The sequence below is a fragment of the Amblyomma maculatum genome, chromosome 5, assembly GCF_055883805.1.
Source record: "Amblyomma maculatum isolate TAMU_Amacu chromosome 5, ASM5588380v1, whole genome shotgun sequence".
Lineage (NCBI taxonomy): Eukaryota > Metazoa > Arthropoda > Arachnida > Ixodida > Ixodidae > Amblyomma > Amblyomma maculatum.
Window position 1 is genome coordinate 158120222 of NC_139348.1, and position 60948 is coordinate 158181169.

The window sequence follows — 60948 nt, forward strand, 5'->3', positions numbered from 1 at the left end:
ATGCAAGAGCGCAGCGGTGGCGTAGCGGTAGAACATCCGCCTCGCATGCAAGAGGACCGGGGTTCAAATCCCGGTGCCGCGCAATTCTCCACCGGATGAAAAAAAAAAAATCCGCGTGTCGATGGAATTGCATGAACAGGTTTGGGGTGCGACCTGATGCCGGTGAGCACCTCCGGCAACGCACTCCCTCACCAGAACAGGAGTTGGCCACCCTGGTGCAGTAATTGGCCGCGACCTCCTGTGATAAGCTCCATAAAACCAAGGCCCTCAGTCACCAGCGGCTGCGGAACAACTGACCACGGCGGCGGTCAGACCTGTGACGCAGCAGGGGGTGCTAAGAAAGCCTCGCTCCGCTGGACAGGCCGCCATTGGAAACTGACCCTGGCAACGTTTAATGCTAGAACCCTAGCTAGTGAAGCTAGTTTAGCAGTGCTGTTAGAGGAACTAGAGGGCATGAATTGGGATGTCATAGGGCTTAGTGAGGTTAGGAGGCCGAATGAGGCATATACTATACTGAAGGAGGGGCATGTACTGTGTTATCGAGTATCGAGGTTTACCAGGGCGGCGAAAACTAGGAGTAGGTTTCCTTGTCAATAAGCATATAGCGGGTGATATAGATTAATTCTATAGTAATAATGAGAGGGTTGCAGGCATCGTAATTAGGCTTAATAAGCGGTATAAACTGAAGGTTGTACAGGCCTATGCACCTACATGTAGTTATGATGACCTGGCAGTTGAAAGCTTCTATGAAGATGTAGAATCAGCAATGCGAAAAGTAAAGACGCCGTATACTGTACTAATGGGCGACTTCAATGCCAAGGTAGGGAAAAAACAGGCAGGAGACAAGGCAGTAGGTGACTATGGCAATGGTTCTAGGAATAGCAGGGGGGAGTTACTAGTTGAGTTTGCAGAGCGCAATAACTTAAGAATCATGAATACCTTCTTCAGCAAACGGAAGAACCGGAAATGGACATGGAAAAGTCCTAACGGGGAGACTACAAACGAAATCGACTTCATAATGTGTTCAACCCCCGCCATTATTCAAGATGTAGAGGTAATCGGGAAAGTGCGATGCAGTGACCACGGGATGGTGAGGTCCCGAATTAGCATAAATCTGAAGAAGGAACGCTACAGATTAGTAAGAAAGAAACCCATCAACGAATTAGTGGTGAGGGGGAGGGCAGAAGAGTTCAGGATCTCGCTACAGAATAGGTATTCAGCTCTAACTGAGGATGGCGACATTACCCTAGAGGCAAGGAACAATAATTTCAGAGATATTATTACTGAGTGCGAGGTAGAAGCAGGCGGTAGGATAGTTAGAGAGGATACCGGTAAGCTGTCTAAGGAGACGAAAGATTTGATTAAGAAACGCCAGAGTATGAAAGCTTCCAATTTAACAGACCAGATCGAATTGGCCGAGATATCAAAGCTAATCAATAAGCGCAAGGTGGCCGATATAAGGAAGTATAACATGGAGAAAATTGAGCATGCTGTAAAGAACGGGGGAAGCCTTAAAGCGGTAGAGAAGAAATTGGGCATAGGCAAAAACCAGATGTATGCGATAAGGGACAAGGCGGGCAATGTCATCACTAATATGGAAAAGATAGTCAAAGTAGACGATGAGTTCTATACAGATCTCTACAGTAGCCAAAATAGTCAGGACCGTAATGAGATTGGCGGTAGGGAAAAACAGCCAGACGTTCCACCAGTGACGAAGGACGAGGTCAAGAAAGCACTAGAAACTATGAAAAGGGGGAAATCAGCTGGAGAGGATCAGATAACTACAGATTTGCTGAAGGACGGGGGGGATATCGTGCTAGAAAAACTGGCCACCCTGTATACGCAGTGCCTGGTGTCATCGACGGTACCGGAACCATGGAAGAATGCAAATATTATCCTCATTCACAAGAAAGGGGACTCTAAGGACCTTAAAAATTACAGACCAATCAGCTTACTGTCTGTTACGTATAAGGTATTTACTAAGGTAATTGCTAATAGAATCAGGACAACCTTAGACTGCAATCAAGCAAAGGATCAAGCAGGGTTTCGGAAACGGTACTCTACTATCGATCATATCCATACCATCAATCAGGTGATAGAAAAATGCTCGGAATATAACCAGCCCTTATACATAGCATTCATTGATTACGAAAAAGCATTTGACTCAGTTGAGACCTCGGTGGTGATGCAGGCATTGCGAAATCAGGGGGTAGACGAGCCGTACGTGAAAGTGCTGGAAGATGTATATAGTGGCTGCACAGCAACCATAGTTCTGCATGAAGAAAGTAACAAAATTCCCATAAAGAAAGGTGTTAGGCAAGGAGACACAATCTCCCCAGTACTATTCACAGCTTGTTTAGAGGAAGTATTCAGAGACTTGGAATGGGAGCAGTTAGGGATAAGGGTAGATGGAGAATACCTCAGTAATCTGCGATTTGCAGATGACATTGCCTTGCTAAGCAACTCGGGGGATGAACTGCAAATAATGATCGACGACCTAGACAGGAAAAGTAGAAAGGTAGGCTTGAAAATCAATATGCAGAAGACTAAGGTAATGTTCAACAGCCTCGGGAAGGAACAGCAGTTTACATTAGGTAGCGAAATACTGGAAGTAGTAGGCGAATATGTCTACTTAGGACAGGTAGTAACCGCAGATCCGGACCACGAAAAGGAAATAACAAGAAGAGTAAGATTGGGATGGAGTGCATTTGGCAAGCACTTGTAGATTATGACTAGCAGCTTACCGGTATCGCTCAAGAGGAAAGTATACAATAGTTGCATCACCTATGGGGCTGAAACGTGGAGGCTAACCAAGAGAGTTGTACTTAAGTTGATGACAACCCAGAGGGCTATGGAACGAAAAATGGTAGGGGTAACATTAAGAGATAGAAAGCCTGCAGAGTGGGTCAGAGAAATAACTCAAGTTACCGGTATTCTAGCAGAAATTAAGAAGAAGAAATGGACATGGGCAGGACATGTAGTGCGAAGAGAGGATAACCGATGGTCGCTGAGGGTAACAAACTGGATTCCAAGGGAACGAAAGCGTAGCAGGGGGCGGCAGAAAGTTAGGTGGGCGGATGAGATTAAGAAGTTCGCAGGGGTCAAATGGATGCAGCTAGCACAGAACCGGGTTAAGAGGAGAAATATGGGAGAGGCCTTCGCCCTGCAGTGGGTATAATCAGGCTGATGATGATTATGATGATGATGATGATGATACATGCCCGTTATTTCAATCTAAGGATGCCATTACGCTATTCACCATCATTACGGTCGCTCGGCCGCACGCATGAGATCCATGTTATCACCTGTTTCAATGCCGCCACGCGTTCGTGCTCACCTTAAGCAAAGCTCCCTAAAACTTCAGCTTCACGAGAGACTGAAGTTCTTGAAATTTTTGTAATCATTCCTCTTTAGCATGCGAATCTGGCACGGTGACACAAGCACTATAATTACATCAAACAGCACGTGATTCAGGTGGCCTTTCTTGGCACGATTTAAGCAGCCCAAAAAAGTAAGATAAGGGCGAACTATACAAACACCAGAGTAAGGAAATCCCTCAAATCACCAATAGTGACGCATTGATAATAACTTATAATTATTAACGGGTAACAAAGGGCAAGAGTTGTTTCAAGATTACACTTGACGCATAGCTTGGAAGTGCTACATGAAACGTAGGCATCGCAAAACAAAATACAGCGTTAAACAAGAAGGAAATAAATAGCTGAACAGACAATCAAAGATAAGCAAGTCGGAAGAACCCACGTGTAATGCCAATACTTGAATGATCTTTGCTGAAAACGCACATGTACTGCTGTGGCCGAGGTTAGGCTTTGTGCACGCCGATTGTTTACAGAGGGAGCTGTAGTGCCAAGAGGTTCGCTTCAGGCTATAGTCAGAGCCTACAGGCCTGCAGCCATTACGCTGTTGTATACATACTGCAAGACGGGGTTTTACTGCAGAGCTGATGATTTCTTGCGGTGCTGGGAAACCTCAGTGCTCTGGTCCAAATTGAGGCCGAGCCAAGCGTCTGTAGCTAGGTGGCTGCAAAGGAAAGCCACCTCACTTTAGCATAGCGCCTTCGCGTTGACCCTGTTCCGGATGCCACCATCTATGTGGCGTTCGAGTTACCTTTTTGGAGGGGCTCCTTACCGCAGCGTAAATGCTGCCCGGAATATCACGCTTAGAATCGTATTCCGTCTCTTATGAGGATGCAATGAGGTGCCCCATGGTTTTTCAAAAAAGAACGTGCTGGTTTAAAAAGGCAACCACACTTTTTACCAGGTATCCTTGTAACACCAAATCGGGCCTCACTTGGCGACGATGCAAGATTTAGAAACGCTCCCAGCCGCTAATACGCGCTACGGGAAATTCCTTTTAGTCGCAGGTAGTGACAGTTTTGTTCATCAGTTTCGTATATATATATATATACGCGTTATTCGGAGGTCGTGGGTTCGGATCCCACCATCGGCACGTTGTTTTTTCTTCTACTTTGTGTCTAATTATCTTTCCCCTAAACAGATTACATTGCTAATTTCTGTGATTATCCAAGTAAATATTAAAGAGTAAAAGACAAAGTTCCATCCCCAATGCTTTCCTTGGCCTCGCCGACTGTTGGCTTCTTTCCTTCATATATATATATATATATATATATATATATATATATATATATATATATATATATATATAAAGCTTCAGTGCGCCTATATCTGCCTGCAGCCGCACCTCAAAACCTGCCTTCGAATGAAAGCGAAGTGAAACGCCACATCCTAGCGTGCATACTTTGTGTAAAAAAAAAACCTTGTATTTTTGTAATACACATTATTTTACTCCCGTCTACTTTATGCAATATTATTGTGGGGTACTACGACGAAAGGAAATTACGATAGCCTGCTTGTAGTGCAGAAGCGCATTCTACGTCCATCCATTTGAGAACTATAAAGTAGAATAAGTGACTTTCCAACCCCCCCCCCCCCCCCCCCCCCCCCCCCCCCCCCCCCCCCCCCCCCCCCCCCCCCCCCCCAAGCCACTCTTCCTAAAATATAATTTATTACCAGCCAACAAGGTATATTAATTTAAACTGGTGCAAATAATCCATAAAAGACAGCTGTACACTAGGTACACAGATATATCTCCACATTATAGCTTTCTAATCCTTGCACATAAAACAAAGCAAGTCAGAACCAATTATGGGAAACAGGATCTTGAATATCAAGCAAAAAATTACGAAACCTTCATGAACACAGAATCGATCTTACGTTACCATTTAATTTCTTCAAAGCAGCATATAAAGCACAGAAGGTATTTATTGAATATAGGTACACCCATCCGAATCCAAATTATCAGTTTTTCGTTTTCTTCATTTTTTTGTTCCTTGCAGTCAATGTCGTCAAGTTATTCCTGTCAAACACAGATCCAAACTTTTATTGTATTTTTTTCTCATCTTTGTGCTGTCGCATATTCTCTTATCTGTTTGTTTCAGTGCAAAGTGATGTTAATCTGAAATCTGCATTGTGTGCTGATTTCAGATTATATATATATATAATATATATTGTAGTGAACTACACGAGGATATACGAAGACGAGGATTAAGTAGGCGAGGATATCACAAAGACGAGGATAAGGACGACGAAGTGCCGCTGCGCTGCTCGTGCTCGCTTGTGGAGACTGAGACTGGCTGTGTTCTTGTGTGGTTCGCCGTGAAACTTCGACAGGGCTATTATCCCTGTTAAAGCACAGTAAAAACCCCCTTTCACTTGGTGGAGGTGAGCATTTCCTGCCGCCCTGGAGCTCCGCAGCCGCACACTCCCGACACAAGCAATGACCGACGCTACTACCCCCAGTCCAACCGGCCCCTCATCCGCGGTGTTCTGCGCTGGAGCTTTGCGCCAGCGTGATCCTCCTATCTTCAGCGGAACCGGCGACCATGACGTGGAAGACTGGCTGGCCTCATATGAGCGGGTCAGTATTCACAACCACTGGGACGACAACCAAAAACTCAATGACGTCATTTTCTACCTAACGGACGTTGCAAACCTATGGTTCCGCAACCACGAGGCCGATATCACATCGTGGTCTACTTTCAAAGCTAGTTTTGCCGATATTTTCGGCCGGCCTGCAGTGCGCAAGTTGCGCGCTGAGCAACGCCTGCGCGGCCGTGCACAGCTTCCTGGTGAGAATTTTACCAGCTATATTGAAGATGTCGTAGACCTCTGCAAGCGCGTGGACGCTTCAATGTCAGAGAGCACCAAGATTGATCACATTATGCAAGGAATTGATGATGACGCGTTCCAGATGCTTCTGGCTAAAAATCCAGCCACCGTCGTCGACGTTATCAACGCATGCCACAACTTTGATGAATTACGCAAGCGCCGTAACATCACTCGCTCTTCGCTCTCAAACCCCGCGCCGCTTGCAGCTTTAACACCTGAAGCAGACCAGTCCACCTTGCTGCCACAAATACAGCAGTTCGTTAGAGAAGAAGTTGCCCGTCAACTATCCCTCGTTCGCCAACGTCCTGACGCTCCCACTCCTTTAGTGCCAAAGCTGCAGCAAGTCATCCGCCAACAAGTTGCGGAAGCACTCCCCACGCTTCCTGAAGCTCCTTCTGTTGCTCCTTTGACATACGTAGAAGCACCAGTCCAGTATAGTCAACCTGCTGTTCCAGCCCCTTTGACCTACGCGGCTGTGGCTGCGCGGCCACCGCCTGAGCCGTCACAACCCATGCAGCCTGTTCTACGCCCTGCACCGCTTTCTCAAACGGCCCCGCTTCACCCGCCCACTGCGCGCTATTACAACCCTTGGCGTACTTCGGACAATCGTCCTATTTGCTACTACTGTGGTTTCGCTGGACATGTGGCCCGCCGATGTCGTCGTCGCATGGCCGAGCCTGCGTCTTCTGATTACTCGCCACCGCTGCTTCGTTCTGCCCACTCTCCGCCTGCGTATGCCCCAGAACAGCGTTCATATACAACCCGTCGTTCTCCTTCTCCGCGTCGCCGGTCACTGTCACCAATGCGCCGGCGACCACCACCTGCTGACGAGGGAAACTAAGCTCCGCGGTTCCTGAGGCAAGAACTGCGTACTCTGCGAAAAGCTCAAGGCCTCATATTCCGCCCACGAACATTATAATGATTTCTATCGATGGTCTGTCCGTATATGCGCTGGTCGATACGGGTGCTGCAGTGTCAGTGATTCATGAGCAACTCTGCCGACGATTACGAAAAGTTACGACGTCATTTAACGGTTTGTCGCTCCGCACTGCCAGTGAAGAGAGGATTGCGCCTTTAGCAGCATGTACAGCGCGTGTCGTCATTGAAGGTATTTTGTACAGTGTCGAGTTCGTGGTTTTGTCATCTTGTTCTCACGACGTGATCCTCGGATGGGACTTCTTGTCTAAAAATAACGCCGTGATCGATTGCGCCCGAGCTGAAGTAGAATTTTCTGCATTGTGCGACGCACTGCCCGACGACAACCGTTCAGTGTGTCCTCAAAAGCTGACCATCGCTGAAGATGTCGACGTAGCACCAGAGGCTTGTGCCCTTGTGCCTCTTTCGTGTCCTGCCGTGTCAGACGTTAGTGTTTTATTTACACCGTCTGCATCCTTCATCCACCGCAAGCACCTGCCGCTTCCATCTGCTGTTCTCGATGTTCACGGTGGCTTCACGAAGCTACTCATCTACAATCCGTCCCCACGCCCGATTACTGTGCTACGTGGGGAATCTCCCGGTTCCATTCAACCAGCCCACCTTCTCTCTGACCTGGATGCCTCCGAGACCTACCGCAGTAACTACATTGATGCTCTGCAGTCCGATCCGACGCCTGATTCGTTGCCAGACGACTTCTTCCGAACCGCCATCGATGACGCTGTTCCTTCCACCTACCGGACTCAGCTCGTGGCCCTTTTACAGACATTTCGCTTTGCTTTCGACGCCGCCGACACACCTCTCGGCCGCACTTCCACGGTCGCGCATTACATTCAGACCGGCTCTAACTCGCCTTTTCGACAGCGCCCCTATCGTGTGTCAGCGGCAGAGCGTCGCGTGATCAATGAACAAGTTGAGGACATGCTACAACGTGGTGTAATTCGTCCATCACAAAGCCCCTGGTCTTCACCAGTGGTGCTAGTGAAAAAGAAAGATGGCTCGTTTCGCTTTTGTATTGATTACCGGCGCCTCAACAAAATTACCCACAAGGACAATTACCCCCTTCCGCGTATAGACGACGCTCTTGATTGCCTCCAAGGTGCCGAGTACTTTTCATCTCTTGATTTACGTTCAGGTTACTGACAAGTACCAATGGCCGCCTGTGACAGAGAGAAGACCGCATTTGTGACGCCGGATGGCCTCTATGAATTTAATGTGATGCCCTTCGGTCTGTGCAATGCGCCCGCCACATTCGAGAGGATGATGGATAACATCTTGCGGAAGTTCAAGTGGCACATCTGCCTCTGCTACTTGGACGACATTGTTGTCTTTTCCACCGACTTCGCTACGCACCTAGAGCGCTTGCGGCAAGTTTTGGTTTGCCTTACTGACGCCGGCCTGCAACTGAATCTCAAGAAGTGTCACTTCGGTGCCAGGGAGTTGACTATTTTGGGGCACATCGTCTCTAAGGAAGGTGTTCGCCCTGATCCGGCCAAGCTGCGCGCAGTGGCGGAGTTTCCTAAGCCGGTTTCGCTCAAGCAACTTCGAAGCTTCATAGGTCTATGCTCCTATTTTCGGCGCTTCGTGCAAAATTTTGCTTCGATAATTGCACCCCTGACGAAACTACTCGGAGGAAACAGTGACTTAACTGCGTGGTCGGTCGAGTGCGACGAAGCGTTCAACGCATTGCGCTGTCTTTTGACTTCGCCACCAATCCTTCGCCACTACGACCCGACAGCACCCACCGAGGTCCATACTGATGCGAGTGGCGTTGGCCTCGGAGCTGTCTTGGCACAACGGAAAAACGGTTTTCACGAATACGTCGTCGCGTACGCGAGTCGTATCCTCTCTAAAGCTGAACGCAACTACTCAGTTACGGAAAAGGAGTGTTTGGCAATTGTGTGGGCATTAACAAAATTCCGACCCTACCTTTACGGTCGCCAGTTTGACGTCGTCACGGACCACCACGCGTTATGTTGGCTGTCCTCCCTTAAAGACCCGTCCGGCCGCCTCGCACGATGGGCTCTCCGCCCACAGGAATTTGACATCCGCGTTATATATCGCTCTGGCCTTAAACACATGGACGCCGACGCACTATCTCGTTCTCCCGTCTCCAACGAACCTGCTTGCTCTACGGCGGCTGATCCCGTCCTCTCCTCTCTAACCATCGCTGACATGCCTGCGGAGCAGCGAAAAGACCCGTGGCTCGCATCTCTTATCGAGATCGTGTCCACTTCTCCTAACGCTGCTGCGCCTTCTCGGGCTTTACGCCGTCAAGCACCACACTTTTCCCTACGAGACGGTCTTCTCTACCGCCGCAATTATATGGCTGATGGTCGACGGTGGCTTCTCGTCATTCCCCGCCATTTACGACATGAAATTTGCACCTCTTTCCATGCCGACCCTCAGTGTGCCCATCCTGGTGTAGTGAAGACGTTTCAAAGGATCTCTCAACGCTACTATTGGCGCGGCATGTACGGGTATATTCGCAAATACGTCCGCTCCTGCATCGCCTGTCAGCGCCGGAAGTCATCCACACCTCGTGCTTCTGGCCCCTTACAACCACTTCCATGCCCGGCCCGCCCTTTTGACCGCACTGGCGTTGACCTTTACGGGCCACTTCCCTGCACGATTTCTGGGAACCGGTGGATTATCGTCGGCATCGACCACCTCACCCGATATGCCGAGACCGCCGCTTTACCCGCCGCTACTGCCCGTGAAGTTGCCCTGTTCTTGCTACATCATTTTGTTCTTCGCCACGGAGCGCCGCGAGAGCTGCTGAGTGACCGAGGACGCGTCTTCCTTTCCAACGTCGTTGAATCTCTACTGGCCGAATGTCGCATCATACATCGGACCACAACAGCCTACCACCCTCAAACAAACGGGTTGACTGAGCGCTTCAATCGCACTCTCGGAAATATGCTGACGATGTACGTTGACGCCGATCAGACTAACTGGGACGCTGTCCTTCCTTTCGTGACATACGCTTATAACACCGCCACGCAGTCTACTACTGGATTTAGCCCTTTCTTCCTCCTTTATGGGCGTGAGGCGTCGTCCACGATGGACACTATTTTAGCATATCGTCCCGACTCCTCCGAGTGTACTCTCCTTTCAGACGTTGCCAAACATGCGGAGGAATGTCGCCAGTTGGCCCGGTGTTTTACATCGGAATCTCAAGGCCGCCAAAAGCATCACCGCGACAAAGATCAGACGCCACACGTTTTTCCTGCAGGATCCCTTGTTTGGCTTTGGGTTCCCGGCACCCCACCGGGATTGTCATCAAAATTTCGAACCGGGTATCACGGCCCCTGCCGCATTGTCCGTCAAACCTCCCCTGTGAATTACATCGTGGAGCTACTCACTACCTCTTCGGACATGCGTCATCGCGGCCGCGAAACTGTGCGCGTGAGCCGCCTCAAAACGTACTACGATCCGCTCCTCTTGCCCTCACCATCGGTCGCCAGGATGGCTCCTCCTCGCTCCGGGGGAAATTGTAGTGAACTACACGAGGATATACGAAGACGAGGATTAAGTAGGCGAGGATAACACGAAGACGAGGATAAGGACGACGAAGTGCCGCTGCGCTGCTCGTGCTCGCTTGTGGAGACTGAGACTGGCTGTGTTCTTGTGTGGTTCGCCGTGAAACTTCGACAGGGCTATTATCCCTGTTAAAGCACAGTAAAAACCCCCTTTCAATATATATATATATATATATATATATATATATATATATATATATATATATATATATATATATATATATATATATTTCACTGGCTGTATTGTTAATCAGAATTCCCTTTCTATGCATCTGAGCGTGTTGCCTGTTGCGAGCTGCACATGGGAGACGAGGACTTGTCAGGTTACATGCTTTTTGCGTCGTCTTCCGCTTTCCACTTTCTCGTCTTCAACTTTCACTTGAAAGAACATAAACTGAACTGAACTGAACATACTCTCGGCTACACTAAATCGCCTGTATTTTTATCTTCTTCAGATATGTGCCTCTACAAGAACAAAACGATTCCGCGCGGAGACCACGTAGATATGGAGCATCCCTGCCAGCGATGGTCCTGTGAACTGTCCGACGATCTGGTGCGATTCGTTGGGTAAGCGGCTGTCTTCTTCCAGTGAGATATTAAAGAAATAATTAGGCGATAGGAACCTTTGAAATACCTAAAAAGGAGCAGATCAACAATGACGCGCAAAATTAAATATTGCGATGGGTAAATAGACAAGTGACACTCTCAGAAGCAATGGTGTCGACACCCGCCTTCCTCCTTTTCGTCACGGCTCGGTTAAGCCCCGCCGGGGTGGTGCAGTGGTAAGACGCCCCACTACTGTGCCGGACGGAGTACCCGGGTTCAAACACGACCTCGGCGGTTGCCTTTCGATGGAGGCGAAACGAAGAGGCGTCTGTGTGCTGTGCGATGTCAGCGCACGTTAAAGATCTATGGTGGTCGAAATTACTCCGTAGCCCTCCACTACGACTCCTCTTCCTCTTTTCATTTTCACTCCCACCTTCCTCCCTTCCCTTACGGCGCGGTTGAGGTGTCCACAGAAAACAAGTGAGACAGTTACTGCCTTTCCCTTCCTATAAATCAATAAATCAGTTCACGGCTCGGATAAGGTGTCCACGGAAAATTGTGAGAGATACTGCGCCTTTTCTTTCCTGTAAACCGATTTGAAACGCCGCTGATTCCTGCTGTACTGCGCCTGCTCCTACATGCTGTGGTCCGGCGTTCTAGAAAGCGGCAAACGAAAGCTGCCGCACGGACGCCTAAATCGAATGCCCGACGGGATCAGCTTCGTATGAGCGCGAATTGCGTGATGAAGTCATCACTAGTCGTGACGCCATGACCGGATGCGACAAAGTCGATGACGTCACCACGTTATGACGTCATGGCCACGCTCATTTCAAAGCACGATACTATACCACTGATGACTTCATCTTTTATTTCAAGCTATGACATACTACAACACTGATGACATCATCATTTATTTCAAGCTATGGCATACTACACCACTGATAAAGTCCGTTAATTTCAAGGCACGACAAACTACACCACTGATGACGTGATCATTAATTTGATTTCAAAGACATACTACACCACTGATGACGTCATCGTTAATTACAAGGCACGACATACTACACCACTGATGACATGATCATTTATTTCAAGGTACGACATACTACATCACTGATAACATTTCAAGGTAGGATCTACTACACCACTGATGACGTCATCATTTATTTCAAGGTACGACATACTAAACCACTGATGACGTCATCGAATTAAAGCGTTACGGACGGACGGACGGACATGATCGTGGCCGTGAGCACGAGCTATTAAAGGCTTTCGCTTAATATTCGCCACGCTGTGATGGTGCAATGGCTTACGCGCTCGAGCACTGTGCCCAAGAATGCGAAATCGAATCCAGGCCGCGGCGGCCGCTTTTCAGATGGAGGCGGAAACAAGGCGCCCGTGTGCTGTGCGATATCAGTGCACGTTCATGAGTCCGAAGCGATCGAAATTTCCGCAGCCTTCCACTGCGGCTTTAGCCTGAGTCGCTTTGGGACGTTAAATCCCATAAACCTAAACCTAAAGGAATATTGTAATGCTTCGGCGACAGCAGGAGGCCCAGAGCACGGCCGCTCAATGCAGGCGCACTTGGTGCGGCCCGTCGCGTCGCGCCTCAATGGCTGGGGAAGCGCGTATTGGGAGAAGTTACAGTTTCCGCCGTCATCCTCCGTGGGGGCGCCACCACTCCAGGACAAGCCGCCGCCGGCACGGACGAGCAGACGACGCGGAAGGAGCGCGCAGGCTGGGTTGGCGCGTGTTATCGTTTTGACTACTCAGCATAACCGCATGGTTCTGATAGTTCTGCATGCGTGCCATCGGTGCCTGTGTCAACAGCGTCGTAAGCGTATGCAGCACCATGCCAGGCAACTGCTGTGTGCCGCTGTGCACCACGAAAGCAAGAAGAGATCGGTTACCATGGGTTCCCGTGCGATTCACAACGTCGAGCAGCATGGCTGAAAAACATATCTCGGGAAGGTTAGGACGGAAAAGGAAGCCGGTGGGAGCCGAGTGACAAGTCACTGGTATACTCACTGCACTTCACAGATGACGATTACAGGAAGAACATAAAACTGAAGATCCTGCTTCCTTCAGCTGTCCCCTCCGTGTTCCCGAACTGCCCACATTACAAGTTAAGTTACTCACGTGGGCTCATGTTGAGCCAAACAACCTTGAAAAAATTAATGTGCGCAGGTCAATAGCTTTATTTTCCCCACTTGCTATAGCTACACTTCATTTCCTCCTGGACAACCCCCCGTGTCATCCTGAAGCATGTGTGTTTCGAGATAGCTGCGCCACGATCACTTTTATGACGATGATATCAAAATGGTATGCCTTGCCCAACATCGCATAAGTGAAGCCATAGAGACACCAAGAGGATCCGCTCTATTTGTCAGATGACGAGCGACTCTCTTGGTTAGAGTTGGACTTTGCCATATCAAAGACATTCAGGTCCTAGGAGGCACGTCGAAGCAAAGGCTAACCAAGCAAACGTACGAAGCAACAATCATGACAACCAGATCCACAGTGGCGCAAAATAAGTACCTTCTTGATCACATCAAGTATCTTGCAATGTCTTCTGTGTGCCTTACAAGTGCATTGCGTTTAACCGAATCTTATTTTCAGCTTCCGATACGCCCTAAAGCAGGCCCTCAACAGCAGGCCTGTAGTATCGGTTTTTAGCAGCCTAAAGCAATTCAAAGGCGGGAACGACAGAGTTGACGCAAGGGCTGCAGTTTTCACCTCGGAGAAAATACTGAAGGTACAACTAGCGAAAAAAAAAAATATATCGACTGAGATACACATTTTGCCATGGTTTGCGCAGGTTGGCATCTTGCAAGCATCAGTCTGCAAATGCACCTATCAACAATAGACAGCTATAAAACTTGGCATTCGTGATTATGAAAGTCGCACCTTGCTAACTGCCATATCAAGTCTGCTGCGAGAGAGTTTTCGAGTCAGCTTGGATTCATTCATGTGTGGTGTGAACCAGCAGCTGACATAGAGTTAGCCCCGATTGAATTTTTGGCTGGTTACCTTGCACGTCCATTTGAAGAAAAAGTATGAATAGTTTTACAGGATCTCATGAAACATTTTTATTTATTCTGTTTTCAGTGCCTGCCCGTGCTTTCATTATTTATATATTATCAAACTTTAAATAACTTCTAGTGCTTACTTTAGAGTGTCAATAATTTTATTTTATTAGTCCCCATCCATTTATTAACTTTGTGCCTTGAGATTCCTGCAAAACCCTGGACTTATCAAAATTCTTGATGATGGACGCCTATGGTATCTGAAAATCCCCATGCACCTTTGTTAGCAAGGTGATGAAGTTCCTCCAGGTCACAAGAAGAAGCAAGCTATGCAACATGTTAATTTCATCCCTTCTTCCCTATTTTGTGCAATTTCCAGAGTTGATTTACGAGAGAAAAGACCGCAGTCACACTAAGGACCTAACTAATCTAATGCGACCACTGCTGAATGATGTTGCTTTATAGGCAACATCAATCAGACAGTGGAAAAAATCACGCTTGCACATAAACCTTTTTCGAGAAAAGTTCTTCGCTTGTAAAATAAGCTTGCGTGTCTTCTGTACATCACGCGGCTTCATAATCAAACGAGAAAAAAATTGCCAGAGCCTGCGGGCGTGTCGTTGAACTGGCTGTCTTGTGTTGTTGCTTTTGCAACAGTTTGTGTTAGCTAGTATGTTTTGGTGGTGGTACCTACTTGAATATTATTTCCAGTGAAAACGGAGGAACAGGCTGAACAATAATGTTGAACGCTACGTCCAGAATAGTGCACGCTGAATAAATGGCCCCAAACCATGTCCCGATTTCAAGGTTGCAATATCTAATACGTTATTACAGTGGTTGAAACGTAACTAAATGGGTGCGCACTCAGCGAAGCACACGACTGCCCCGTTCTCGTTGTAAACGGAAGACCACGAATGACTTGGAAAAGCCTAGTGATGATGACTTGCCGCTATCACCTTATCAATAGCAAACTTGCACATAGCATCACATACTGAGTGAAACGCCGCTCATAATCCTGAACTGAGCAAGCGCCGACCACGCGGACGCCGAAACGAAAGCACAGCCACGGCCGCTGCGCGCAGCTCTCCGCCCGAACTCGTCCCGGAGCGGTGGCGCCGCAGCGGTGGCGATGAGAACTAGGCGCAATACGGCTCTTCTGGGCGACGCGACGGGCCGCAGCCAAGTGCGCCTCCATTGAGCGGCCGTGCCCAGAGTATAGACGGCGAACCTTGAGTGAAAAGTAAAACTGTTCATAGCGTGATATTGCGCCCACAGTCAGAAATCATCTGGCGATGGAAACGAATGCGCTTAACTGTAGACGAAGGAGAGTTTCACCGTCTTTAAGAACTGTGCTAACTTTAGAGATAACGAAGAAATTCTGTAGGAAACGCTGGAAAGCACGGATAAAATTATTATCCTCATTATACTTAAACCAGGCTAAGCAAGGTTTACCAAAGCCTGCCAAATCCCGATCTCGGAGGCCCTAGCTAAAGCTTCAATCCCTACTTTAGCCTCTATCAGCAGCATTGAGACATTGAATGTATGCAAAGAAATTATGCTCAATTCATCATCTCTAAAAATACCGTTCTTTTCACTTTTCAACTTTTCTGATTGCACATCTTACCCAGTCATTTTAAGCGCGCAGACAGAGTGAACTTTCATGCGCTTCAGACAGACAGACAGACAGAGTGCATACCTTTACGTATACTGCCTCTACTGCTAAAGGCATATTAGTGTCTACAGTATACGGTAAATAAATAATATATATAAATTTATTAAAATTTTGCGCTGCTTCATCAGTGGTCGTAACCAGCATTCTTAGTAGCGGACGGCAAGCATTTTAGGCATAAGACATCATGGCCTCTGATTTAGCCGACTGCCATAAGTACTAAGTTGACCCGTAGAAGACAACGTAGGTCATTCAGCAGCTACTGATTTCATGTCTATTCAATCACTGCCTTTAACACATCGCTGTTTCTCATAAATATTCATTCCAGTTGGATATTTGGGCAACGTTTGATTTGTATTCCGCCCAATTCATTTAATATTATCTTTGTATATGGTTTGGTTTATACCCACGCTGTTCGTGTTCGATTCGCCAGCAAAGTTAGTCTAGCAGTATTCGATTCGATTTCGAAGAAGCACTATTCGTATATCTGCACAAAACATCTTGATTCACAACAAGCTCAACGGGTTCGTCATGGCTTATGGCAAAATTTCTACCAGCATTTGAGACAGCTTTCAAATTTCCCTAAGCCCACACAACGTGCCGCGTGTTGAGAGCCCGTTTGCTGTTTTTATGACAACAGAAACGGTTGTAGTAAAGGTTCGATCGGTGAACCTTCATTTCGGAGGTGCACAGGCTCATAAAGGGTGAGCTTGAAAGGGAAGCCCTTGGAGGAATCTGATTTATACTTATTGCTAAAAAAATTCGGTGACACTTCGGCGACTAAAGTGGTGAAAGGCGAAAGCCTGAGTGCTGCATTCTGCTACGTGACTGTTGAGCATGTAGCGATGAATGCTGCTACGAGTAAATAAAACGAGCGACTACTCTTTCACATTCTGCGAGCGCATTTATTCAGTGAATTCTGCCTGGCAGCGACGAGATCGCGCTTGTTGTATCCTCGCAGTTGTTTTGTTTGTTGTTTTTTTATGCTAAGTTTATTGCCTCTGGGCATAAAAGGAATGTTATGATGGATGAAGGGTGCGGTCAAATAAATTAAAAAAGGTTGGCTGATGTAATGAAATCGAGGAGTGAACGATGATGCGGTACCAGCGTCCAAACGGCTATGACTGCGGATTATGGGGGAAAAGGCCAGCTGCCATCAGGTGCCGGATCCGCGTCGGCTTCAACGCTGGACATTGCCACAGCTGCTACGTTTACTGTTGTGTGGTTGATTTTGCCGGGTGCGCGGCATTAATTAGTAATTATGTGCTAATTTTCAGTATTTCAGTCACTATTTAGTAATTATTAATTAAGTAGTCATTAATTAGTAATTGATTATTTATTAGTCATTAGTTAGTATCTACTTATATTATTTATTTATTTATTTATGAATAATTTATGAATAAATACTGTGTCACTTGATGCTTTTACTGTTGTGTGGTTGATTTTACCGGATGCGCGGCATTAATTAGTAATTATTTATTAATTTTCAGTATTTCAATCAGTATTTATGATAGCGCAGGATGTGGCCAGTAACGCGGGTGTACTGTTTGTGACGTCACAAACGCAGCGTTGTCCTCAGAAATTTTTACAACTGAAGCCACAAAAACTGCCCAATTTAAAATTGTGTGGCGCGCGAACGAATTATCGTACGGCGCCCAAATTTGGCAGATTGCATCTAGGCGTAGAGTACAATTTACACTGAAATTGTTGCCACAGTATTCGAATGTCAAAAAACCTCCGGAGTTGCCCTTTAATAATAAATTTTTAGCCCAATGGCTCTAAGCGTTCGATGTTTAAATATACACCTTTTGTTTTAGTCGTGAATTATGTCCGACCAAAGTCGTATTCTATTGAGACGAAGTTGACTTTGATGTGCGTGGGAAGTCACTCGAACCTAATTTGTGTAGAGAAATCTCTCTTGCCCGCATGATTTGTTAGAACAAACGCGACGTCTACCCAGGTCACATAGGCGGCAATTCTTAGAGGCGATAGCAAGGAGCTTTTCCAAATTCCTGAGTAGATACAAGCCCATCCATTGTAGACACGAAATATATCCAGATTACTGATCTTATGTGTTTGAAGTAAGAATGCCAAGAAACCGTAAAATAACCAGCGTCGACAGCGGCTGTGTGAAATATCTGCCTGCCGCTGGCAGCAACCCAGAAAAAGTGAAAATGACTGAAAATGACACAACTAAATATAAATGAAAGAAATCTTTACAAATACATGCGAACTAGAGACCGCATAGAAAAATGGTATAATCGAAACAAAATTCCGGCAAAATTCGGATGGATTCGCGAGCGCTGTCTTTCTGACTGGTTTTCTTACATTCCCACCATTTCATACCTGTGAACCAAACATAAGCCACTACACTGCACTTATTGCGAAGAACAGCTATGTGCATGAAACGTCAGTGTGATTAAATCCAGCGCATCAGTGATACTGCCTCATGGGAAAGTCATTCAAAATGGCCTCATTCGTCCTGCCCGTTCTTTCCGCAGGTGCGGCTCTTCGTATGTGCAGCCACCGTGCAAGACTGTCCCGGGAAAAGGCACATACCCCCACTGTTGTCCCAAGCCGGTGTGCTCCGGGCACGGCTAGTGAATAAAAGGAAAGGCATGCAGCGCTTCACGCAAAAACGTGCTGTCCGACTCTGCATGGATGAACTCTGCAATATTTTACTTTGACGAGTCCCTGTAAATACCTCAAATCGTATGCGAACGGAATTAACTTACTGAGTCATGCACCTACCCTTTGAGTTAAATTCTGATTTTCCTTTGCTCGATCCTTGCTTATTAATTCTCTGCGTTTGCATTTTCTCGCAAGTATTTTATACAGGACCCCACCGCAGTGGGGCAGTAGATAGGGCACTCGACTACTGTAACCAAGGATGCGGGATGGAATCCTTGCCAGGGCGGCTGCTTTTCGACAGAGGCGAAAAACAAGGCCCCCGTGTGCTGCGCGATGTCAATGCACGGTAAAGAACCAAAAGTGGTCGAAATTTCCTAAGTCCTCCACTACGGCATCTCTTAAAGCTTTTAAGTCGCTTTGGGACGTTAAACCCACTAGGCCAGTCCCCATAGGCAGACCAGGCCTTCTATACAGCAGTCGACTGCATGATTTTAAAGGCTGCTATTTTAATCTAGGAAGCGGATGGGAGAGAACGCTGGCATGCAGGGCAGCAATCTTAGAAATACATTTTTCAGTATAAAGGGTTAGCGAAATGTCACGACACAGTAAAATTTATTTTTTGTTGACATAAAAGGAAAAATGAGGTCATCGTCACTCATGGTGATCGAGTTGGAAAGCAATGACACATGCACAGTCACGTAAGGCCAGTACTCCGAATTTCGGATAGCGGCACACTTTATTTACAATGGTTACTTCCTGCCGTCCATCCCTGTGCTGCAAAAATGGGAACGCCCTGATAGGCATGTCTGCGAACTACAGCGCTGCATGGGGAGGCATCGCAGATCTGGGCGCCACTCAACTGTGCATGTATGCTTCACTCGCGACTATATTTTCCTGAATAAATTTAGTATGTAGTTAATTAATCGCCGTAATGCTTATCCCAACATTACACCTAGGAAAACGTTTTCTCAGTTCAGACTCGCATCACAAAAAAATATTCCTCCCTTTACTCACTACCCGGTCAACTAATTTTCATAACGCCAGGGTTTGGGCTTAGTTGGTTAAACGTTGTAGGGGTGTAAAACAAGTTGTGTCTTCAGCTTTTATGCACCTTCAGCATCTTAGCGCTGCTACTGTCTTCCGAAACCTGGTGTGCCTTCAGGCGGGTGAAGCGAGCACGTCCCTGTTCTTCAATGCTTATCAGTGGAGATCACGGAGCATTTTTGCTGTTTTGCATTCACACACATTGTACAAAATGCTGCACTAGGGCATCGATCTCCGATGGTCAATATGCCTCAAAAAAGCCCTTTACAAATCCTTTGCGGCCAACACACCGAGCGGAAGTTTCCACCGCGCCCACCTTCGGGTACGCGCCTCTCCGAAATCCTTTGTCCGCCCTTCTGACCCGCATGTCGAAATCGTCTTCCTTCTTTCGCTGTGTCGCACAAACTCGCGGAAATCAGTACACGCGGTCGAAAGAAAGGAAAGGTGTGTTTGCGTCCCCTTGTTCTGGTGACAAGGAGATAACGAACGCTCATAGGTTCCTCCCCCCGCAGCTGATACGGTCCTCCGCAGAGATAACCTCGCTATCGGAGCGGCTGTTGTTCAACCAGCAAAGCAAAGACCGTAGACGTCGAGTTCTGAGGCGAAGAGCGACGGCCGCAAAAAGGAAACGCATAGTTCGAGCATGGATAGTTTCACGGCAGTCGCCTGCGTCACAGCGTCGTTGGCTACCGTCTGGTGCCTGTCGGAGGCCTATCTGAACTACGTCTACTCCAGAAGGGTCGTCCTCGGTAAGCGTATTCTCGTATCTCTATTGCACCTAACGGCGTTTACGCGGTTTGTTTGATTCGTTGCGTGGTGCAAGCATCCTTGATACAACGAACGAAGCAGTGTGGCCGTAGCCTTTGAAAACAACAGAAAGGTGCAACAAGATTAGCGGTCTGCTCATTGATGAAATTGCCAACGCACAGTGTTATATTCGAACTAATGGGGATCTTCGGCAGCTCCACGTATGTATACATTCACAGAGGCGACAGCAGCACGCCAGGCAAGTATTGGAGGCGGTACCTACCTTGTTCGAGACTGTATTTATGTACCTTAATATTTTCCTGCCTGAAGGCTTCAATATTTAGGTGTGTTTAGTAGTCAATATGCCAGCTGTGGTGTCTGCTTGTTGTGCAGCCATTTCAATGGATTCCCTTATTTAATAGTTGTTCTAGAAACATTTCAAATTCCTACCACCAGTTCTACCGCAAGTACTATTCGCATACATGCGCCAGCGGCAAGCATTAACTAAAAACGTAGCGCGCCAAGCCATCATGTTTGTTATGAACTGTAAAGACAAACCATTCGCAAATTTCATGCCCAGCGCTCCCAGCCTGTTGGTAACATTGGGCTGTTCTTTTTTTAACCCCTTTAAATAACGCCAGAAGGAAATGCAGACTTTAGGTCAGGGCCAGTTTATTTGCAAATGCCAATAGTCCGCTGCTTTTTGACCACCACATGAACAAAGCTGTGGATTAATAAGGTCACTTTGTAACATTTGTACGATTCTTAGTTAGTTTGCTCGAAATTAACATAGTGAGCAATGTGTTTGAAGGCAGGTGTAGAGACTTTGTCGTGTATACACGTTCAGAACATCAAAGCAACAAAGACAAATTTGATGCCACTCGACGCAAAACGCCTGTCAGCAGATGGGTTTGTATACCACACGCTTGAACGCAAAGGACCGTGTGTTATGTTGTCTGGATCAATATTCAGAGGGTATTTGAACAACGCTGCATCAGGGCGAGAGGCGACAAATAAAATGTCAACTTTCTGCGCTTCACACGTACTACTCGGATTAGACGCAGCGAACAACGCACATAATTTTCACGGACAGGATGCACTGTAGAAATCACCCTACGCTCGGAAACTATAGGGGCGCTATGTAAGGTAGGATGTTTGCGCCCGTTCGTGGAAAAATAAGTGTTTCCCTATTCTGGCTAAAAATGACAATCTAAAAACATTTTAATATAAAACTTCTGCTCAAGACACTGCTGTCTGCTTGGTGATGGAGGAAATCATCACGCAATTCTTTTTTTTGGAAGCATCCTGCGTCCCGTGGTGGTATTAATACATTTCATAACAGAAACAAAAAATGTACAGATGGGTTCTGATCATAGAAACAGCAGGTTTTATCTCAAACTCCTTATCATACACCAACAGAAATAAAGAAAATAGCGCACAAAAGAGCTATAAAGTGGACAAACCAAAAGCACAGCATCAGAGTAGAACATACTGTGCATGCCTGTTACAAATATGTAGAAAGATTTGAACACCCGTAGAAGCTCGCGCAAGGGCGTTACGCTGTAGTCTACTTTTGTCAATACGTATACGCGATTTCGCCTTGATCGATTAATGTCATGGGAAACTGGGAGTCATGTATGCCATATATGCAATAATCTTCACCGCATCTGATTGGGGCTCATTGGAGCATGATAACAAATGGATTACTACATCAAAACGCAACACTCAGCATGGAAGCGCGCACACACACTATCCCGAACAACGTGTTTGTCACACCTGCCTATACGTGATACGTGTTGTGCTACGAAGTAATCTACCTGCAATAATCTTCGTCTCAGAGGTGAAACAATGAACGCGTATGAAAGTTGATGCTGTTTATTTGACTAACGAAGCACAAGACGAAACTGATTCTGAAACGGTCGCGACAAAAATGTAGCACATACATAGATATAAATACATAGGCGCAGAAACATTGTTTGCGAAGAGGCAAGGGATAACATCGGCGTTAATTGAACATTTCTCATTCAATAATGTCTAGTAAAATTGAAAATGGAGTGGTTTACAAGCAGCCAAAACATGCACTTTAACCGCGTAAAAATATTTACTACGTGTACGTTGTGATAGGGTAACTTAATAAATTGATATTAGAGCAACCTGTTTTTCAAGCACAGGAGATGCGCCGTGTCCCCACGTCACGATTACGGAAGAGAGCGATAAAAGGAGTTCCCCTGCGCGTGCTTGACTGATGTTGCCCCCATATCTTTACCTGCTGGCGGAGCTGAGTGACGTTAGAGGCTGTTATCGCAGGTGTGCGGCACGACGCATTGTAGGCGCACCGCAATAAAAATATCTCGATAAACCGAGAGCGGACACTTTGCTTTCCGCGCAGACGGGACATCATTGATGCGAGAAGGAAATGTGACGGCCGTTACTTCTTATGACGAGCTTTTCTTCGCTTGGTCCTCGTATCGCCGTTTCACCACCAGTAAAAGGCGGGAATAATCAACAAACGCTTCCGTACATTTACGGAAATCAGCACAGCTTTCAGTTCGGCAACACTTTTTTTTTTCCTTAGCATACCACCAACAATAAGCTGAAGTGAACGCTTAGCTTAAAATTCGGCGCACAAATTCTTGTAGCCTCCTAAGATAACCAAATAGCGGGAGTCGAACTAACCGCGATTAAAGCCATTACTCTATATTAGAGCTAAACACGTAGCTTAAGCTCGGAACACTCTCTTGAGGATATCGTGAAAATGTTGATGGTGCACCATCCCTCTCTTTAATACCCAGTATTTATTACTTGATGCTGTTAGGTGCGTAATTTATGGAGTTAAGTGGCCATGTGTGCGATGGCGATTTTGAATCCCAACCATAGGGACGGAACATCAATGGAGATGTTTTGCCAATTATCCCTGTTTTGTGCGATTTCAGTGCGCTTTAGATACTCGCAGGTGGTAAAAATTCGCCTAGAACACTGCACAACGGTACTCTTTTTTTTTTAGATTTCACTCCTAGCCACCATTCCTTAATTGCGCGGTGGAGGCCTCCTCCATGAAGTGAGGTAGCTGCTGCTATTTCTTCTTTTCAACCAGTGATATAAAAATGTCGGGAAACAATATGCATCGTGCTGCGCAATGCAAGATTGCTTTACATAGGCTGACTTTGCGCACTTTCATGTCCTTCATTCTTCTCGTTCAGTGTTTGCTCTTTCATATATATCACATTAGAAACAGCCGTTACCGCATCTTGCAGCTCGGCGCGCTTCCCTTCCTTCTCTGCAAAACAGTACAAAGCATTACGTCTTTCATCGCTGTATTATGAAAACATGAGTGGCATCGATAGCAGAACTTTCGTGCATTGCAAAAAAATTACCACGCCTACAGCTGTCTACTTACCATGCACAACACCGTGCACAAAGCTGATGCAGAACCCTCTACTACGGCGCCTTGCTTAGAAAACTTTCCCACACCTGTGCGCCAACTTTTTTCAATGAAAAATGAGTTTAGGCCGTATTTTCGGTAATATTAAACAAATGTTTTGCAAACGAGGTGGTGTTGATGCTGAAATTGAAGACGACACCTTCTCGGCAATCAGCTTATCTACGGTGTTTTCGTATGGAAGAAAATAAGGAATTTTGACTGCACGCTACGTCGGAGGCACCAAAACTAGAAAGCTATTAATCACTCGAAGGTCTAAGTTGTTAGAATGGTCTCGGTAACCGAAGCGTATGCAGGTAATAATTTCTTATCAGCTAAGTATAAAAACCACCGCGTCGCGTAGATAGAGCCGATTTCCAATTTGAGGCCTCGGACTATCACGTGACCGCTGTTCGACAGGCAAGCAATTGCCGGTAATTACTCGTGGAAAAAGTGCCGAATTTTTTACTTTAAATTATCGAACGCTCTTCTGAAGCGGTGCATTGTTTGATGCATGTGCGATATACGAGTATTACGAAACAGTTGGGTATGCCTTTCAAATGCTCAAAACTCGAATACGTGTACCGGAGCAGATTGAGAACAAATACTTTCATCTCTTCGCTGTTTGTTTGCCTTCTAGTTCATTTGGGATAGCTCTCACCACTCTTAAACAAACTATTTGAAACACTGAATAATCGCGGAATATGTTGTTACCGACATAAATAATTTCTCAGCATCGTATACCCTAGACTACAGCCCTAGACTGCATCACTTGCCAGTTGATGGCAGACTGAGGCTTCCGGGCGACTACAGCGGTAAACATCTTGGACAAAACGAAGCTGTGCTCTTTTACAGTGCGGATAAGCAGCAGGGCTGCTATGATCTGATTTGTTTGCATAAGTATCGAACAGGTGTGATTCTATTTATGCGGCATTTTGTGAGGATGCAGCATTCTCGTGAGTATCACTCACAGAAAAAGATATCATGAAACGCAATTTGGTGCTTGAACTCTTCTTCCGCATAGCATAGCGAAACAGAAAGTTCTGCTTCGTATGCGTAAGCTCACAGTTACTGTATTCGTTGGGCTAAATTAGTTTTCGCTGTGTATCGCGTCGTAAAAGTTCAACTATGGCTCCACTCCCTTTATTTCTGTCTGTTTGCAAACGCACAAGTTACTTTAGTTGTTAATAATAGTAATTTGTTCGCAGGGGAGGACTTGTATTATTAACAAATAAAGTATTTTGTGCGTTTGCGCACCGACAGAAATCAAGGCAGTGGAGCCATGGTTGAACTTTTACGAAGCGATACAGAGCGAAAACTAATATAGGCCAACGAGTACAGCAACGTGTGCGCTTGCGGATACATCGATGTGAGCTTTCACTGTGTAACGCGTTCTAAAAGTCCGACCGCGACTCTACTCTACATCTTGTTGCCGACAGCGCCGTCATGCGGCTAGCTTTCTGCATTCCACTTCTTCTTCCATTCCTCTTTTAGGACCGTATATAACGTAGCTATCTTTGCAGGAGTGGTGCCTTCCCGTTCACCTCGGCCCAGGCCCAACCTCTTCTACGGGGCCCCCTTGGACTCCTGCGAGGAGATGACCCCTTCGTACGTCGAAGTCCGGGCCGAAGGAACCGATGACCCTCTGCCGCGCGCGCCCGAAGCGGTTGTGGTCGTGGAAGACTCGAAGCCACCTTCGTATGACCAGTGCATCATGCAGGAATCTGAGCCACCACCTTACGTGGAGTGCTTGCCGGAAGAGTGAACGGTTACATCGCCCAGAGGGCCAACTAGTAGCTATGCCCAAGACGAGGGACTCTTAGCCTTATGTTGACGCGGACGCGAGTCCGAGCTTGATCAACGAGCTGCCGGCTTGAAGCCGGGGTGAGATGACGTCGTTATCGACTGCCACTCGTGCCATGTGCACAGGATGGTAGTGGCGTTAAGCGTAACCGCTATCTCGAAACCTTAACGGCCCGCCGGTATTAAGCCGTTTTTGAATCACCTCCAAGGAGTGTGCAAGTAGCATCAAAATCGTTGAACATGTAAGCTGAAGTACTTGCTGTGCATATTGTTCTCCATAGTATTCTTTATAAGCGGAACCTTTGCCGTTTGCCGTTGCCTAACAAGCCCACAGCCATGACGCCGGGCAGCTGAAATAAAAGATGCAAGAGATCTACACTGACTCCTGATTAACCACAGACACTGAGCAATTGTCTGGACAGCTCAAATATCTCTACATTGAGTATACAGCGTGTGACCAAATGCTGAACCAATGTAGGAACGACAAAGAACCCATTTTTTGTGTATTTATTAACGATCGAGCGGGTCCAGAATTGAAATAGGATTAAGATAGTTATTCACTTCAGCATCTTATTCATTATTCGGCAACAAATTGCGGGAAGGGCCCTCAAATCTACCAATGAGGATGGAGCATATAAGGATAGGGTAGTACAGTGCAGCCACATTTGACAATTGCTGCTTTTGTTTTCAGGCAGCTGTGATGACGGACGTTGTCGACCATGCTGGAGTCATGAAAGAAAAAACTGTTCATACCCTCACCGCAAAGCCAAACATTATTTGACACATATTGTTCAAGATAACGATGTCAGTGCACTAACATCCCGGCTCACTGAAAAGCGTTTTGACGAAACATTTTGGTTCTAAAACACCTCAGAATGTTAACTAAGAAGAACTGCCTCGGTAGAAACTAAATCATTTTCTAGACGGTCGTTGTTGCTTCAGGGAAACAAAGACGTGAAAAAAATATGTTGGGATGCTTTAATGTATCATTTTTGTATAAAAGCATCACAAGACAATGTATACAAGCAATTAATTTTTTTCGGTGGTAATTAAAAAAAAAGTACGAAAATGTATCGGATTCAAGCAGCTGTCATAGGCGTTCCAAAGCCTTTTGAGCGTTTGTCGTTCGAGTCATTGAGACATGGCTATAACAGCGTTGAAGGCGTCGAGCGACACCATGGAGTCCAATCCATTTTGAGCATGCCCGTTGCTTATCGACGCATTCGGCCGAGATAAATCGTAAACTGCCTCTTCCACTACCGCAAGCACAGGCTGGGTAATTTCTGGCTTTTTTTTCATTAACCTCCCGTTCCCTTACTATTCTGTGATATTTGACTCGTGTTTAGCTTGCGAGTTTCTTTCCAACGCTCCCTGTACTGGCTAAGCCTAGTTTTTATATATTTGTTAGTCTCCTTTTTGCTTTCATGATGAATGTTAAAAAGGCACATGGATTATACTTTTATTTCAGAGATTTTAATGCAGTTACGAATTATTCATTGTTCCATGCTTTAAGAGCCGCATTCCTTCATGAGCAATTCGAAGATCCTGGAAAAAACATCACAGAAAAAAGCGTGCATGCTTTTTAACATTAATTTGTTCTTGCACCTGCAGCCATCGGATGCTTTCATGCGCTAATGCACGCAATTCGCTATTTTTCGGCACAGCTCATCTCGATCCTGGTTGCAGAGGCAAAGGAAACCAAGGCAACTCGGGCGCGTAGAACGAATATAATTTTCATGTTTAGTATGAATACGTCCACATGTCCATACTGGGCTCTTTGTGTCACTAGCTACAGAAGAAATGTCGCGTGTTACATAAGTAGGCTGCAGTAATATACACCATACCTTTGAGACTGCGACGAAATACAAGCAACCGAAACACGCTCCGTCGACAATAGAGGACACAGTAACTGCGTGCAGGAGCTACCACGAACATCGGAAAAATTTATAGCAGCGCGAAAAAATGCAATATAAACCGCTCCACTACGAATAAGAGTTTCAACGCAGCAGCAACGCTCACACTTCTTCCAGCGGTTAAAAGCCTTAAACCAGGCACCAGTTTCAAGCAAGAGGTCAGCTTTGCTGGTCGGTGGTGCGAGTCAGTGCGCATGCGTATTGAAGCCTTGCCCTTAACTCCATGTCGCCATCTAGCGACCTATCTTCGCTACAGTGGCATCGTCACTGTAGCCCCGACTCCGATGTGTTTTTAGAGCCGTTCAAAGCATATGAGGCCGAGGAGGGTTCCTTTTTGTAAAATGGCGATATACCTCCGGTTACTGTGAATTTGTACAAGATCATCGCAGCCGGCTTAAGTGCAAGACGCCAATTATTTCGCTCGATGATGACTCCTTTTGTGGTGGCCCGTTAGCCCCGTTTTCGAAGCTCCCACCTGTCGAGTAGCGCCTCTCTTGCCTTCGCGATCATCCTTCTTCTTCGGGGACCCATCGTTACGTCCGTTTCTGTCGGTTCCCTTAGCGGTTTCGGCTTGATCTTCGGCTTGGCCAGTGGCATCACAGCCAATATTATCCGTTCCTGGCGAAGACCTGGAAGCTCCGCGGTCGCTCTCATACTTCACAAGTCTATCTCCTTTGTGCTCTGTGTCCATTCTCTTGGCGCCCTCGGCCTCATCTTGCGCTTGACTAGCTCCTTGGCTACCGGCATCTTCGTCCATAGCTGCCACTGACGCTGACACAAGATGTGGGACCCCAGTGTGGCTCTGGGAGGTCGGCGCGAGAGTGACTGGAGCCTCGGGAGATTTCCGTGCAGTTGGCGAATGGTCGGCGAGAGGACGCAGCGCCGGTGAATCTTTCTGTGGTGCTGGCTCTGAGCCGCCGCGTATGGCTCCGGATCGGTTGGCAAATTCGGTGGTTCCACTTCCTCCCCTTACAAGCGATGGAGAGCGATGGACAACTTCTTCTTGGAGGTGGACTATTTCCTCAGTCTCGCTCGCGATCGGCGACGCTCCCGTGGTCAATGGAGGCGTCAAAGGCTGTTCCTGCAACCGACAGAATAACACATTGGCTCTTCTGCATCCGTTTGTGTTCATATTCTGGAATATATCAACACATTATTCGCGAAACATCCCAGAATATACAATCACACAAAAGGGCACTTTGTCTATCAATTAATATCCCCGGAATTAAACCGTTTGCACGCGAGAAGGTACACAGAAGCGCGCTTTTGCTGGAAGTCTGTCATATGTACACGGTCCAGATGTATATTAGTACGTAATTTAGTCAAAACATAATTATCCTCAGTAACCAAAGATCACAACACTATCTAAATGACCCCGCGTGGGTGGTGCAGTGGTTACGGCGCTCGGATACTGTGCCCAAGGACGCCGGATCGAATCCCGGCCTCAGCGGCCGCTTTTCGATGGAGCCGAAAAGCAAGGTGCCCGTGTGCTGTGCGATGTCAGTGCACGTTAAAGAACCCCAGGTGGTCGATTTTTCCGGAGTCCTCCACTACGGCGTCTCTCATAGCCTGAGTCACTTTGGGACGTTAAACCCACAAACCAAACCAAACCATCTAAATGTTAACGAGACCACGCAAGAGAACCCATTCCCCAGAAACTTTGACACCGGCTTTACGAGCAAAACATCATGGCCATGCTTCTGGCACCTTGTAATTGGCCCGTGAAATGCCCAGCGCTGATTTTTCGGCGGCATGTGTGACGTCAGAAGCAAAACAGCCAGGTTAGTAGTAGCTGTCGACGCCGGAAGCTGCTCTGAATTGGAAGGTTGGGGTGGGAATCGAAACCGGACAGAGTCAGACATGTTGTCTCTATAATAATAATAATAATAATAATTGGTTCATAGGAAGGGAAAGGCGCAGTATCTGTCACACTTGTTTTTGTGGACACCTGAACCGCGCCGTAAGGGAAGGGAGGAGGGGGAGCGAAAGTGGATAGAGAGAAAGAGGAGCCGTAGTGGAGGGCTTCGGAGTAATTTCGACCACCTGGGGTTTTTTAACGTGCGCTGACATCGCACAGCACACGGACACCACCTCGCTTCGCCTCCATCGAAACGCAGCCGCTGAGGTCGGGATCGAACCCGGGTACTCCGGCACAGTAGTCGGGCGTCTTACCACTGCACCACCCCGGCGCGGCTGCCTCTATAGTCCACGCGGGCGTTCTAGCACAGATCGGTCAGATTGGGGCTTTATTATTTTCGTCAGGTGGTCGTTAGTTTACTGATATGCTATTTAGCCTGTCTGGGATAACACAGGCGCAAAATAAGGAATTAAGTTTGGGTAGCCAGGTAAGGACTCGCGAAGGAAGCCGCAGACAGAACATCATATACGTATCAGAACTTTATTTGTAATCCAAACTTTTTGAAGATCGAAAGACAATTTCCTTTTTTTCTATATATTAATTTCATAATTTAGTTGTTAGGATTGAAAAAAAAATCTAGAGGGCACTTTGGACCACTAAAGTATGATGAGGCAAAAGACAATATAGCACAATGGATTGTTGTTGTTGTGGCTGTAGGAAGAAGGAAAAGCAAATGCACGGGCCTGCTACTGGCTCTGTAGCTGAGCCACCTCAGTTGCCTCGTGCAGACAGAAGAGAAAATAGAGAAGAATGAAAAGAAAGAAGGAGAGAAAGGCGCGCGCTGCAACAGCAGCCGTCGTCCACCACCGAAGCGGTGGCGGGTGCAATGACGGCCTACAACATATAAAAATTCGGTGGCAGGCTAGCCCCCGCCGCAAGAGCGTGACCTACCTGCCCCAGCCCCATCAGAAGGTCGCAGCCCTCCACTGCAGCACCTCTATCTCCCTCATCTTTCACTCCCACCTTCCCTTCTTTACGGAACGGTACATGTGTCCGCGTAGAATCGTTAGATACTGCGCCTTTTCTATCTTGTAAATCAGTTTCAAACGTCACTGATGCCTGCTGTACTAACGCTTCCTAGACATCTGGGACTGCTTCTGTTTGCTTTGTGGTGCGGCGTTATAGGAAGCGGCAAATGAAAGGCGCGCAGCACGTACGCCTGGATCAGACGCCCGGCGGGGTCAGCTTCTTATATGCATGAATTGCCTGATGACGTCATGACCTGTCGTGACGGTACATCGCGCGCCTCTTGTCAACACAACAAGCATTGCATTGAATGCATCAAAGTTCACCGGCGTTCTATAATTCTACAGGAAAGGACAGGCGCACTATCTCACTCGCAGAATCCCACCATCATCCTCACGGTATCTTGTTCTGGCTGTAGGAAGAAGGAAAAAAGGAAAATGAACGCATCCACATTCACTTCGAAAAAACCGAAGGCACAAAAGGTTAGATGCAGAAAAGATAGCCATTGCCATTATACAAGTATAAGGCGATTAGCAGGGGGGATATCAAGAGAAAAAAATTACCGACGATTACGCTACTTCCTAATGCGAAATTTGAGCGCAGCAAATAAGCTGTTTCCCCTTTTCGATAGATTGAGGCAAAGAAATCGAGCAACACATGTATGCGCTATCACAGAATTTTTTTATTTTTCACACGTATTCCTTTAACAAAGACTCCCTTCTCGGCGGCGGCGATGAGCTGATTCAGCCTCGCTTACACCTGGTTGCTCTCGACGGTGGCGATGAGCTTCCGCTTCGGCGGTGCGAACGGCAGGGTCTTCTCGACGGCGGCGATGAGCTTCTGCTTCAGCCTCGCTTACTGCTCTGGATTCTGGCGGCGACGGCGCTGGGCCTCTGCTCTGGCAGCTCGTTTAGCAGCAGCAGCAGCAGACGGAGGACTCCCACCTGTCGCCTCGCTCATGGCTCAGAAAGAACTGGCAGATAATTTCGCAGTGGCGAATGGCAGCGGCAATTTCGGCTCGGGCGGTGCACATATACAGATCCGCCGCCACCGATCTGGCTCTCTGATTGCCACCGCACAGGGGTTGCATTGGAGGAGGAGCGAAGAAAGGAATTAAGTTCGAGCCGGCGCTTTGACAACCGGAGACTTGCAGGAAGAGGGGGGAGGGGGGCGGCGTGTACAGCCAGCGGCAAACGATGGGGGCAGAAGCGCGCGCAGCAAGCGGACAAAGCGATAAAGGGAGGAGGGAAGAGATAGCAGCGACTGACTGATGCTGCTGACGCCGATAGTGAGTCAACCCCAGCTGCGGAGTTGGTTTCAGGGACAACGCCTCCGATGCCGACGCAAACAATATGATACCCTCGCTTCCGCAGCGCCAAGAACCAGGTTATCTTGACTCTCTAGCGGCGTCAGCGGCATCCAGCGGTATCAGTCGGTCGCTGCTAGCGCCGGGGGGATGAAAGGGGGCGGAGCTGGTTACGAGGCCGACGCCGACGCCGACGCGAAACCCAGGAACGGACGGCAAAGAGCTGCGCTCTAAAAAATGCACGGGCATGCTACTGGCTCTGTAGCTGAGCCATATCCGCTGCCTCGTGCGGACAGAAGAGAAAATAGAGAATAAAAAATTAGCTGTGGCTTAGCTCTGGTTAAGCCTGAGTGATTGCGAAAGCAATACCTCCCTGGCTGCGCTTGGCTCTGCTGGTGGTTTGGCATGGCTTCGCCTTTTGTGCAACTAAAGGATTTACTCTGGACACAACACGGTTTCTACTGTTTGTTTATTCCAATGAACACGCTTTGGTGGTCCGCAAAGTAGTGACTCTTTGCCTGCTCGCTCGCTGAACTTGCAGAACGCCGCCGGGCTCGCCATTCGCAGCATTGGCGCGTTGCTTAGCCAACCGCGCTTGCCTTTCTTCATGTGTCTCCTCGGCACGGCGCCGGCGTTTGCGCGCAGCACGTCGCTCCAGCGACGCCTTGTACAACTCCTTTATCCTCTTGTACAACTCCTGTATCCTTGTACAACTCCTTTATTCCCGTTTATCCTCTCCTAGCGAGCGCCCTCACGCGGCGGGCCGAGGAGGCCGTCACGTAAGTGGTGTTGGCCGAGCGAAGGAACGACTATGGCCGAAGAGACAAGCTGGGGCCCCTGCTCGCCTCTGGTCGTGACGTCACGCTGTCACGTGGCAGCCGGAGCGAAGGAACGACCTCCACCGATGGCAGAGAAGTGCTAGCAGTATTGCTTTCGCAATAAAAGAAAAGGGAGAGAAATACGCGCGCCGCAACAGCCGTCGTCCGCCACCGAAGCAGTGGCGGGTGCAATGACGGCCTCTAACAGTAAACATCGGTAGCAGGCTAGCCCCCGCCGCAAGCGGCGGTGACCTACCTGTCCCAGCCCCATCAGGGCCTGGAGCGAGGCTCCCCTGATGGGGCTGGGACAGGTAAGTCACCGCCACTTGCGGTGGGGGCTAGCCTGCCGCAGAATGTTTATCTGCTACGGCTCCTCTTTCTCTCTTTCCACTTTCATTCCCACCCTCCTCCCTTCCCTTACGGCGCGGTTCGGGTGTCCACAGAGCAAGTGTGACAGTTACTGCGCCTTTCCCTTCCTGTGAACCAATTTGTCGGCCATCATTGCACCTGCCACCGTTTCGATGGTGGACGACGGCTGTTGTTGCGGCACGCGTCTTTCTCTCCCTCTTCCTTTTCTTTCTTCTCTACTTTCTCTTGTCTGCGAAACAAAGAGGCGTCCGTGTGCTGTGCGATGTCAGCGCACGTTTCGCAGACAAGAGAAAATAGGCGAAACGAAGAGGCGTCCGTGTGCTGTGCGATGTCAGCGCACGTTAAAGATCCCCAGGTGGTCGAAATTACTCCGTAGCCCTCTACTACGGCTCCTCTTTCTCTCTTTCCACTTTCACTCCCACCTTCCTCCCTTCCCTTACGGCGCGGTTGCGGTGTCCACAGAAAACAAGTGAGACAGTTGCCGCGCCTTTCCCTTCCTAAAAAATAAATCAATTTTCTCTTGTCTGCACGAGGCAGCGGAGGTGGCTCAGCTACAAAGCTAGTTGCAGGCCTGTTTATTTTCTTTTCCTTCTTCCTACAGCCACAACAACATCATGGCCAGGATCAGTCACCCTTCACCACCTCCCTCCTCACGGTAACCCCGTCGTGGTGGTGCAGTGGTAAGAGGAGGGAGGTGGTTAAGGGTGGCGGTTCCTGGCCATACGGGGCTGGGACGGCAGGTCAACGCCTCTTGCGGTGAGGCTAGCCAGCCACCGAATTTTATCTGTTGTAGGCCGTCATTGCACCCACCACTGCTTCGTTGGTGGACGACGGCTGTGTTGCGGCGCGCGTCTTTCTCTCCCTCTTCTTTTTCTTTCTTCTCTACTTTCTCTCTTCTGTCCGCACGAGGCAGCGGACGCCCGACTACTGTGCCGGAGTACCCAGGTTCGAACCTGACCTCGGCGGCTGTGTTTCGATGGAGGCGAAACGAAGAGGCGTCCGTGTGCTGTGCGATGTCAGCGCACGTTAAAGATCCCCAGGTGGTCGAAATTACTCCGTAGCCCTCCACTACTGCTCCTCTTTGTCTCTTTCTACTTTCACTCCCATCTTCCTCCCTTCCCTTACGGCGCGGTTGCGGTGTCCACAGAAAAACAAGTGAGACAGTTACCGCGTCTTTCCCTTCCTATAAATAAATCAGAGGCAGCGCAGGTGGCTCAACAACAGAACCAGTAGCAGGCCCATGCATTTTTTTTTTCTTCTTTCTACAGCCACAACAACAGTGGTAAGACGCCCGACAACTGTGCCCGAGTTCCCGGGTTCGATCCCTACCACGGCGGCTGCGTTTCGATGGAAGCGAAACGAGGTGACGTCCGTGTGCTGTGCAATGTCAGCGCACGTTAAAGATCCCCAGGTGGTCGAAATTGCTCTGTAACCCTCCACTTCGGCACCCCTTTCTCTCTCAACGTTCACTCCCACCTTCCTTTCCTTACGGTGCGGTTCAGGTGTCCACGGAGCAATTGTGACAGATACTGCGCCTTTTCCTTTCTGTGAACCAATTATTATCAGCCTCACGGCAGACAAGAGGAATTATGAAGAGCGCTTCACGATTGCCTTCCAAAAAGTGGCTGCAGCACCTCCCGAATAGCTCTCAAGGGTTGTCACTCCGGGAGTTTTAATGTGACGAGGCTACTCTAAAGTTGGCTGATCATGACATTCATTCATGTTTATTGTCTTGTGTATTTTTTTTTTTCATGTTTTGATCGGAGTTTCGTGCTATGTCGTATGCCAAAGCCAGGCAATAAAGAAAAAAAAAGGTCGGGCCGTGGCGCAGTTTGCGAAGCTCTGGACTTCCAGCTGGTTCTAGATCCAAGGGATGGATGTTCGATTCCCGGTGGAGACGAAGTTTTTTATCTTTTTAACCCTCGCTCTCGAAAGCGTGACACCTCTGCTGGAAACGATCAGGCCTCAAAGGCTTTCGCCTAATATGACCATTCTTAGCGCATTCGTGAAACTTTTGCTTGTGCACCCTTCAGAGGACACCTCAAAACCTTTAAAGACCTCGCACTGTCACGGTGATTCATTCAGAATATACGTGTTGAGCGTATCATTTTTACAGCATGCTATTTGATTATGTAATTGCCTATGTAAAGGAACAATAAAGACTTTACGACTCGTGACAGATCATATGCGATGTCCAGTTGGCGTCAACATCTCTGTCTTTCAGCTGAAGTTTTCGAGCTTAACAGGAGCTTCATATCTTGTGGTCATAGAAGTGCTGTAGATGAATGAATGAATGAATGAATGAATGAATGAATGAATGAATGAATGAATGAATGAATGAATGAATGAATGAATGAATGAATGAATGAATGAATGAATGAATCCCTTGTTTAAGGAAGGAATGGCTCTCAGGGTGTATGCGACGTCAAGAGGCGACGTGAAGTGTGCAGTTGCAGCACCTTCGAAGCAGGCAATCGAACTAACAGTGGTCGCGTGTAAGACGCTCCTCATAGGCCAGAACGGATTGGTTAAACTGATCTATTCTGGCCTATGAGGAGCGTCTGACACGCGACCACTGGGTCCTCGTGAGTTCGATTACCTGCTTCGAAGGTGCTGCAAGTGCGCACGTCACGTCGCTTCTTGACGTCACAGACACCCCGCTGACAAGTCACTGCCCGACCATGTCACCTGTCAGAGACATCTTCGAGGTTTATAGAATCTGCGAGGATTAAAAAGTTGACACCGCCAACTCACTCGACAAATTTTCCCAACACATGAGGTCTATAACGCTCGCGCATTAATGCAGCGGTTGCTTTTATTCATGATGACGCTAAGATGTCACCTTTCAGTAACTATATGTACTGTTGATCTCTACGCTACGCTGCTGATAATTTCTTCTACCAGGAGGCTCAATCCAATGCGGACAAATGAAAACCTACCGGCCCACTCACCCGGTTAAGCCTTACTGACGAGGGAGCAGATGGTACAGAGCGAGCATTGACGTCCCGGCTTGCAGCCACAGACCTTCGTGGCATCTTGTCACTCAAAGCGGTCGCTTTCTGGTCCCCCGCTTTGCCCTTCTTGGGCTTCAAACCTGGTGACATGACGGCAGGCGGTGATGCAGGCACATTACCAGCATTTTTTTTCTGTGACGTCGCGGCTGGTAGCCCTTGTACGGACGGCTGGGCCTGCACTTTCTTTCTAAAAGATGGCTTCTTTTCTGCCGCCCTCACAGTAGACGAAGCACCATCGACTTTCCTGCGGCGCGACGCTTTACGAGCCGGAGATGGACACTTTCCGAAAGGCGACGCTGGTGTCTCAGGTTTCTTATCTAAAGGCAAAAAAAGTCAAGCCAGGGCAAAAGAATTATCATCATGATTCCAATACTGGGTCATGGCTACACCTTGAAAGCATTTGTTGGTTGCCACTATCACAACTGGCCAAGCCTTGCCTTCGCGTCTAAAGGGCGATAGGAAAGCAGACATCTCGCATTAAGCGATTGAGCAAGTGTGTCAGCCTGCTGATTGGCCCCCACTTTGTGCCGGTTCACAGTGTTATAACACTTTGAAGATAGTCACTGCTATAAAGCACAGAGCAATACCGCAACGCTGAAGGCTGAAGTCAAGCAACTTACAACGTGCAAATAAAGCTAGAAAAATCCCCTGCCAGTCGCGGAAGCAAGCCCGCGACATGCGCATGTTACGCATAATGCTCTACAAAATGTACCTTACAGCATAGCCCTTTCATCCTGCTTCAATCCTAGGTGCATGCGTTTGCATGCATGCAAAGGAATCTCGTTCACCACTACCGCTCGAGCCTTGTACAGTGTAACGCGCAACACGTTCTAAACTGTTAGTACTTGCAAGCGAAAATGACTCGGATGTCACATGAAATATTTGGCGAAACTAGAATGAACCGAAATTTATAGCTGACTCTTATCCACTCAAGGAGCTTAATTTCAAGCGTACACGCAGCCTGTGTCCAAAACCTAAAGCCTACAGCTTGCTTTCTTGTAATACTCCGCGCCTCCTTTATTATTTGCGACATTGCGAATATCGAAAAAGAAAGCGATTTTCTAAAATATAGCAGTGCCCTACTTAAGAGGAAATATCATAGGCTGTGCATTTCCACAATGGCTGTAACTGCTATTTGAATACTACGTGAAGTATGTACTGCAGTGCAGTCAGACATGCTGCTTGTTAGCTTTGATTTCCTAAGAAGAAAATTAACTATCGACAAGAGCACTAATTTGCGGCTATTCGCCCTCTCAGTCTACCTGCCAGTGTGTCTGCCGAGGCTGCTGATGTTCTTTTGTCAGTCGCCTTGTAGTACCGAGGGCTAACAGCGACGTCCGGAGACAGCTTGTCGGTTGAACATACATTTTCATGTGCCGTACGTTCCAGGTCATGCTTTGTTGAGGGCGCAAAAGATTGTGGGTGATAACTAATCTCCGCAGGGCTCGCTGGAGACAGGACGGGCTTCTCGGGATGGAGAGATGTGGGTGACCCTCTCTTGGACTTACTGCCGGGCGACCTGTGGCCATGAGACCTTCTTCGGTGTCGTTGCTTGGCCAGTGGATGCGGGGCCGGCGGCGCTATGTCCGGTAATACAACCTCTCCTGCGACTTCCAAGACGTCAGGATGTGGAGTAAATTTCGGCGAACCGCCACTTCTCTTTCCTTTGGGTGATACCGTCCCTTTCTTCTCAATTCTGGGCGAATCCGGCGAGGCTAGACTGCCTTCAGCACGCTGTTTTTTCTCCACTAGTTTTTTTGCACGATGCTGTGCGCCAAACGGCGCTATTTCATGCTGATCCGGATTTACGCCTTTCGGTGCTGAGGGCAACCTAGCTGATCCCTGTGAAGGCAATGGTGATCTCCCCGAAAATGGTGCCGAAGTTTGCGACGCATTGCTATCGCGGCCTGATTCCACGACACCTTTCCTGTCATCCAGCTTTTTGCTTCCATGTTGCCGAGCCGGACAATAAACGGGAAGCTCAGAGGGAGACCGCGTCTCTGGCGCTCTTTGCTGCTCTCCCTGATGAGATGCTTTCTCCTCTGCGGGAGTTCTCGACTCGGGGAGGAGTGGAGGCGACGGGGACTCTCGAGGTGTTGCCGGTTCCTCCGGCTGTGGCAAAGACACTGCTTCTACGTGAAGGCCCTCGCGGTCACTCGAGATAGCAGGACTTGCGGTTTCTTTGGGGCTCTGGTCCATGCGGTGCAGCGCGTCTTCTTCCACGACACTTTTAAAGACGACGTCCGCTCTTACGAGTGAATCCACGGGTCCAGCTTCCGCTCCGGGGGTCAGGGGTTGAGACGCCGAGAGTTGTTCTTCATCTCTCGAGGAAGGCGGAAATGGCAGTGAGTGAGGACATGGCGCCTCCACGCTCGGCGAAGCAGCGTGACTGGTGTGCGTCCCAGCTGTTTTTAGCATGCCTGCGCGGGGCGATGTCGATGTTACCGGCACATGATGCGCCTTCGCTTTGACGGAGCGCCATACGGCGCTCAGCGGACGGGACACGTGGAAGATGCCGGAGTCGGGAACGACCTGCACGGGGTTGATGCGCAGGCTGGTTAAAATGGAAGAAGCGAGTGTCTTCCAATGCAGAAAATATAGAAAAAAAAATCGCCGACACTTGTAGTCAATGGTGCGAAGCCGCGTGTTCGAACTATGGATAGGGATGTTCATACGATAGTTAATCGTATGAACATCCCTGTGTGCCCGACCATTACCGACCGCCAGTTTATTATGAAAGCACACAGAAAGAGAACATGAATGATTCCATGCCTATACGAGAAAGTTAAGCCATGCGTGAGTGACTTGAAAATTATAATAAGCGGGTCAACTCTGGCTGAACATGCTGTAACACACGTTTGGCAGCTGACTGTGGGCGTCTATGGGTAATATTTATTCAAATCACTTGCATTTCTCTTCTTCTATCATAAGGATGTTTATAACGTCGGAAACAGGAGTTAAGAGATTGAACACTAAAACGTTTATCTCAGTGCAGTTAAAAAAATAGCTTCGCGACCGCTCGAAGATGATGACACTAGTGGTCCATCGACGGCGGCTGGTGAGTGGCCCCGACTCAGCAAGAGATGGCCGTCGCGGCACTGGCGGATGAAATTAACTGTATAATCCATATTTCAAGCTCTTTTTGGCAATGCGGAACCTGTCTCGTTCAATCACGGTGCTGAAATAAAGCAAATAGTTGCTCAATTACTTGAGCAGAGTGGAACTATATTAACAAATTGCAGTGATCGTAAAATAGCTCTATCTTTTCTTTGGAAAGCGCAACGAATGTGGCATTCACTGAGTAAATTATCAGCAGAAGTCTGCACGAATGCAGCTCTCCAGAAGCATACTGCGGAGTGACGCACCACCGTTCGCAAATAGGCGCACGCCCTATCCGCTGATGTGTCTTACGTTATAAAGCTTGGTGCTCACTTTCCTCTTCCTTCCCAGTGGTTGAGCCACTAGTCGCGGAATGATGGGTGCGAAAAAGCACATTATGCATCCCGCGCCGTTATGAATGGCGCAGGTCATCGTAGGCTCCAGTGCCACAAACATTAGCGAGGCCCGCTGCGATGGTAGACTGCTGTGCCTAAGGATGCGCGATCGCATCATGCCCGCAGCGGCCGCTTTTCGATGGAGGCAAAGAGCAAGGCGCCCGCATGCTGTAGGTTGTCAGTGCACGTTAAAGAACCCCATGTGGTCGAAATTTCTGGAGCCTTCCACTACTGCGTCTCTCGTAGCCTTAGTCTCTTTTGGGCGTTAAACCCCACAAACCACCGCATTAGCAATGCCTTGTATTTAGGGGGCCTGCATTTTACACCACGTAACGGCGACATAAGGCTGAACAGTGTGCAATAGTTGTAGGCATACCTGCCGCAGTCTCGATTGAAGTAGTCAACACTTCGACTGCACACTTCTGTAACATGACAAAACAGTCCCTGACCTTTTCGGGTGAGCGCCACTTCACCGGTGGCTTGCCGTCCCTCTCCTCGGAGCTGTCGTAGCGCCAATCACTGGTGTTGGGGCTGTTCTTCCCCTCGCTGGTCAGGATCATATGCGTGCCCAGCATATCGCTAGACGACTCCGACGGAGAGTCCCACTGCAGCATATGGAAGAGGGCATTATGTCTTTCGTGGAAGCACAAGCATGTGCATAATATGCCATGACTATTCTATGCATTCGCTACAAAAGATAAGTGGTTCTAAAACAATAACTTGTCAGAGAAACCTGCCGTGCTCTCAGCAGGTCACTCGACGAATGAGAATTGCTGTTAATTGTTACAGGCCAGCTAACACCGCCTAACGTCAGAAGCTTCTGATAATGCATGGATTTTACTAATAACTGCTAAATAATTGGCGCGACTTACACACGCGCGGTTTATGGCAATCGCCACGGCTTGCTGCGAGTATGAAAGGAATTGAAAGGTTCAGTTATAGATTCGACTAGAGGAAACAAAATGTGCTCCGTTTTTCTTCATTTCACTTCCAGCTCACTCTGCAAACCCATGGGAAGCTTTGCGCGAAGGAACAGGCTTCTTCCTGCCGTCAGGATCAGAAACACGGATGCCTGTACGATTGTACGGCCAGAATATAACCTTTTCTCGTGTTATGTATTGCTGTTAGCGAATAAAAGTGCATGATGGAAGCGAAGTTGCATCTACGCCACCGAGAGGAGCCGTCATAACCACATTACTGCGATGAATCCACTAGGCGAGCGACTGATGTCAGTTCTCATCTCAGTGTGCGTTCGCTATTTTGTAGCGAAAGCTGCATTAGGCTAGTCAGTGGCGCGTTTCGGTTGTTGTTGTGGCTGTAGGAAGAAGGAAAAGAAAATGCACGGGCCTGCTACTGGCTCTGTATTTGAGCCACCTCCGTTGCCTCGTGTGGACAAAAAAGGAAATAGAGAAGAAAAAAAAGGAAGAGGGAGAGAAAGACGCGCGCCGCAACAACCACCATCGTCCACCACCGAAACGGTGGCGGGTGCAATGACGGCCTACAACAGATAAAAATTCTCTGGCAGGCTAGCCCGCGCCGCAAGCGGCAGTGACCCACCTGTCCCAGCCCCACCCGGGGAGTTTTGGTAAACGTCGCTAGTCACTATTGCGAATGTGCCGTAATCATAGCAACGACTGTAGTTGTTCCGAGCCACGAAGAAGAAAAAGAAGGGAAGAGATAAGAGGGAGGAAAAGAAAAGGAAGCAAGAAAATTGCGAAGACGCAAAGATGAAGGCAAAAGGAGAAAAAAAAGAAGGGAAGAGGGAGAAGAAGTCAGTCAAATGGAGCAATAAGAATCTGAAGAGACCAATAAGACGCGTCGAATCGCATATCACGTCATAAGGATTGCAGCCAGTGCATCGGAGGCGGGAACGTTCGAGTCGGACTTCGTGAACACACAATTTAGCTTTAGCTACGGATATTCGGGCGTAACTGAGTTGAGAAGCCATCAGTTTTTTTAGAATAAAATGCAGAAGCCCAGCTGCAAAACATAACACAGAGCCTAACCACCCCACCGGGGTGGCGCAGTGGTTACGACGCTCGACTACTGTTCCCAAGGACGCGGGATCGAATCCCGGCCTCGGCGGCAGCTTTTCGGTGGAGGCGAAAAGCAAGGCGTCTGTGTGCTGTGCGATGTCAGTGCACATTAAAGAACCCAAGGTGGTCGAAATTTCCGGAGTCCTCCACTACGGCGTCTCTCATAGCCTGAGTTGCTTTGGGACGTTAAACCCCACAAACCAAACCAAACCAAACAGAGCCTAACCCCTGTGCGACTCAACAGGATTGATACAGCCAGTACAAACGATGGTGAATGCTGGAACAAAAATAAACGACATGTTTAAACCATTTTGTGGGCTTTAAGAATCTGAAAAACGATGTGTAAGTAGAAGATAGAGGAAGGCACTTTTTTCAGTGTCACGTCAGCTTTTACTGAAATTACGACAGTGTCTTAATAGCTCTCTCGTACGCAGACTTACGCCTCCAACGTATGAATGGTGCACCCTTTCTCGACGCTTCCATGGGCTCAGATATCACGTTGACATGCTGGGCGCAAGAGTCTCTGAAAAGGGCGTTTAGTATTCTCGAACCAGAAACGCAACGTGATTGAATAATTGCCTTATTTCTCAAGCACACGGGAGTTAACTAAAGTACAACTTTAACATCAACATTATGCTGAATATTTCTTCATTCTATTGCACAGTTTGGCTTCAAGAGCCTAATTTGTCGTCTGCAATTTTCAAAATAAGCTTTTTCGTCACTGCAGTATGACTAGGATTTTGTGCTGTTCGAAAGTCACTATGCTCACGGCAGTCTTACACGTTTATCCGGCGACTGAGACGGAGATGCCGGACACGGTGGAAACTGCACAGACTCCGGCGAGGGAGAAGCCAGGTCTTGCAGCTGAGTGTCTTCGGCAACCAGCTGCTGGCGGTACACCATGGCCTCCTCCCAGCCGTCCGGTACCCAGGTCGGTAGAGGGAGCAGGCACTCCCGGAAACTCTGAACGGGTTTTATACGCGTCGAGTGAAAAGCTCACTGCACCTTCGTGAGATAAGTGAAAGAAATGCCATGGCCTATGAACCGGGCGAAAAAATTACTAAATTTAGCTGACTTAAACCACGTGTTCACTGAGTTGTTACAGCCATTAAGACATATCGAAAAATGTCCACAGGTGATCTATGCGGCCCATACGGTAACGCAAGCCTCAGCATGAGTGTTGCACCCGCAAAGAGCAGCCTCTACCAGTAACGTGTAGAGACTGCGCGAGTGGTTGGCATATCGTCGTATGGCAATCAGTACCAGTCTGCACTGTCCCGGACCATTCCAGCAACAGTCTGATAGACCGCAGCCCGCCTCACTCTCTACCACTATGTTCTGATTGGAGACCACGGTTTCTCTATTGCCGCCCATATCTACTCCATTCTTCACTGAAGGTAGATACGAACAATCCCATCTCTACCCTTTCCCTCCTGTCTACCAAGTCGTGGCACGGACAGAGACAAGTTATTTTTTACTATTTTTGGATGGCCTTACCAAATCAAGTCTTGCCATGGCGCCGCCCATGCTCTGCGATAGCGGGCGTTTGAACGTTGATGCATTGAAACATTGTCTCAGTACAAGTTGGGTTTTCGGAGGAATGCAGTCTAGGCTGCTGATATAAAAGCTTGAACGCGTCGAAAACCGCGCTGCAAGATCTGTTTCTGGTAATTATAACTTCCATAGCAGTATTACATTAATTAAAGAGAACCTTGGTTGGAAAACACTAGCACACCGCTGATTAACTGCAAAATTGGAACTTTTTTTCCGAATTTACTCTAGTCCAACAGCAATAAATAAGAACTTGTACATTTTTCCTCTGCTTTTCATCTCTAAACGAGGTGATCGCGAGCTGAAAGTTCTTAAAATGCGCTGTCGAACTGATGTCTGCGGTTATTTATTTTTTCCTCATGCTTTCGACACTGGAATAAGCTTTCCAACAGCATCAGTGAATGTAAACATGTTGAGAGTTTCAGTCTTCACTGTCCCACAGTCTGCCGTACATTCATATCATCCCGTTTAATTCATATCTTTTGATTGGCATTGCGCTTCATGTGATAGTGTACCGTTTTTATTTACTGTGTTGTGAATTTTTCGAATTTTGCTCCGCGGTGCCCTGAAGACCATTTGCCGTCGAGATGACATATCTATGTGACGTATTTTGTTACTTTCTCGCTTTTACCAACTCTGCTTAGCTGTTTTAGGTTTTTGTCACACTTCCATTTAAGCCGCATGTTTTCTTAAAATTGTCCCCCCCCCCTCCCCCCCTTTCAATAATGCCCTTGAGGTGCTGCAGGTACTTGTATAAATAAATAAAAAGTTCTGCCGAAGTTGCTGGTGGGTATAAGCCACAGCAAGCTTACCCGTCTAACGTAACGATTCAATTTCCTCAGCTCCAAGTGAATGCGGATTTGCGTTCCTACAACTTTGAATGCTCTCGCAAAGTCGGGAGAAAAGTGGGTTAGGAAACTTCACAGTGATGTCCTGTCTATAGTTGTCGTGCTTGCCTACCAAAACAAGAACCGGCTGCTCTGCTCACCAGTTTCGTGCAGACCATGAAGACGACTGCGCACACTGGAATAAAGCTGAGCTCCAGTGCAGATACCCAGACAATCAGCATGTTCAGCAGAGCCGGGTAACGCCTGTCCTGCGACTGTACGGTTATCAGCCTGGCCGACAGCAACGCCTGCACATAGATCGGTACTTCCATTTAGAGAGTAGCCCAATGCGATTAAGGCAGTTGAAAGGAAGCATGCAGAAATTAATAGGCATGTTTTTCTTCGAACGTATTTAATGCAACTCGCTACACGAATACGTCGCCGTGTCGATCGCTTAAAGTACTTGTGGAATATCCTGCACAATTTTTGTAAGTTTTAACAGCTATGCCTCGAAGCAGTGGCTCTGTGATTAGGGCGCTCGAATACTGAACCCAATGATGCGGGATTTAATCCCTGCTGCGGCGCCTTTTTTTCGATGGAGGCGAAAAGCAAAGAACCCGTAAGCTATGAGATGTTAGCGCATGGTAAAAACTCCAGGAGTCTAAATTTTTGGAAATCTCCACTGCGGCGTCTCATAGCCCGAGTCGCTTTGAGACGTTACGCCCCACACACCGACCAAACAGCTATGCGGTTAAAGGAGTCACTGCACCAATTTCGGTAAATAAACTGCTTATTGCATCTTATTTATGATATGTCAAGCAACTGAACCTCAATGGTTCAGCTCCATCGAACATGCAGATAGTTTTAAAAGCTGTACTTTCTTTTCTTCGTGAGCAGCTTGCCGATCTGGCAACTGGCGCAGCTGGTGACGGCATAAACCGACGCCATGCCATCTGCTGCATGTTCTGAACACGAGCAGCAGCGACCACGGTTACGCTAAGCAGTGGTAGCCGATGTGGCGGACTAAACAGCAGTCATGCCGCTAACCACGGTTACCGTAACTGCGTTTCCGATCTCTGCTCACGCTTTTAATCTAGGAAATAAGGGTGCTTGCGGCGGCCGGGATTCAGGTGCACGTCGGCGACCGATTAAGAAAGGCATACGATGCTGGCACCGCTAGACCAAAGTACACATTGCACACTGAAACGCGTCTCAAAGGCAAAAAAATAAAATGCACTGCGTATAGAGTGCCTTCCGACGACGCTGTTATGCATTCTTCGAGTACCGCCACCTGCGCAGCAGCGTAGTGTATATGGTGCGACGCGCTACATCGAGGCACCCAATAATAACCTGTGTCATCTTAACAGTGCCGTTATATGCTTCATGTCCAAGTCTCGCCCCAGCCACATCACAAAAATAGACGATAAGCACATGAGGCTTACAACACCGGATGCCGCAAGCTTACGGCAATGGTGCTGCATGCGAGCACGGCGAACGACAACGCTCTGCTTCTCACTTATCCTCGCTAGGCCTAGATTACTTGGCATCGAAGCCACAGCGGACGTCACTCTGTAATCGTTCAGCAAAACGTTATAGTAAATGGAAGGTTCGATCATGAGAGTTACCCTAATCACCACTGTTTCGTAGTTACGTAAATGATTAATTTCGGCGACGCTTTAGCAGCAAAGCTACAAAGTGAAATAATACAGGCACAACCAACGAAAGCTGCTATGCGGCTATGGGCAAAAACTCCCACCCTATGGGGAAGCTTTTCTAAAGAAGCTTTCATTTTTTAGATTCCTTTTTTCCAGAACCTAATATTATTACGACAAAAACAAACTTTAACACGCTTTTCTGACACTGGCGCAAGGGATCCGCCGTTTCGCTGGCGTGGGCAGCTTGCGGTAGGCGTGGTATCAGACGATGGCGATGGTCACGCCAAAGGTGGATGTGTGAGCAAAAGCTAAATCGCGTTTTGCTATAATCTGTGTTCTGTTTTCTGAAACAAGCTGAGTACATTCATTGGGAATCATGCTGGCGTTTGAGCAAGCGCGACCACAGTACAGTTTACCGGCAGTTAATCGAAGCCGACACTGCAGCAGACTAAGCGGTGGCCGGTGTCGGTCTGTGAAGTCACCAAGCATTTCAACATGGCGATGGCTACCAGTGGGAGGAGCTTCGCAGTCTCAACTTTAGTCACTTATTTGGAAAAAATAATTCGTCTAGGGGGATCAAATTTCAAGAATAAAATAATAAAGTCCAGTATTACCTGCCACACTACAAAATTAATAAAATAGATGACCGTGGCAGGAATCGTTTAAGGAAAACATTGGAGTGTGCCGAGTAAATTGCGCCGCACTGACTGGTCAGCATGCAGTGACCTAACACGAGACATCGCAGATAAGGTCAATGCAAAACGCCAGGGCAATTGTACCCCACTGAGCGGTGTCCCAGTGACCGTATACTGTGACGAGGTGACAATAACTAAGAAAATATTTTCTGGATAAACGCAAACAACCCTCGCTAAATCTGGCCTTGCATTGTGGCAACCGCTCTATAAGTGAGTTTTGTTTTCAGTCTGAGGACATCCCTTTGAGAGGGTAACATTTGGTGAACTGATGCTGCCTCGTTCTGTTTTTTCAGCTCTCCCGTGATAAGGAGCCACTGACCACGTTGGCAAACGCGTTAAATAAAATGCCCGGGTATTCTGACATGCTCCATTGCATTGCTTAACAGTCATGAACTCTAAAGAGCTGTTTTCACTTATTGCAGGCCTTATACATTTACCAACGTGCCATAAATTCTGAAAACAAATCGCAAACTGAACAAATACTCACGACGATGACTACCGGAATAAGTGACGTCCAGCAGAGCTTCACGAAGAATCCTGGCTCCTCATTGGTCATGAGCCTGGAGTCGATGGCGAGCCTCTTGGGTCCTGAGAGCATGCGAGGAAATTATATTCTTAGCCTAGCCAACATTTTCCTGTGTGTTTCAGGACGAGTAAATTATATGTGAAATTACGCCACGGCGCTCCACCGTATTGCTATGGAGAAAATAAATTTTCATGTGAACGAAGCAGTTTTCTGCGCTGCTGTTTTACAATACCAGATCCGAGGCTTGGTTTATGAGGGGAAAAACGCTGAATTAGGTCAACTTTTGTTAAGTTGGAAATTAGTGCGGTCATAAACTAACGTAAAACTTTGCGAAGACCTCCACAAATTTCATCAATGCACACTGCCTCTTTACTGAAGGTACAAAAAGCAGTTTTCCGCGTCCTCACACTTGTTCACTTGAATATGGCAGATACTTTCGAAGCATACAGCGTGCTAAAAGACGCTAAAATTTCACAGGTTAAGTAAAACGGCTGAGTAAACTATGATTAGGATTAATTTTTAAGCCTTTATTCACATTTTCTGAGCTAACACTTGTCAGTTTAGCACGAACTCTTAAAGTCACCTTGTGCTTTACTCAGACGAACAAAACCCTGCAGTCGGATTAGATATTCGATCTGATAATGAATATCGAATGGAATGCCCGAGAAACTCACCGTAGAACTGGACGATAACGATGACCTCAACAGCCAGTATAATCAGGCGTTGGACATTCTGATTATAAGAGAGGATGGAAAATACCCTCGCTCCGCCCTGCAAGCAAACACAGACTATGAGAAATGAAACTGCATCATAACATTAAAATAACACAATTATTAGATGTTTAACAAATAATTTTTTAAATTACCTGGAATGGAAAATGAACAATAATTTCTCGAAAGCTGTTTCCAGGCTTTTTTCTAGACGCCCATCTCGTTCAATTTTCCCGTACACTTTTCCCTGTCGGGATCTAGAAAAGTAACTGAATTTAAATGCCTCGTTGTTCATTTTTCTCATGACATTTCATAGTCGCAACACGTTGATATCATAAGTAACAAATTTTTTAAACGTCGCGGATACTTCCACAATACATTCCATAAGGTTCCAAAATATGTCAAACTGCTATCATACATGATTCTTATCAGTCCATCTCTCTCTTAATTATGGTTATACCGTATGGAATCTTCATGCCAAATCAGATCAAAAATTAAATTCGGTTCAAAAGAAATCGGTACATTCGTCTTTCAGAACTACGGCCGGGAGTTTGCCCTCCTTCCTGTTATAAAGCTTCCGGTCTTACAGCAAAATCAAATCGCCACCGCTTACAATGCTTGAAACGTCTGCCCACAATTCAACTGAGCGCCTTCCTTCCCTAATTAATTATTTATTTCACTAATGAAACCTGTCATCACTACAAGTCCCACAACCAAAACCTTTCCATTTTTCTTGCTGCACTGAGGCGTTCAAACACAGCTTCTTTCCTCTGACTATTGTACTCTGGAATTCGCTGTCAAGAAACGCGTCCACTCACTACCCGTGGAACAGCTTTTGGTGGCCATGGCTTGTTAGCAAACTTAGTTTTTATTTATTTTTATGTATTTCTATTTTCTTTGTGACTTTTTCCCACCGACTCCGCCGCGGTGGCACAGTGTTTAAGGCGCTCGACAGCAGTTACCAAGGGTGCGGGTTCGAATCCCGGCCTCAGCGGCCGCTTTTCGATGGTGGCGGAAAGCAAGGCGCCCGCATGCTGCATGTTGTCAGTGCACGTTAAATAACTCCACGTGGTCGAAATTTCCGGAGTCCTCGACTACGGCTTCTCGCAGTTTGAGTCGCTTTGGGGCGTTAGACCCCATAAACCAAGCCAAACGTTTTCCTCGCCTTTCCCACTACAGCAATAGCCTCATCGAGGCTTCAGTATTTATGTACAAATAAATAAATAAATACAATTATAGTCCTAGGCATTATATGCCTGAAAATATTCCAGATTAAACTTCAAGTGCACTAAGCGACTGCAAGTTTATAAGCGGGTGAAGTCTTGTTGGTGGTACAGTTCTGCGCGTATATTGATGTGCATTGCTGAGCGGTGACACGAGTGCGTTCACTTACGGGGCTGCTGAGAGCCATGTTCAAGAAGAACAGAAATCCGCAGATGAAAAAGTGCGTCATCCTCCTGTTGACCAGCACCGGCGGATGACACGCGGACAGCACCTCGATGATGATGTCTGGCATGATCAGCTGCAAGATATATTTTTCTTAGAAAACATACGTGCTGTTCAATTCAAGACCCACAATTTGTTAGAAGATACATGTTCACAGCGCTTTCTTTAAAAAAAGGCACGCGTCGCTTAGCTAAAATCAAGAGAAATTTTGCGGCTGTGCTCTGGACTTCCGCACTCCTGGACAGTTAGGAACGCTGTGTTTAACCGTACGAAGTGCATCACATGAATTAAATGTCGAGTAAGGGTGCACGAATTGAATAATTTGAAGACAGAACTGAATACGAATAGTACTGCTTCGGTTTCGAATCGAGTAGCGAAAGAACGTATTGCAAATTACAGATCGAATACCTATTCATGTTGTTGTTCGTCGCTTCTGCGAATATCGCACACAGCGAATAATCGTGCCAAATAGCGAACTGTTGGTTACGCTATAACGGATCCAGTTAAAGCTGTATCAGCCGAAATATCCACCATATTTTCACCATTATGGGCCCACTGCAAGAAATATATTAACTGTGTGACCATGTTATGAGCATCACGAAATTACATTTGGCTATGTAACAAATAGAGCGGCCAAGACTCAAGGTTCACATGCAACAGTTATACACTGTTATGTGCATAACTATGTTATGTAAGTTATGTTATGTTATGTTATGTTATGTTATGTTATGTTATGTTATGTTGTGTACAGTTGCAAAAAAAAATACGTATATAGGTCGGTAAGGCGGGATTCGCTGACCCTGGGTGAACCAAGCTGCATCTCCCAACCTTGGACGCCATTTGATAGAGCGGTATGAGCAACGCGGCGTGCATCAGGCGTGTGGCTACCCTTATGGCCAATGGCGGAAGCAAGCTGTGTGCCGACGGCGCATGAAAACCGCCGTCTAACTGTGACGTGTCCGATTTAACCTTCGTATATGTTATTACAAAACTGTTCGGAAACCTGAAATTCGATAGAACTATACGTTAGGTAAAATCGAAGTTTCGAACATCGAACCGTACAGTAAGTTATTACATTTGACATTCGCCATTTTTCTACATTTCTGCATTCTTAAAGGCGAGGCCTGTAAGCGCATGTTTCGTCATGCAATGTCTGCATGCCTAATTTTCGAGACAGGGCTGTCCTATTTATGGACTGTTTTTATCGCACTCAGAACGGCACTGCATAAAAGAAACCGCGGTGAGTGCAGTTTTTAATTCGATCTTGACTTCCCTGTTGTTTTAAAGATGCCGCGAAAGCATGAATGCTTCACATTTATCACATGTCACCTGTATGGTTTCTGCGGAAGCCTAATGGTTTCATCGGGTTCAATAACTTGCGCACTTAATGCAGAAAGAGAGCATGGTTACTCACAAATTTGGGCAGCATCATCGAAACAACCCAGAGAGAATGGACACGGCTCCAGAACTCTGGATACGACCCGAGGCTGACAGCTTGGGGTGTGATGCTCACGATGAAGTTGAAATCTGCGATCGGTGTTAAGCGCAATGGTAAGGAACACGTGTGCATACTGGGCATCAAAACCGAGGTGGCAATTATTGAAATTTGTGGTAACAAACCCATTTATGGTGTAAATTTACTGCGCTAGTAATAAATCACGAAAATCGGGCCCTACGTTACGCTTTTCATTACCCTAGACGTCAAGAACAAATCGGGTAGAAGGCAATTCACAGTGAGATGTCAGAACGAGTGAACAGCATAGATTAGAGGTTAACAATTTCAGGGAGATCATTTCGACTGGAGTAGAAAAAATGCTACAGTATTTTTCCTTCATTTACTTTATTCTATTCCAGTTCCGATTCTGTACTCGGGCTCTCAATCTGTTGCATTTAGGGAATTATTTCATCTTCAATCATAATATCTTTTTATTCACTTTCATTTTCACTCGGTAATTATTAGTTCTGCCTCTCGGAAGGCCCCACCTGTTGTTGTTGGCAGGGGGAAGCTTCACGCAGACCCCTACGCTGGACAGCTTTCATTATCGCTGCTAGTGCCATTGTACTGAAATAAAATGGACTGCACTGAATTCCAGCTTCTTACGCCTACGTGAAACAGCACATTTCTAAATTATCTCCAGAACAAATTGAAATCCCCATAGGTAACGAAACTGCCAGAGGTGCGCTTGAGTCTGCAGGCGCGTGTTGAAATGCGAAAGCATTCGATTTCCGTGCCTAGTTCCGTTATGGGTTTTGAGTTTATTTGCTAAAAGGTCAAATTCAGACGAAGTCAAGTTTTGCGGCTCAAAGAACCGGCCCATCCAAATTTACAGGTTACCATTGAGTTGGCAATACTCAAATTACATTACAAATTACAGTCACATTTTGGGGGCCTAGAAGGACAAATTTTATAGGTGGCCAAAGTTTAAGTTACCATTGAGTTGGCCATGCAAACATTAGGTCAAATTCAGAAGAAGCCCGATTTCGCGGGTCTACAAAGGCCAAACTTCGAGAATAGCCCACCTAGTTTGGAGATCACTACTGAACAGGCCATACTCGAATTAGGTCGGACATCAATTTTGGTAAAATTCGAACGACGTTATATAGTGGAGGTCGAAGGGACGAATTCTTGGGGGTGGCCCTCTAAACTTTGAAGGGCACCTGCAATTTGGCCATAATCTGCATAAACAGGACACCAAATCTCGTACTATAATATGCAACGAATGACTGACAGTTCGTAAGGACACGTTTGACGACACGGTCTGTCCACAGGCTCTGCCTACGCCACCATGATCCAGAAAAGGCGTCCGCCCTAAAATGTTTAATTTTAATCTGAAATAAGAATAAGGGTCTGTGCAATTCAGCTAAAATGACAGGCTGCATTGATACCCCCTGCGTCCAGAACTCCAGAACCACTGCACTTGAGCCTAATCTACACTCTGCTGAAGCAAAACGACACTTGGACAGCAGTGCGAACGATTGATGTAAGAGAAAGGCCGATAGAAAGATTATATTACGAAAATCGCAATTGCAGCCAAGGGTCAGCTGCAACGTGCAAGGGTGATTGGGGATCATTGGATAATGCTTTATTCCTGCAATCTTTATTCTAAAAATACTACCAATACTACCCCCTAACTCGTTAGGTAGTACTGCAAGTTCCCTGTACAGTCGAGTAGTTGAAAAGACCGCGTACACCACGTGTTAACGACGCAGAGTGCACTCGTGTGGCCGGCAGTGATTGTACGTGCGAGCTGCTTCGTTGCTTTTCTGATTTTCCTTCCATCTGCTTTGTCGACTTACCGGACATTTTGGTAACTGAAGGGCTAGCCGAACCTTCGAAAAATATACAGAATGGACACGAGCTCGGCGTTTTCAAATCCAGAGAATTAATATTAAAATTAGCAAATACAACAAACCAGTGGCCTGGGGTAGACGGCAAGATAGTTACGCGAGAGGCAGCAAATATTTCAAATAGCCTTTTAGATCTGGACAAGCCTATGACTTAGTCCTAAGTTAAGAAATTTTGGAAATGAACCCAGCAAAAGCGTCTCAGCCAGGAGTTGCATCGACAAGCGATGACAAACGCTCGCAGATGCCTTGGCACAAATGAAAGTTTTGATGTAATATTAAAACCTCGTCAGGGTGCTGCACTTTCTCTTCATGGATGCAGTAATGAACTTCCTCACAGAGCAAGTGTCTTGAGGTACACTGCACGGTGACATCTCACTGTGTTCAAGGACCACGCAGAGTGCAGAAGCAAAGATAAATGAATACAAGAGGACACTAGAACAGCGAGGATTGAAAATTCTCCGAGGCAAGACAAGATTCTTAGCTATTTTTCCAGAATACATTAAGCGTGAAGAAGACAGGTTACATGAAACCATAATCAAGAGAATAGTAGTTTTTAATAAAATTGTCTCGACAGTTGAGGAGGAGGGGGAGAGACACAGGAAAGAAAGTCGTCTAGAAACTAACTGGGAAGGAAGAATTCGAAGACTATTTCAGCTAGATACATGCATCAAAACGATCACATCGTAGGCTAAAGGGCCAGATCTGTAAAAGAGACACGAAGATTTATGGAACCGTTAAATGAAGCCAGCGCGCAGAACGTGAAAGTAACACAAATCTGGTTTACTATGCCTGCTGTTCGGAGTGAGGAGGAAGAACACTGCCTGGAATAGCCATGTACAAGAGCTTCAAACATGCAAATACTGCAGAAATCTTCAACGAAGGCTGCGGTGATTTGAACATGCAATCAAGGACGGCGGATACGTTAGAATTATTGTTCTATGCTTTATATGGTTTAACCTCCCACAGCCACTCGCGTTATGAGGGACGCCATACTAGAGGGCTTCGGAAATTTCGACCGCCTGGGGGTTAGACGTGCACTCACCGCGGCGGCCGCCTCCATCGAGAACCGGTCGCCGCGGCCGGCATTCAATCCTGCATCGTTGGGTTTAGCATTAGATGACCTTAACCGCTTAGCTACCGTGGCAGGGCAGATTGGAGTTATTGTGATGAAGCCTACAGCTAGTGGGCAGAGGTAGAAAGACGAACCAGGAAGTTACGGCTTGACAATTTGTAGGAAGCTTCTAGGCGGATATACTCAAGAGGGCATGGGCTAATGATGGGTAAATTTTAGAGGACTCATCAACAACAGCGACATAAAGACGTGAAGACCGCACAATTCAAAGGAAGCTTCTAGGTCAAGCTTCTCAAGAGAGCATGGGTTACGGATAGGGTGCTGTTGCACATCAACAGCAACATGATGGCTGGACACTTCAGCGGAGTCCTCTAGGGTTAACCTACTCAAGATTGCATGGGTTAATAACAGGCCGACGTAAAGAAGGCACATCATAAACAGCGACATGATAGCTGAAGAACTTGGAGGAAGCGGTTAATGTCAAGCTTTAAAAGAGGGCATGAGTTAATGATAGGGCGAAGCGAAGAAGGCAAATAAAACAAATAATTTTATATAAAGGAGAGAGAGAAAACTTTAAACAGAATACAATTTGTATGCTTAGCTCAGCATTAAACCACCGCAATCTACTTGCATCATAAACACGTACCCGCATGCACCAGCATGTGCATTTTGATGCCCGTGCTGTCTGACAGGTGTCCCAGAAAGAGGAAGGAGACGATCGTGCAGATACTTTTGCTAGCCGTGTCCGCGACCAGCACGAACATCACGTCTCTGAGAAAACGTTGCGGAATACACAAAGAAAACAGCTTAATGGCCTCGCGATTTCCTTCGCGTTTTGTTGTATAAAGCCGCTGCGTACGTATGCAACATGAAGCTATAGACACTCCCGGGTTCGTAAACGCTTTATTCACAAATTTGCGCATGCATGCTTGCCCGAAACCCACTCGCACAGGGTATGTGCTGGAATGCTCACTCCTGAAATCTGTTCTTGAAGCAGTTCAGCCGCTCTGTGTTGAGGTAGATGGTTCCGGTAACGCCGACGCTCTCCAAAGACACGTAAAGGGCGTGGGACCACATCTGAGATAAAATTGCGACAGCAAATTAAAACAAGCTAGACGAATTAATTAGATAGATTGCCGCATGATCACTTCTTTTCTACATCATAGGCGTGCTGATATATCTTTATCTATTTGCAGAAAACTAACGTATTAGCCGCTGTCGTGAGAAAATTAGCCGAAATAAATTGATGCGATGTATACTCAATATAAACGCTATCTAGGAAGAAGATAGCGAATGTTCCGTACACTAACAAAGCCACTGAAAACATTTAAGTACTAAACTACTACTCCTGGCATAATATAGCAGAAAGCATGCGTGACGCAGATTTTTGAGGTGGAATCTACAACACACAGTACTGATGTTCGCTACACCCTTCGTGGTTATATCAGTATCCTGAAATGGCAAAATTGATGCTGACAGGATGTATGAAAGGTTACTTTATAACTGAGGTACGTGACAATGTAAATATCTGGATGACCTTTGTATGGTCGAGGATGTTTGCATCTTTCCACGACATGCACTATACTGCTGACGTTAGCAATTCTGCGCATCTTTGTGGTTCATACAAGACGCCAACGGCACGCCACATGCTTCTAAGCTAACGAGGTCGATACCGACTGCAGTGAGTGTTTTTTTTTGTTTTTTTTTTAGCTTGGGACCTGCAGCCAGTATCCACGTACGAAAATTAAAAGAGTTATTATAAAGTTGGGTTAGCAAGACCTAAATATTTTTTTCATTCTAAACATGAATTTTTAACGTAATTTAGAACAAAACGTAGCATTTCCTTTTCTGGAATTCCTCTAGCGGTCCAATGCAGTCGCTCTGGAGTTTAAAGGCGGCTGGGAATAACTTTAAAACTTGCTGCGCAGGTTACAGCAAAACTGAAAGTTTTATTTAAACGTTATGCTTATCGTAGAAAAGCAAATAAATAACATGAATATTGATAGTTTTCTAAACGGAGCTTGTCAGTGTCATGTTTTGTATTGCTGTATTTTTTTTTTAATAAACTGACGCAAAATTCGGAACAGCAGCGAACATGGGTGCGCAATTCGTGTTCTGTGCTTTTTCAAGTTTTTGTCAGTTTCTCCAAACCCAAAAGACTGCAAGACTGTGATGTATCGTAAACACTGGTTTCAAGCTCAAACGAAGAATTCTGTTAATGCTATGCTCTGAATACCAGGATATGTCAAATATTAATTCTTATTACGTGCTGCATTCCAAAATGTTGGTTTCAATTTGAAGCTAAACACTTTACTGATGCGCTCTTAACGTTGTCATAAAGTTCAAATCATTACGGTATAATCGCGCACGCGTATATTTCTCAACGTATCGGTCTACACGGAGGTCATTAGAAGGAAATCGCTCAAACCTCCAGATTGGCAGTGGATGTCCAGTTGGCGTGCAGGAGCATGTACAGTCCTCGCATCGAGCCTGAGAGAAAGGATGCCCGGGCCAGCAGCATCAGCGTGGTCAGCACGTGCAGGATGATAATGGCGTAGAAGAACTGCGTTTAAAAGCATGCATGAATTATCGCTCGTAACGAGGCCTGAGAACTACGGACCAAATCACACGTGATTAACCCGAGCGCCTACCTTGTTTCAACCTTACCGAGTCATCGCGCAACTAAAATACACCTGTTTTCGTTTTAAGGACACGAAGGAAAGCGTAGAATTGGCTTTTTTTTTATGCCTACGCCTTCTGGGCGAAAGTTGTGACCTATACCCACTAGCTCACTTTGCATATATACCCGCCCTTCCCTTGTATTCATGTGCCCCGCCGGGGTGGCGCAGTCAACCTCTTTGAAAAAAAACTAGAAAGACGCCCTGGCACGCTTTCCTTGGCAACAACGAAATTGGGCAACGCCCGCGCGAGCCTCACTTGGCACACAGTGCGCAAAAAGGGGTCGGTAACGTCGCGAAAGAAAATAAATCTATTTACAAGCTGGCGCACGAGTAAGTGGGCAAGCCCGAGACCTCCGTCTTTAATTGGCCGGAACAGGTTATCCCGACTACATCTTTCCCAGCTTGATGCCCATACAAACACAGCAAAGATTCGGTGTAGCTTTTGAACACTCAACCTAGAACAATGAAGTGCTTGCATGACGTACCACACCTTGGCAACAAAAAATAGATTGCAGTGTTCGAATTCTGTCAGCTCGCTTCTCGACAGAATACTTAAGTTCAGTGAAAAAGAAGAACCTGTATAAAGCTGTTCGTGACGACTTCTTCTCTGTTCCTGTGTACAGAGCCTCTAGGTCAAAGTCAAGACGTACTGAAGCGTGTCAAAAGAATGCCAGTTTCTCCTGGGGTAAAGACGTGTTTCTTTAAGTTACATACAGGAACATTATCGGTACAAGCTTTTTTTGAAAGCAAGGGCTTTTATCTGCCATGGGGTTCACTTTGCTTAATATGTAAACAACCAGAGACAATAGACCATGTATTTCTGCACTGTTGGGAGGGCGTCTATTTTTGGGATGTGCTGCAACGAACTTTTAAAAAAGAATTACCATTAGACTCATACGGGATTAGATTCCTGCCAACTGAAAATAATTATGGGATTCCACTTGATACGGTTATGCTAATAGGCCTGCACAGTCTATGGCGGTCCAGAATGGCGGGTTTTCACTGTGACCCTGACGCCCGCCCTGCAAGGCTCTACTTTCGCGAGAGTATACACGCATTGGTTGAAATGCACAAATTGAAGACCACTGTGCCAGACTGGATTTCAAGAGTCGAACCACTATGCGAGCTGAAGGAATTTTAACTTGGCAAAGGCAACTCGTATGAGCCTGCCGGCGGCTTCTGTATTAACAGTGCCATGCTTGTGGTAACCGCTCTGCTGTGAGCATTCTGTTTGTAGCGCGTTTTTGTTGGTTTTGTTTTGTGTTGGTGATGACTGACAATAAAGAAAAAAAAAAGCCGGGGTGGCGCAGTGGTTACGGCGCTCGACTACTGTTCCCAGGGTGCGGGATCGAATCCCGGCCTCGGCGGCTGCTTTTCGATGGAGGCGAAAAGAAAGGCGCCCGTGTGCTGTGCGATGTCAGTGCACGTTAAAGAACCCCAGGTGGTCGAAATTTCCGGAGTCCTTCACTACGGCGTCTCTCATAGGCTGAGTTGCTTTGGGACGTTAAACCCTACAAACCACAAACCTTGTATTGATTTCGACCTATTTGTATTTTTTTGTCGCAGAATAAGAAGCAAAACCGGCTGCGCGTACACGACTGCTTCTTTCATTATCAACAATTCTTGTCCTCACACCTCTTACCCGTACCTTTACTCGAAAGCATCAGAAAAAAGTAAAGTTGCACGTTTATCTTCGTAATGCTACATGAAGCTCCTTTCTAAGCTTAACCTGCTAAACGTTAACGCACCCCCAAGATATGTGTTGCCTTTTATCGCTAATCTAGGTGCCGAAATCTTCGTAATGCTACTTGAAGCTACTTTCTAAGCTTAACGTGCTAAACGTTAACGCACCTCCAAGATATGTGCTGCCTTTTATCGCTAATCTAGATGCCGATTTACGAGTCGCAGGAAGGAGTTACATTATCTTGGAATGCAGGCTGGCTGGCTTTAGGCTCTACCTACATTACTGCTTAGTACCTTTCGAAGTTATTATTCGAAAAACATGAGCACGACTTCAGCGCAACGAAGATAGCAGCTGGCTGGGATCGCGACACAGCGTTTGCTGGAGAACTGGAAGACGTTAACAGCACTGCGCAGATGCTGCGGTCTAAAATTTCGGGCGGCACTAAAGCCTTCTTACGCGCCGCAATGCGAAAGCATTTCTCTTCGATTGCTGGTAGGGTTGTACGCTTGTGTCCACACTCCAAATGCGCTGTGTTGTACTCAGTTTCGCCAACGCTTGGCGTTTCAGACATGTATAGCTACATTGAGCTGTTATGACGTCAGCAACTGTAACCCTATGACTATCACTATGACTAGCCATGACTGACTAACGAGGACTATAACTAATCAAATCATATTTATTATGATTAGTGATCAGTGATTGATTTCATTATTATCGATCTCTGGGTGATTAACAGGTGCGAAGGACGTTTACTGGTTACACTTTCTGGTCACAAGCAGCATGAGGCAAAAAAGGTTTTCGCCTGAGAAACAGGGGCGTCGCTGACTCGTCTATAAACGGCTTACCGCCTTCAACCTGAGGATCCCCCGGTGCGCTATGGCGAACACCAGAACCCAGATAAGAGCTACGACAAATATGGGCTCCGCTCTGGACGCGTCGTACGAGGACTGCTCCCAGGTATGCGACCGACGGCTGCGTTCAAGAAAGCAAGAAAATCTGCGATTGTTTATCGTTTCTCGGCCTTACTATTCGTGTCGTTAAGCCAGAATAAACCACGCCCTCGTTCCAAGGCGTCGAGGCGCGAGCGCTCACAAGTCGTACGGCGGCGCGGTGTCCGGCAGGTCTGGGATGCAGGCTTCGGCCGCCTTCTTGTAGGTCCTGACATCCACCAGCAGAACCTCGTCACTAATGGCGAGGGGAAGGCCCTCAGTTACTTCGTCGAGGTGGAAGCCGCCCGACAGGTGCCGCCTAATCTCTTGGCAGGGAATCTGTGAAAGCATGCATATTTGGTAGTCTCTACGTAATGCGTTCCTCACATTATTGAAAAAAGATCGAGGAATCAACTAAGAAAGAGCTAACAATCTTATATGGTTGTCACGCAAACCATTAGTTTTTTAGTAGCTGGAGGTAGTAAAATCAAAATTATAGTGAAGGCTTTCACCGCACGAAGCAACTAAAAAGGCTAAGTAGTATTTAGAGACAAAATAGGCAGTAGTTGTTCTCCGCATATGTTAATAATCCGCATTACAACGTGTTGGCATGGCATGTTGTATTTGCGTATATTTGACTTTTTAAAAAAGGGGTAAATCAACCCGGAACACCAGAGGAGAACAGCAGTGTTGTGGCCGTCGGTGGGCATGGTCTACAGGAGACGTACGTTTTGTGTCACTGAACCAATCTTCCAGACACATGCGAACGTCACCAGACCTATGGTTGCGGCAAGGAACGTCACAGAGTACGAGCGATCCAAGCGATTTCAGGTTTCTCCTACTTTCGGGTCAATTGGCAAAAGCAGTGCATCATATCCAGACACAGATGTAGACACTCTTTTGGCCGTTGTTCACGTCGTCAAGCATGACGAGCAGACTGTGTGGTCATTGCGATCTGCGAATCGGTGCGTTGTGCGTACGGCCACAACAAATGCATGCCTAGGAAGACAGATCCAAAAATTGCTGCTTCCATTTAACGGCGGCTCTTTGCCGTTGGAAGAATAATTGACACAAGGAACAAACCTTCGCTACGAAGCGATACGAACTGCCCCGTTTTCGTTAGAATTAGCGCAGCGATTCAGATATCGTTTTGTTTCATGCAGGACTTGCACCAAACATCAAATACATAGATGCGCATAACCCCCTTTCTGACTGTGTGTGAGCTACTCACCGACCCTTTTCGAATGGTGTAGCAGGTGAGATTGCGCGTCATAAAGCCGCCAGGGCAGTCATGATGCCATTCGAACGACCTGGTCCAGGACAGGAGCAGCGCCAGAGCGTCTGATAACGGCGCGGTGTCGGCCACGGCGTGTAACACAGCGTACGCGGTCATCGAGTAGCCCACGCCTGCGGCATATTTTAACGCAGCTGAAAATTCAGTGTCGGCGTGGTAGGCGTTTTCAGCGTTGCGAGCGAAAAATCGCGCGCGTGGCTCTGGCACGTGCGTAGGTGGTGACATGGCCGCGCACTAGTTGTCCGGTGACACGGTGACTGAGTATGTGTGCGTATGTGCGTGCGTGCGCGCGCGCGCGTGTGCGTGTGTGCGTGTGCGTGTGCGTGTGCGTGTGCGTGTGCGTGTGCGTGTGCGTGTGCGTGTGCGTGTGTGTGTGTGTGTGTGTGTGTGTGTGTGTGTGTGTGTGTGTGTGTGTGTGTGTGTGTGTGTGTGTGTGTGTGTGTGTGTGTGTGTGTGTGTGTGTGCGTGAGTGCAATGCAGGAATGGGATGCCTGTTCGTTTCTATGTAGGGTGAGAGAACTCTGCTCACCAAGGAAGAGCGGAACTGTGCTGAAGATGCCCCTGTTACCGTCGCCGGCGAACTGGGCCAGGTTGCTCTCCAGGCGCAGGATGGGGAACGTCACGACGCCGAGAAACGCCAGGTACGCCAGCAGGAACGGCGCTGTGTTAGAAGGCGGACGCAATCGCCACGAAGTGAGCGTTCTTAAACAGCAAGCCATCACTGCTACGAAGGATGCGAAATGATTAACCTGAAGGTGACAGATTTTAAGGCGAAAGCCTTACCCGGCTCATCAGTGGCGTCCGCAGAATGCATCCCCAGGAAGTGCCAACAGATAGGTACCAAAATATAACACTTTTTCGTCAATGTTGTTACGCAACCGCTCTTTGCGCAGCGATCAATAAGGCTGTGAAATACCATTTCGCTTCCCTTTACCATCCACCTGCTACACCATTTGAAGGCTAACAATTGCTATAGGGATTCCCTGCCACGCAAGCATGGATGAACTCCCTTCAGCCAAGGCAGTATTTACCTCGCGGGAGATACGCGCCGTGTCCCACGGCAGCCCTTAAGGGGAAGACGTTAAAACGTTCCTAACCGAAGTAGATTGACCATCTTCCTCCGATGGT

The 60948-nt window shown here is 47.2% G+C and overlaps 3 protein-coding genes across 3 annotated transcripts; 1 reads left to right on the forward strand and 2 right to left on the reverse strand.

Moving 5' to 3' along the window:
- Positions 1 to 19999: 19999 nt before the first annotated feature.
- On the forward strand, positions 20000 to 26307 carry LOC146190099 (uncharacterized). Its single transcript, XM_084603377.1, has 2 exons — positions 20000 to 20349; positions 25289 to 26307. The coding sequence occupies exons 1-2, from the start codon at positions 20244 to 20246 to the stop codon at positions 25528 to 25530; spliced, it is 348 nt and encodes a 115-aa protein (XP_084459503.1). The 5' UTR covers positions 20000 to 20243; the 3' UTR covers positions 25531 to 26307.
- Positions 26308 to 27773: 1466 nt separating this feature from the next.
- LOC146190100 (uncharacterized) lies at positions 27774 to 36130 on the reverse strand. Its single transcript, XM_084603379.1, has 2 exons — positions 35810 to 36130; positions 27774 to 28562 (listed from the first exon to the last, which is right to left on the reverse strand). Exons 1-2 carry the CDS (start codon positions 35960 to 35962, stop codon positions 27894 to 27896), a joined length of 822 nt encoding a protein of 273 aa, XP_084459505.1. The 5' UTR covers positions 35963 to 36130; the 3' UTR covers positions 27774 to 27893.
- A 6037-nt stretch (positions 36131 to 42167) lies between these two features.
- LOC146190101 (sodium-dependent dopamine transporter-like) lies at positions 42168 to 58852 on the reverse strand. The gene is made up of 11 exons (XM_084605417.1): positions 58690 to 58852; positions 58443 to 58569; positions 55661 to 55795; positions 54206 to 54309; positions 53879 to 54003; positions 50223 to 50339; positions 48760 to 48875; positions 47331 to 47427; positions 46618 to 46718; positions 43942 to 44088; positions 42168 to 42365 (listed from the first exon to the last, which is right to left on the reverse strand). Exons 3-11 carry the CDS (start codon positions 55751 to 55753, stop codon positions 42168 to 42170), a joined length of 1098 nt encoding a protein of 365 aa, XP_084461543.1. The 5' UTR covers positions 55754 to 55795; positions 58443 to 58569; positions 58690 to 58852.
- Between the last annotated feature and the right edge of the window lie 2096 nt (positions 58853 to 60948).

Excerpts from the sequence above, each read along its gene's own strand:
- LOC146190099 (XM_084603377.1), top strand. The coding sequence starts at position 20,244 with ATGGATAGTTTCACGGCAGTCGCCTGCGTCACAGCGTCGTTGGCTACC. Across the intron at positions 20,350-25,288 it reads CTCCAGAAGGGTCGTCCTCG|GAGTGGTGCCTTCCCGTTCA; the intron begins GTAAGCGTATTC and ends CTATCTTTGCAG.
- LOC146190100 (XM_084603379.1), bottom strand. The coding sequence starts at position 35,962 with ATGTCACCAGGTTTGAAGCCCAAGAAGGGCAAAGCGGGGGACCAGAAA. Across the intron at positions 28,563-35,809 it reads CGTCAGTAAGGCTTAACCGG|GAACAGCCTTTGACGCCTCC; the intron begins GTGAGTGGGCCG and ends TGTCGGTTGCAG.
- LOC146190101 (XM_084605417.1), bottom strand. The coding sequence starts at position 55,753 with ATGCTGCTGGCCCGGGCATCCTTTCTCTCAGGCTCGATGCGAGGACTG. Across the intron at positions 54,310-55,660 it reads CATCCACTGCCAATCTGGAG|ATGTGGTCCCACGCCCTTTA; the intron begins GTTTGAGCGATT and ends ATTTTATCTCAG. Across the intron at positions 46,719-47,330 it reads CGTTATCGTCCAGTTCTACG|GACCCAAGAGGCTCGCCATC; the intron begins GTGAGTTTCTCG and ends GCATGCTCTCAG.